The sequence below is a fragment of the Lissotriton helveticus genome, chromosome 1_2, assembly GCF_964261635.1.
Source record: "Lissotriton helveticus chromosome 1_2, aLisHel1.1, whole genome shotgun sequence".
In the NCBI taxonomy this organism is placed as follows: domain Eukaryota; kingdom Metazoa; phylum Chordata; class Amphibia; order Caudata; family Salamandridae; genus Lissotriton; species Lissotriton helveticus.
In genome coordinates, this window is record NC_136058.1 from 343476036 (window position 1) to 343548124 (window position 72089).

Genomic DNA, 72089 nt, shown 5'->3' on the forward strand with positions numbered 1-72089 from the left:
GCCACCCACACACGCAACACCAGCCACACACTCAACGCCTCTCACACACCCAACGCGAGTGACACGCGCAACGCCACTCACACGTGCAACGCCACTCACACGCTCAACGCTATTCACACGCGCAAACTCACTCACACACGCAACGCCACTCACACACACATCGCCACTCACACACGCAACGCAACTCACATGCGTGCGCAACACCACTCACACGCGCAACACCACTCACAAGCGCAACGCAATTCACACACGCAACGCCACTCACATACGCAACGCCACTCACACACGCAACGCCACTCACACACGCAACGCCACTCACACATTGTGGGTGCAGATTGTCGTTGCAGATTGTGGGTGCAGATAGTGAGTGCAGATAGTGAGTGCAGATTGTGGGTGCAGATTGTGGCTGCATATTGTGGCTGCAGATTGTATCTGAAGATTGTGGCTGCAAATTGTGGGTGCTGATTGTGGGTGCAGATTGTGGGTGCAGATTGTGGGTGCAGATTGTGGCTGCTGATTGTGGGTGCAGATTGTGGGTGCCGATTGTGAGTGCTGCTTGTGGGTGCAGATTGTGGATGCAGATTGGGAGTGCAGATTGTGGATGCATATTGTAAGTGCATATTCAGAGAAAACTCAGCAGCACCACCAACATTGCAATGCAATAGGTCTCCTAAACTATTTTGCAACGCAAAAATAAAGGGCATTCTCATTTACAATGGAAATAGTTCTGACTTGCGATATTGCGAGACCTATTGCATTTTCAATGCTTGTTTAATTCACTATCACTTTTTCACGACTACACATTCATCTGCTCTCTCACACGCATGCACCATATGGCTGGAACAAAAGATCTCCGCTAATGAGCCCCTTCGCGGGTGCCCGTCAGACATTGCAGCGCCAGTCTGACGAGGACCAGAACCCATATGATGAAGCATGACACCTAGCTTGCTGGGTGTGTGAGGGTTCTAGTTCCCAAGAGGGAAATTCCCCCCTTTCCCCCTTCCCTCTTGAATATCTTTCTCTCTACACTATACATACACACACGCCATTTACTTAGTCCTATCAGGGAACTTTATACTTCTTTTTGCTACTAGTGATTCGAACACGTACACTGGACCCCATTAAATATTGTCCACCCCAGGTTCCACTCCTTGTTGTTAGCTACTGTCCCTTAGCTTGTATATCCTACGCTCAGGATTGGGTGTACCTCCTCAGAATCCTGTGGGTTTGTGCAATGCAAAGTCGTAAGCCCATATGTAACTAAGGCACCACTTCAATGCTAAAGTGATGGGACTGTGTAAGAGCTGAATGAGTCTAGCATGCACCAGTCAGCCCACATCTTTACCCGAAAGCCCCACCAGTGGTCAATTCCTCCCCACACCAGCAAACAGACAATTCTACCCCACCCGGGGTGCCCTGAACAGGCAAGGATGGTTGGAACCTGCACAAGATACCCTCTCACGCAAATGAAATGGTATGGAGCCTTAATCAAAGTAACCTGTTTGGCTTTTACCTTAATATTAACTGTTAAGTGTAACGTGCAAACCAGAAAGCATGGTCGATACGGGATGCAGCCGATGCAATCATACATCATTAAAATTCCTGCAATACAAAATAGGAAAGGTAAGCACTATTTTATCAATAAAGGAAATGTGACGGGGAGGACGAGGGCATTACGCAAACCAGCAATGCCCGGCCTCGCCGGCGGGGACATGCGGACCACGGAAGGGCCATTTGGCAAAAACACCAGGTAGACCTGGTGAGCTTCACGTATCTCCTCGTCGCTGAGATCCATACCCCCCCGCCGCACCAGGCAGCAGGGCCCAGCCTCACGAGTCAAGGGTCACTGAGCGGGATCCCGCAGCCCCCAAATGGCCCACCAGACAAAGTCTGCCAAGTAAGCGCCGGGTAGATCGTACTCTCCTCAACCCCCTTTCTGCAAGACCCAGCCTCACACTGCCCAGTGTAGTGTCCTGGTTTTGGGCCTAAACTAGGACAAACGGAGACCACACGTTGCTGTGCTGGTGGTCAGTACACTGCCTGCCACGCCCAGGGCCCTGGGCTCTTTATTAATTACAGCACGTGCCCACCGTGCGAACGTCGGGCCAAACCAACAACCTCACGCTTGTGGGAGGGCGGAGTCTCAAGGCAGTTTTGGTCGTGGGCCACAGTGGTCGCGCCCACGTATCGCAACACTACCTTCCTCCTTTACCCCAAAATGAAAAACAAGATAAACATGACATAACTTATCAAACTTTCGACCATAGTCTCTGGGAACTGCCTAGATGTAAGAAAGGAACAGTCTTTCTTTTGTGCAGGCCGATGAACAGCTCAAACTCCTTCAACGTCTGCAACGGGCCACAAAGTCTCGGTACCTCTGGGACGGCTTCAGGCAGGGGCGCAGATCGTACTTGCTTTGGCTGCTCTCCCCTGACGGGGTTTGAACCAGTCCTTCAGCGTCCTTTGCCTCAGCAGTTCCTGGGTCGCTTTTGGGCCGAGTCTGTTTCTGGGCCTTCCTCCTCACTGGGAACGTCTTCTTCCACTGCTTCTCTTGGGCCTTGGGTTGGTCGTGTGTAGGGCTCTGCAGGGTCGGGAAATACATCCTCCTCTGTACTCGTGATTTTCTTAAAGAACGACACGTTTCTAGTGGCTCTCTCTCTACCTCTTACCGCCGTGATCATGGTGCCATTGACGTTGGTGACAGTCCTTGGGTCCAACTCGAAAGGGAGGCGGAACTTCCAACCTGTATGGCGGTCTTTCACGAGCAGTCGGTTGCCTACTTGGATGGGGCTGTCCACAGCTCTTCTTCTCCGGGACGCCTCTCTGTTAGATTTTGTTCGCTGTTCCATGGATTGGTTACAAGGAGTTGGAGACGATGCCCACATGGGATGGTGCGGGATGGTGTCCAGAACTGCCCTATTGAAACATAGGCGGCTTGGGGGAACCCCTGTGGTGCAGTGGAGTATTAGCCTGTATTCCCGTAAGAACTGGTAAAGGGCCAGCTCCAGGTTCTGTCCGTCTGTCATCGCAATTTGGATAGTCTTGATCAGAGTTCTCATCAGCCTCTCAACTTCCCCATTGGCTTGAGGCCATCTTGGGGTTATTTTCCGGTGTTTGATGCGGTGTGACTGTAGGTATTCTGATAGCTCACAGCTGCCGAAGGGGGGTCCATTGTCGGTGCGCAGTTCTTCCATGAGGCCATGGGTCACGATTATCTTCTCCAGCTTGGGAATCACCTCGGAGGCTGCGGTGGAGGGCAGGATCTCAATTTCAGGGTACCTTGAGAAATCATCTACTACCACAAACATGTACTTCCCACCTGGAAGACTGCCAAAGTCTGCACTGGCACGCACCCACGGAGCCGTTGGTCCCTCCTCTGTGATCACAGGCGCCGGGGGGTTGGGCAGGCTGGTCGCTAGACACACGGGACATCGTTGGACGACTTCTTCGACTCTCTTGTCGAGCCCTGGGAACCAGAGTTTGCTCCGAAGGCGACTTTTTGATTTTACAATGCCTTGGTGTGCGCCATGGGCCAAAAGGGCTGCTTGCTGTGTGAGACTCTCAGGCAGTACTAGGCGAGGGCCTCTCAGGAGACATCCTTCCGGGGAGATAGACAGTTCGCTTCGGACTAGGTGTAGTGCTCTTAGCGTCGCTTGGGCATCCAGGGTGCGGAATGATGCTGGGCTCCGGAGTGGTTTCCAGTTTCCCGACTTGATGGCCTGGATGGCGATTTGTAGGCAGTCGTCGTCCTTGGTGGCTTGCGTCACGTCTTCTAGGGAGATCGGCAGGGGTCTAGATCGCTCTACGATCATTCTGACACATTCCTCCGTGGCGTCGGCTTCCGCGGCTTCTGCTTCAGTGACCAGGCGGGCGTGCCTCGACAGGTAGTCGGCAGGGTTTCGGGTGCCTGGCCAATACTCCACTGTGAATTGGAACTCCTCGAGCTGGAGCACCCACTTCTCGATGCGAGGGGGGGGCCGTGTAGATGACCCTTGGAAGAGTGGGACAAGGGGTTTGTGGTCTGTGATTACCACAAACGGGTGGCCGTACAAGTAGATGTGGACATGCCGGCACCCCAACTAGATGGCGATGGCCTCCCTCTCGATCTGCGAGTATCGTTGCTCCGTTGCAGTGAGGGTTCTGCTCGCATACGGGACGGGGGCCCATTCCCCGCATGCTTGTTGTTGAGTCAGGACGGCTCCCAGGCCTGTCCGGCTGGCGTCCACTACGAGCTGCGATTCGTTGCGAGGGTCGAAGTAGGCCAGGGTCGTGTCTGCTGAGAGTGCCGCCTTGGTTTTCTGGAAGGATTCTTGCTGTTCTGGCCCCCACTCCCACGTGGCTGTGGATTTCGTGAGATTACGGAGAGGGCCGGTGAGGTCTGACAGGTCTTTGATGAAGCGCCCGCAGTAGGTGACCATCCCAAGAAAACTGCGGACCGCGGTCACTGAAGTTGGGGCGGGAGCTTCGTGGATGTCTTTGACCTTGTCAGGGTCCGGTCCTACACCCTGGTCAGAGAACCGGTAGCCGAAGAAGCTAATGTCTTTACGTAGGAACTCGCACTTTTCTCTGTGGAGGGTTGTACCCCGCTCTTGTAGTCTGGCAAAGACGGCTTGGAGGCGCCGGATGTGTTCATCCAGGGTCGGTGCGTGGACCAAGATGTCGTCGCTCACATTTAGCACGCCGTCCAAACCTTGCAGGACATTTTGAATGATGTTCTGAAACACCTCTGCTGCGCTTGATATCCCAAAGTTGAGTCTGGTATATCTCCACAGGCCTGCGTGGGTGGAGAAGGTTGTTATCGGGCGTGAGTCTGGGTGTAGTGGGATTTGGTGGTACCCTGACCTCAGGTCCATCTTCGAAAACCACTTTGAGCCTGATAACGCTCCAATGATGTCGTCTATGGTTGGCGTCAAATGGCGCTCTTGCTTGATAGCGAGGTTGGGGATGCGCATGTCAACGCAGATCCGCACAGCGTCAGGTTGCTTCGGTTTCTTGGCTACCACGATGGGCGACACCCATGGAGTGGGCCCGCTCACCCTTTCAATGATTCCGGCTCTCTCGAGTACTCGCAGTTCTGCTTCCACTTTGGGTCGTTGGTGGAACGCGATGCGTCGGTGCCGGAGGGCCACTGGGGCAACCGATTGGTCTATGTGGAGGTGAATGGCGGGTCCTCTCAAACAGCCAATCCCTTCGAACAGTGAGGTGTGTTCTAGCACGAGATGGTCGAGGCTGTGGGCTTGGACTGTGAGTGCGAAGTGTATCAGTCCCAGGTCTTGGGCAGTTCTGCACCCTAGTAGGAATCCGGATCCCTCTTGCGACACGTAGATTTTGGTGTGCAGTTGATTGGAGTCGTGTGACAATGCTGCCCGGAAGACCCCACACAGGCGTAGGGGGCGACTGGTGCCGTAGGCGTACACCTGTACTCTCGTGGGGTGGAGCACTGGTGGAGCGTCTAATGTCCGGTACACGCTGGCCGCCATTAGATTGATCGTCGCTCCGGTGTCAATTAGGGCTGCCACAGCTTGATCTTGCACGTTTACTGTGCACATGGGTTCTGCGGATGGCGTCGCTGCCAGAGTGTTGAGCATCCGCACAACGTGGACTGAGGCTGCGTCCGCATCGTCATCGTCCATGTCGCTGTTGGTGGAGGCGTTTGGCAGTGATTCTAGCTGTCTCACTCTCCGGGGTGGGCCATTAAGCTTTTTCTTCTGTGTTGATAGGCACACGCTAGCAAAGTGGTTGGCCTTTCCTTGTGCTGGGCATGCTCCGTTGTGGGGTGTTGCTCCTCCGCACCAGACACAGGCGCGGTCGTGGGAGGAAAGAGTTGGGCCTGGCCTCCCTTGCCGGGGTTGTCTCGTGCGTGTGTCGGTGGCACTGGTTTTGATGGCGCACACTGGTTCTATTTTGACTGTGACTGCGGGTTTGGGTTCCATGTGCGCGGCTCTGGCCTTCGACAGTTCTTTGGACCGCCCTAATGCCAGGATGTCGCGCATGGGCATGTTGTCCGTTTCCAGGACTCTTTCTCGCAGTTTTGAAGATGCACAGCCTTGAATGAACAGGGCGCGGATCTCGTCGTCGACGTCCGGGGGGGTGCATGTGCTGGCCAGCTTTTTTAGTCTCGCATAGAAAACGTCCACCGATTCTTCTGGGAGCTGGCGGGCCTGGCGGAGCAGGAACCTCTCATAATCCGCACTGGCGAATGGCTCGAAGTATTCCGTTATAGCGTCGCGTAGCGTGGTGTAGTTCCGGGGCGGGCCTCCTTCCACCACGTCTTTCGAAATGTCGTGGATCGCCTCCCCTCCTAGGTGCAGGAGCATCGCTCGCCGTCGATCAACCGTGATGTCCGCTGCCACGAAGTAGTTCTCCAGGCTTTCCACCCATTTCCGCCACCGAGCTGCTTGTGACGGCGGCGTGCCAGTGACAGCGAAGGGTTCTAGCGGGGGCACAGTGGCCATGGCCATTGGGAGAAGCGTGAGGGTCTGTCCGCCAGAAGTGGTCGATCTCTAGAGGGCCAGGAGCACGCTGGGGCTGATTTCTGGTGGCCTTGGAATGGCCCAGCAGCGTTGCACGCGAGATGCGTGAGAAACGGCAGGGCCTCCGCTCGCGAGATGCGTGGGAAACGGCAGGGGCTGCAGCGTTGCACGCGGGAAGCGTGAGGAAGTGCACGCCGAGTACACGTAGTAGGCCCCGCAACGTAGAGGGCTGGCGCATGGCTGGAGACGGGAGCGGGCGTGTGGAGGAGCGCCTGAGGCGCTGGGGCTGCTGACATGCACCTGAGGCCGCGAGGCCGATTGGCTAGGCGGAGCGGCGTGGCCACTGTCAGGCGGGCTCACGTCACAGGAAGCACCTGCCCGGCGGAGCGCAGGGGAGCAGCGGTGAGTCGTGAAGGCTGGGGGCACAGGTGTAGCGTGGCTAGGCCACTGCTTGGCACGGCCGTATGCTGGGTTGCCGGGAGCCCTCCGTCGGCAGGGGTGTGTTGAGCACGCCGAGTGGGGCGCACTGCAGGGGCAGCCGGTGCCGGCTCGTAAGAGGCAGAGCGGCGGCGTATTGCACGTGATGGGGTGGCGAGACCACCTCGTCGCCAGTGTAGTGTTCTGGTTTTGGGCCTAAGCTAGGACAAACGGAGACTACACGTTGCTGTGCTGGTGGTCAGTACACTGCCTGCCACGCCCAGGGCCCTGGGCTCTTTATAATTACAGCACGTGCCCACCGTGCGAACGTCGGGCCAAACCAACAACCCCACGCTTGTGGGGGGGGGGGGCGGAGTCTCAAGGCAGTTTCGATCATGGGCCACAGTGGTCACGCCCACGTATCGCAACACTACACCCGGGTCCCTTACGTGGGACCGCTACCATGCCATGGCGAAACACCGCAAAGATAACAGTCTCTAACACCCGGGGCGTAAAATAACATAACAGAACACCGCAAGCAACCTGACAAAATGTGGCATGTTCCTCATAACAGAGTGTGACATGAGGATAACATGACGTGTCATCACCACGTGACTCGAGAATGCGCCGGTACATAGTTGGTTCCTGTGGGCCCTGGAACAGCCCAACATACACACCGTAATACATAATCACGAGGAAAATTCCAAAAGCGCTTTGTAAAGCTTGCAAGAACGCTGCTAAAAGTGCACATCACAGGTACCCTTCCTGCGACAGCCCGCCCTGCACACCGTTGAACATAAACCGATCCTCAAAATGTTACAAACCGCCCCTGGGCAGGCACCATGCTGCGCATTATGTCACATCCCCAGTGGAGACAGGCATCCCTCTGCAGAGCCCGCCATGACTGAAACCCACTTGTAATAAGAAGTGCTGGGCAAATGACCGCAAAACCACTGCTGAAAGCGCGCATCGCAGGTAAACCTTCCTGTATTGATCGAGCCCAGTTCACAAAGGGTAGAAACCGAGATTACAAAAGAATAACAACGAGGCAGTTTAGTGCAAAAGACGTCAAAGTCTGACCTGGAAATCCTAAAGCATGAGGGAAGCGCCCCTGTAGAACCAGACCTTCTCTTTTCCACAAAGGTGGCTGCTGAGCAGTGAGAAGCCACTTTAAATCTAAGAATATAATGTGCTCTCTCAAGACCATGCAACCATGCCCTGCTGCCATCTTGCATGAGGGTAAGGAGCGCTTAGCATATGCTGATGACACTGTCCGGGGGCCTCGACGGCCCACACTGAATTAACTTTGGTCTCGGTCAGCAGAGACACGTTACCCTGGCCCGGGCTCCCCACTCGCGCTCAACCCTCTGTGCACCATTCAATTACTATTAACATTCAAGGATGGAACAAATGCCCCGCCTGTCTCTTGCAGGATGCCCGTGGTCCCTGCAGGGGACCCCATAGGAGGGCAGGCCCCGTAGTATCGCTGAGGGCAGCAGGCAGCCCATCCTTGGGGGGGGGGCGCGAGGGTCAGGGTAGGGGGCGGGGCTATGGGTATTTAGGGGTGGGCCCTCCCCTCACGTGCTCTCCTTGCCTGCTGCCTCCTCTCCCGCTAGGTCACATCCTCGACTGCTACTAAGCCCCTTTCAGCCGCTCCGGCTGTAGCCAGTCCCCCTCCCCGTCCAGGACCATTAGATCCCCGTTTTCATCTCACTGGTCCAAGGTAGGCAGGGCGATATTCTTGCTAGGGGGTAGCTCTAGACACAGCCGGCTGCAAATAGGAGGAGACCCAGGGAGCTAAGTGGTGGGGGCTCTGGGTGCAGCGGAGGCCACACCCAGGGCTGTGGAGGAGTTACAGGGCGATCTCGATACAGGAAAGGCGCAGGAACAGGACCTGAAGCCTCCAGTGCAAAGCGCACCGTGCACAAGTCATTCTTGCTCCAAGGGGTCCTTCTTGGGAACTTGGAGTACGACGGCGCCCCGTTAGTCGTTAGGGCGGTTGTAAACCTGAACAACCGGGGGATTGCCTTATGGCTCCGCCCGGCTGGGGAAGGTGCGAGTCCCTCTCCCTTGTCCAGTGGGCGGAGTTGGTGGACGATAGGTTCACCGGTGGGAGGAGAGATCCTCCCAGGTACAACACCGGGCTATGGCCGTTGGTGTTTCTGTTTGGCTGACTTCAGGTGCCCTGCAACGAAGGGGTTGCAGGGCGGACGGGATCGCCTGTAAGATAACCCACCTTTTATTTGTATATCAAATAAACCTGCAGCTTCATCTTTCCAAATATCTTTGTGTCTGTGTTTTATTTGGATTATTGTGGGGCTGTGGGCGGCGGCGTACCGATAGAGATACTATGCAGGATGCCCGTAGTCCCTGCAGGGGACCCCATAGGAGGGCAGGCCCCGTAGTATCGCTGAGGGCAGCAGGCAGCCCATCCTTGGGGGGGGGGGGTTGGCGCGAGGGTCAGGGTAGGGGGCGGGGCTATGGGTATTTAGGGGTGGCCCCTCCCCTCACGCGCTCTCTTTGCCTGCTGCCTCCTCTCCCGCTAGGTCGCATCCTCGACTGCTACTAAGCCCCTTTCAGCCGCTCCGGCTGTAGCCAGTCCCCCTCCCCGTCCAGGACCATTAGATCCCCATTTTCATCTCCCCTCCCCATCGCTCACCCGCTGAAAAAGGGGGGAAGTGGCGAGGGGGACTGCATTAATGTTTGTCTCTTGTTGCAGGAGGAGTTACAGGGCGATCTCGATACAGGAAAGGCGCAGGAACAGGACCTGAAGCCTCCAGTGCAAAGCGCACCGTGCACAAGTCATACTTGCTCCAAGGGGTCCTTCTTGGGAACTTGGAGTACAACGGCGCCCCGTTAGTCCTTAGGGCGGTTGTAAACCTGACCAACCGGGGGCTTGCCTTATGGCTCCGCCCGGCTGGGGAAGGTGTGAGTCCCTCTCCCTTGTCCAGTGGGCGGAGTTGGTGGACGATAGGTTCACCGGTGGGAGGAGAGATCCTCCCAGGTACAACACCGGGCTATGGCCGTTGGTGTTTCTGTTTGGCTGAACTTCAGGTGCCCTGCAACGAAGGGGTTGCGGGGCGGACGGGATCGCCTGTAAGATAACCCACCTTTTATTTGTATATCAAATAAACCTGCAGCTTCATCTTTCCAAATATCTTTGTGTCTGTGTTTTATTTGGATTATTGTGGGGCTGTGGGCGGCGGCGTACCGATAGAGATACTATGAGACAGGATTACCCAGACAAGGACCCTGCCCCTCACCACAACAATGCAGACAGGGGCCATCAGGCCAGCTACCGAATGTGTGACGGGAAGAAACCACCACACGCCCCTCCCTCCATGAGCATCAGAGGCGCTATCGGAGCTCCAAACCACATTGAAACCGAAACCGTTCCCCGAGCTGAGCCCCACAGGAATAACTCACCCACGCATGAACAAAACCGGGCAGAAGCGACTGCCCACAACTTGGCCACCCCTGCCCTTAACTTCCCCTCCCGGACCCGCAGGGAACCACGCATGGAATCTGGGTCCGAGCTCTGCTGAGCCCTCGCACGCACGGGACCCACTTGGACAGAATCCATCGAGCCAGATTAGAACAAGCGATGACATGACCCCACTATTCCTCCGCTCTACTGACAGAGCTATCCCAGGGTAAAAGGCAGCACTCACCGCAAAACCCAATGCCATTTTACACTAGGGCCTCGTGTCACCCCCCACACCACTCACCTGTCCCCTGGCACACCAAAATCCTGGAGAGGATAAACGTGAAGTGAGAGAAGGCGGCATACCCCTGCACTCACCAACAGAGCTGCCGCCAGGGACACGACAGCAGGGAACCGACGCCCGACAAAGGACCCGACATCTACACCCAAGTAAACAGCGTCAGGACAGCAAGAGAAAGAGGGTGCTCAGTGGGCGTGAGAGGTATAAGTACCTGTCCCCCCGCCCTCTCCTGCCCGGAAGTGACGTAGGCCTGGGGGACCCTCGAGGGTCCCAAACACTGGGAGGCTGACTCGTCGTGTGCCATCCTCTGGCACTAAGTGGGGCCACCCTCTTAGGAGGGCCCCCTTCGTGGCCCGGGGCAGGCCTGCAGAGATAACTTGTGAGTGTGTGTGATGGGGGTGTGTGGAGATGTGGGTGCTCAGAGCCAGTCACTGCTGGGGTGTATTCAGCCAGGGGCTGATGTGTGAACACAGAGGGCCCCCTCTGCCTCCCTGTATTCACAGCCAACAGCGAGGGCAGTGCATTTGTTTCCATCAAGGGGCTGTCCTGGCAAAGGCCGACTCTGATCAGTTGTGGGGCTTTAGTACAGGGTTCTCCAAAGTCAGTCCTGGAGGGTCGGATCCATGCCAGATTTTCAGTATATCTCCATTTAGATAAATGTAGTTATCCTAAAAACCAGGCATGGACCCGGCCCTCCGGGACCGACTTTGGAGAACCCTGCAACTCCAAGTGAACCAGTTGGAGACCAGCAGCCGGTGCCTGCCGCGTGACCTTGAAGAAAGTTCTGGCAATACTTGGAGAAACAGCAGGAGAGGTGGGTGAAGCAGAACAAACATCATCATCAGAGGAAGGCTGCTCTTGGTGTCAGACACTACTGACTAAGGCAATGTCTGTGGCTGTGGTTATATTGGGTGTAGGGATATCCCCCTATAGGCTGAGGACACAGTGATGCTGTTTTTATTGCTGGATGTAGGGCTCATCAACTCTTCATCCTGGCAAACACTACATTACATGAGGGTGAGTGATGCTCTTCCACTAGAGCAGCCAAGCTGAAGGTCAACAAGAACTACAGAAGGGTGAGGAGAGCCGAGAATCCCAAAAGACCAGAAGTCGGTCCATCAGGATGTGATGATAGAAGGGAGTCAGGAGACTCCGGCAACTAAGAGAGTAGAGTTATGGAGAACGCAGCCTCCCAGGTAAAGAAGTAAAGAGAAGATGTCGTTTCTCTGTGGGTAAAAGAGGGTGGGTGGGATTGAACTGGTATGTTATATTATACATATTTGTATGGCACATGAATCACCAGTGAGGGTGTCCAGGTGCTTCGCAGGTGGGTAGTTAGTTGTCTCCCAGAAGATTTATTCAGAAAGAAAGGTCTACAGCTACTTTCAGAACTCAAGAAATGTTGAGCAGGCTCTAATGGGCTTAGGGAGGTCGTTCCATGGTTTCGGGGGGGGGGGAACAGCGTTTACAACGCAACTTTTACTACGCAGTACCTTTACCACGCAACTTTTACAACGCAAACATTACAACGACTTGCGCTGGGGGGCGCTGTAGGATAGGGAATAGTTTAATTTACTATCCAACTCCTTCCCTACTATCCACGGGGACTGGAGTTGGAATAGTACATTAAACTATTCACTATCCAGCGCCCCCCAACACAAGTCGTTGTAACGACTTGCGTTGTAAAACTTGCGTGGTAAAGGTATGCGTTGTAAAAGCATGCGTAGTAACGACATACATCCGTTTCGGGGAGATGTATTGGAAGGTGTGACCTGCTCTGTTTTTGTGTACAGAGGGTACATGTGTTAGTGAGAGTCCGAAGGGCGGAGGTGCCTGAAGGGTTGGTTGAAGTGTATGTGACTGTTTAGACTGGTGGTGCCTATATTGTGTAGTGCTTTGTATGTGTGCGTATAAGGAGTTTGAAATGAGTGCGGTTGTATATGTGGAGCCAGTAAATTTCCTTGTGGTATGGTATGATGTGAGTGCGCTTAGTAGGTTGAGGTTAAGTCTTGCATATTGGGTGGCTTGGAGCCTGTTCAGGAACTGTTTGGTGAATCCAGCATAAAGCGTGGTGTCGTAGTCAGTTTTGCTAGTTATGAGGGCCTGTGTAACTGTTTCCTAGTGTCCTCTCATAGCCACTTTAAGATTTTTCACAGCATCCTCAGGATGTGGAAACAGGTGGAAGTCACAGCGATGACTTCGCTGTCATGTCAAGCTTGTCGTCTAGGCTGATGCCTACATTTTTTACATGAGCAGTGGGGGTTCGTGTGGATCAGAGGTCTGCTGACCACCACAGGGGGTCCCACCAAAAGGTCTTCCTTCTGAAAATCACAACTTCGCTCTTACCTTCTAAACGGAGCTTGAGGCAGTTGGTTCTCATCCGGGTGGCTACTGTGGTCATGCAGGTGCCAAAATCGTTTTATTCACGAGAAACCTACCTGCAAGGGAGAGTATTGTAACTGTAATTGTAATTGTAAAGGTTTTTTTATAGCGCGTGGCTACTCGGAAGCATCCCAGCGCTTGATATTAAACAGAGGAAAAAGAGATAAGGAGCCTAAAGTACAGAGGACCTACTTATCTAAATCTTAGGGAACAGTGCTGTTTTTAACTTTTTGCGAAATGCGAGCAGGTTAGGCTCTTGACGGAGTGGTAAGGGAAGAGCATTCCACAACTTAGCCGCATTTCTCGAAAATAGACGGCCCCCTGTTCGGGCCCTGTTGGTCCTGGGGATTATTAGAAGGTTTTGCTGGTTTGAACGAAGATCCCTAGATGGTTTATATGGTCTGACCATGTCATTTAGAATGGGAGGGCCCTTCCCATAAAGAGTTTTATGGACCAGACAAAGGGTCTTGAGGTGGACCCGCTCCTGTATTGGAAGCCAATGCAGGGTCCTTAACGAAGGTGCAGCTGATGCGCGGCGGCTGGTACCAGTAAGTAACCTTGCTGCGGAGTTCTGGGCAATCTGGAGTTGTCGAGTGACTGAAGTGGGGGCTCCTAGATAAAGCGCATTCCCATAGTCCAGCCTTGATAGAATAAGGGACTGGACTATGGTTTTCTTGGCGGCTTCGGGTAACTGGGGAAGGATTTTTCGAATTGTCTTCAGTAGGCCAAAACAGGTAGCCACTGTCTTTCTTGCCTGGATTTTAAAAGACAGTTCCGTATCAAGCCAGAAGCCGAGGCTTTTTATCTCAGACTTTGGGGTGGGCCCGAGCCCCATGCAGGAGGGCCACAAGGTTGAGTTATTAAAAGTGGCTTTTTTCCCAAGTAGCATCAGCTCGGTTTTCCCCCATTCATCTTCAGATGGGACGCATCCATCCACTTCGCAACCGCCTCCAGGCAGCTGCAAAGATTGGCCGGAAGGGGTTCCACCTGATTTAAGGAGACCACTAGCTGAGTATCATCAGCGTAGCTTACCAACTGGATACCAAAGGGGGCTACTACCTCTGCTAAGGGAGTATCAGTTGGGTGTTGTCTAACTAGGCGAGAATGTCGATGCTGCGCGATCTGAAGATGTCGGCCTGCTGTCTCAAGTAGATGATGACTAGGGTAGGGCTGAGAGATGTTCCTTGGGGGACACCACGGATGAGGTTCCTGGCTTCAGACGTGCAGGGTGGTGTGCTGGCTTTCTGTGTTCTTTCTGTAAGGAAGGAGCAGAACCAGTTAAGAGCAGGTCCTCCGATGCCTTTCTCGTGAAGTCCTCTGATCAGGGTGAAGGGGACATCTAAAGTTCTCTATTATAAGGCCATAGTTTTAGGCAGCAAAACAGTGATGGCACGACCAGTGTTAAACTTTCAGTGATCACATCAAGCCAGGCTTTTCCCACCTGAAGCTTTTGTGGTTTGTTGCCCAGCCATCCCCTATAACATGAGGGATAAAGAGCCGCGCACTGCTCTATGAAAGAGAATACATGGTGCATGTTTTCTGGCTGTAAAATGACTTGTATGGATTGAGCATTAACACAGGTGTCATTGTTTGATGAGGTTCATTTAAAAATGACACCGGTGGGATTTGAACACCAGTCTTTAAAAACCTTCTCATTTTGTCTAGAAATCCACAGAGCTGTCCATTGCATCACTGAATCCCCCAAGTGGAAGGTGGCAATTAGATGGTGATGTGTAGGAAGCCCTACTGCTGGATCTGGGACTCCATTGCAGGTGGTAAGAGTCTTTGCCCTCCCGGGGCAGCTTCCTGAGGGTCAATGGGTTGAGAGAGTCTCCCGCTCTGAGGGCCCTGTCAGGCATCAGGTGGCTGCACTGTCCCTTCCGGTGTTTAGGCAAGGGTGGTGGTTGTGCCGAGAGCACCGTTCGGTATGTGGAAGTCATAGGGAACCTCCCAATCTTCCCACACCACTCAAACTGAAGTGCAGAACATGCTGGGCATGTAGTCGCCCACCTCGGCCAATGAAATCACTGCTCTCATGCTGTTTATAATAAAGGCACCCAGTTTTGCATTTAAACGGATTTTTGCATATAAATACAGAGAGAAAACGATTTTTCTTTGTCTGTATTTATGTATAAACATGGAAAAATACTGACAAACCAAATGATCCTGCTGCCTCTGTGCCCATCTGGACAATCCGTGTCTGAGGCACACAGGGGCTGCGGAAAGAAATAAGAAACTGCTGCAGTCGAACTGCCACTCTGGAGAGGGGAGAACAAGTGCACTGGGGAGCTTCGTGTCTGCAGAACAACAGTTTCAATATTCAGTGCTTCATTTCTTAAGCAAACCAAAATTACAATGTAAAACATGTAGGAAACGCAAATGTCCCTTTAAAAATATATGTCTTAAGCAGCGTTTATGCACAAGCTATCTGCTCTCTGCCATGAAGTTATTGTGCAGATCATAGAAAACCTTTTGAAAAGGGCTAGTTCTGCCTCATTAAAAGGCCTGTGGCTGTCGCCCACTCTGGATAGCTGCGGACTTCAGGGTTTTGAGTTTTGGTAGCTCTTGCTGCACCAGTGTTCACATCCAACTCCCTGTGTATCTTGAAGATGACCCATATTAATTTGGAGAAAAGGCCCCTCATTGCGGTGCTCATTCAAAAACTCGTCTACAGACAGCAGCAGCCCTTTCACAGAGACAAGCTTCAAAGTCAAACCAGTGCCCCCAAAATGTTTGTTCATGTTTGGGTCGTCAGCAAGTAGTCTGTGTTCTAATGGCTGGAGAGAGGACCTCCCACAGTCTGGGCCCTGGAAAAGACTCTCTGAATGTTTGTCTTCAAGCAGACACTCTGTGATGGCTGATAGAATGCAAGTAAGGGAGGGAGTAATGCTATGATGTTTTTCCAGACAGCTGCTCAAACGAGATCTAATCAATAACACTAACTCACACATCTTTTGTTAGAGGACAGGCAAGACAATTGTTCCCAATATGTAAAGCGCACTTAGCATGGACGCCAATTTGAAAAATAGTTACAGCAACCAAGCGCAAGTTTGCATATCTATTTAAATAAATGTCGAAAAATACTAGCTGCAACGTCTTTTGCTTGCGACAAAAATAAATGTGGATAAGTACTGATAAAAATACGAAAACATCAATATGGATAAATACAGACAGAAATGTTGATAAAATAAATACCATAAAACCGGGAGCCCTGTTTATAATAGTAAACAGCATAAGAGCAGTGCGAACATTGGCTGGGACAGGTAAACACAGATCTCCAACAGAGACTTGTGCAGCTGTTTCTGCATCCCAGCCCCCTCCTTACAGCAATGACTGGGGAAGCCTTAACTAAGCATGTCCGGCTGGTCACAAGCAACTTACCGGCCAGCCAGACATGCACAGTTTAGATACAAAGCCCCAGCTGGTGGGTGCAATAAACCTCGCCCTGTAGGAGGACCGGGCCTTTTGCCTGGGAAGATAGATACGATATTTGAGGAATGTAATGCCTGGCAGAATGTAGGTCAACGCCCCTGAGCCCATATAGAGACCCCGCCACTGGGGAAGGTCATGCAACATTTTTATTGCAAGTGCGAAGGTAGAAGCGCATTTATTTTTGTATCCCCCATTGTTCATAGAAAACTGAGCGGGCCTGTGGGGACTTCAGCGAAGTAAATAATATCATGGCCTACAGGAGCTGGCTGTGGTGGACCCCCGTGTATTTACTGACGTCATTGCGTCATGTCATTGCAATTCCAAACGCTGCAGACACTGGACCCAGGGGCAGATTTACAAGCCCCATGCACCGTCGGTGCACATGTTGGTTGACGCACCGGTGGCGCAGCCTGCTAAGGGACATTTACAAGCACAAGTAAAATCACCCTGCCTGACTTAACCTGTGCTTGTAAATATCACCCCAGTTCACGCAGCACTTTGCGTGTTAGGGGCGGGACATGGGTGTTGTTGTGGGTGTTCCCACGCAACACCCATGTCCACTGATGCATTTCCAGATTTACGAGAAATCGTAAACCTGGAAATGTGTCAGTTTGCTGCACCACCATAGGGGTGGCGTAGCCAAGCGAAACGAGGAGAAACATTTTCATTTTTCCTCTTTCAATGCGTGTTGCATTCTACAGCACACACTGAAAGAGGAAAAAGCCTCTTGTGATTGTTTTCGTGCAGGAAGGTGCCCCTTCCTGCACAAAAACAATCTCCCCACGGCACAGGCATCCTCGCACCAAGATCCATTTGAGCTAGAAACTGTTTAGTTTGGCTAAATCTGCAGATTAGGCAGCAGATGATGTGATGGATGCTAGCTACAAAACCATAATTATGTGGCAAAAAAACGTAGTTAGGACTCTAAAGAGAGAGTTTTGTTTTGCTATAAGTACTATTTTAAGCTCTTTGATCGGTGTCTTGTTTTCCAACTGGCTGTATAAAGCCTGCAGGCTTCTTCTTGCTGGCTGATCGGCAGCTTTTATTAGCAAGCTGAATACACGGAAGATATATAGAATGGCTGACTGCTGGACACAACGTATATGAATGTAATTAGGAGATAGTCACGGACAGCAAAAGCACTGTGGGGAGCCCTGGGACGAGCAGTGGCGGAATCGCTTTTATTTCAAGTTTGTGAAGGAGGGTGCGATCCGTCACTAAAAGAAAATCACATCTGGCAGCGGTGGGATTCGAACCTACGCCTCCGGGGAGACTGGAGCCTTAATCCAGCGCCTTAGACCGCTCGGCCACGCTACCGTCCTGATGATTATCCATCATCTATGTATCTGATGTACGGATTCACAGGCAGTGATGTCCACTGTTTTATTTATATATAACACCCTTGTTTGAAAGGCTGCAGCACTGGGAGAGAACAAGAAAGATAACTTTGGGGGGTCACTGGACGCCCTGTTCTGGGGATTTTTTTAAACCCCTCAGGCTCTGAGGTGGAAAGAGTGACAGCCGCGCATAGAAGAGGCGTGTGAAGCAGAGAACGAAGAGACAGGGTTATCGGAGTCTGGGTCTGGCTACAAATCAATAACATAGTCTAGATTTGCCAATCTCCCAATTTAAAGAACGCCAACCACACGTGGCAATCAAGGATCATATTGCAGGTGTAACTCGCTATGGGTCTTTATATGACTTGATCCATTAATTGCTATTAATACTCTTTAGAGGGATTTAGAGCACCCGAGTGGGATCTGGTTAGTATTCATCGTTTTCATGAGTTGTGGCTTTTTGTTGGGGACAGCCTGCTAATATTTAAAATGTGTTTTATGCAACATTGTGTGTCATTAAAAATCACATTTGAATTGTTAAGCGTATTGTGGGGAAATTAAAAAAAACATTCTGAAACATTCTCTTCTTTTAAAGTATGTTGTTGACACTATAGAAAAGGTTTATCAAGAAATATATAAATATATAAAGGAGGAAAATACATTGCAATCTGGGACAGTGTTGGGAAAATATAATCACGTATTCTTTAGTCCTCTAAAACTTCAACATTTGTATGTGTGCCAATCCCCTCCCAGCATGCACTGCTTGTGACCTCACATACAACTGCACTCATGGCTGGTTGAATGACATGTTCGCTCCTTTCTGAAGTCCAGTTTGGGTTCAGCCTGGACTCGGCGCTGTCGAAGGAGCACTGAACCTGTCTCTGACCTTAGGAAAATACGTCAAGGCTGGGGGGGTGGGGGCCCTTCATATGGACCTCTCCTCTGCCTTTGACCTAACAGAGAGGAGGAAACTTTGGGAGTCGATGGAAGAGGTGGGACTTGACCCTCCCCTACAGGGTCCTCTAAGATGCCTCCATTGGGACACAACTATGAAAGTGCATTAGACTCAACCTGGGATTTGCCGCATTGGGCACTTTGCAGGCACTCACACATACATTCTTGTACAGACTCTTGACTCAATCCTCCAAACCAGGTCAGGTTTCATCTCACGGCATGAAATGGGTTTAGGGTATCTGTAGGAAGATGCAAGTCTGGCTCCCGTCCTATTGTGGATAAGAGTGTGGGGTACTCCTGAGACGAGCGTCTCCCGTAAGGTTTTAGAGGTCTGCGTTAACCCTAGGAATATGTCAGCTATTCCCTGGCTGGCATAAGTTAAGACCCTTCGAGACCTGGGTTTGAGTCAACTTTCAATACCCCAGCCAGTGTTGACCCCCACCCTAAGGGGTTGGTAAAACAAAGGTTCCTGCACACAGGGAGAAAGCAAGAATGTTAAAGACCCTTGACATGGTTTCTATTCTCTAATCTGTGCCAATTCCAACCTCCCAGGTATGGAACCGCACCTGTCTTGGATAGAGAACCCCGACCTAAGATTTTATCTTACTCGGTTAAGATTAAGTGCATTCCACTTTTTTGTTGCCTTTCCCCAGACAGGTACTCGGTTTGACTCTCTTCCGTGCTGTCCATGTGGTGCGGCCTCCACCCACTCTACGAAGCACTTTATGCATTTTCGCACACTGTACTGCACTTTAAGATCTCGTTTTTTATGCCTTATTTTACGTTAAATCAATGTTAACAGGCACCAAGAAGGGTTGCACTTTTTAAAACGCCTCGATCTCCCTCAATATATTTTTGGGTTATAAATGTTATCTCCTGTGACTTAAAACTGATAAGGAAATATGCCTCGCGATCTTGATTATTTATTCAATCAATCAATCAAAGTACTTGTAGAGCGCCCTTCTTACCCGTGAGGGTCTCAAGGCGCTGAGGGGAGGAGGTGATGCTACTGCTCAAAGAGCCAGGTCTTGAGGAGTCTTCTGAAGGCGACTAGGTCTTAGGTCTACCTTAGGTGGGTAGGGAGGGTATACCAGGTCTTGGTGGCGAGGAAGGAGAAGGATCTTTATTGACTCTCGCCTGACTGTAAAGTACATATTTTAATATTTATACATTTTAGTTAACTGGCTAAAAACTGCTTGTCTGTAATGAAGTATTTTAGTTTTTAACGGTGCTGGTTTAATGTACTCACACGTAATGCTTTTGCCTCATGGTCACCAAAGGGATGGTTTATTGGCAAGTTTTATCTTCCTTTCATTACCTGAGCATATTTCTGTATTCTTAAACTGTAATGTTTTCTTAGTTGTGATAATGATATTTTTTTCAGTGCTTGTATGTTCGTATTCTGACCCAATAAACAGTTTGACCGACTGACAGACAGGTGTGTGTTTTTTGGGCGTGGCACGAGGCCTCAAGGAGGGGGCTGTTAATGATGTCATGAAGGCCCCCGGGAAGGGTGGGGCTGTGAGCAGCAGGAGCTCTGACAGTGGGTCTGCCTATGCGCCTCGAGGAGTTAATGCTGCGGGAGGCACTATAGGTACGTTCAGCAACGACAGCCTGTTCTCTGTTAGGGTGAGGTTGCCTTAGGTTGTAACCCAGACTAATTGGGTTTAGACTCCCTTGAAGTGTCTGTTTCTAGACCCTGACGTCTGAGTGGACTAGTGGGGTGGTGGTATGATTGTATGGTGAGTTGGTGGGATGGTGGATTGGTGGGATGTTGGGATGGTGGGGTGGTGGGTTGGTGGATTGGTGGGATGATGGGATGGTGAGTTGGTGGGGTGGTGGGTTGTTGGGATGGTGGGTTGTTGGGATGGTGGGTTGTTGGGATGGTGGGTTGTTGGGATGGTGGGATGGTGGGATGGTGGGTTGGTGGGGTGGTGGGTTGTTGGGATGGTGGGGTGGTGGGATGGTGGGTTGGTGGAATGATGGGATGGTGAGTTGGTGGGTTGGTGGAATGGGAAGTTGGTGGGGTGGTGGGTTGTTGGGATGGTGGGATGGTGGGTTGGTGGGGTGGTGGGGTGGTGGGATGGTGGGTTGGTGGAATGATGGGATGGTGAGTTGGTGGGGTGGTGAGTTGGTGGGAAGGTGGTGGGATGGTGGGTTGGTGGGATGATGGGATGGAGAGTTGGTGGGATGGTGGGGTGGTGGGATGATGGGATGGTGAGTTGGTGGGGTGGTGGGATGATGGGATGGTGAGTTGGTGGGGTGGTGGGGTGGTGGGATGGTGGGGTGGTGGGTTGGCAGGATGATGGGAGTGTGGGTTGGTGGGAGTGTGGGTTGGTGGGATGATGGGATGGTGAGTTGGTGGGTTGGTGGGATGGTGGGGTGGTGGGATGGCAGGATGATGGGAGTGTGGGTTGGTGGGATGATGGGATGGTGGATTAGTGGGATGATGGAATGGTGGGGTGGTGGTATTGTCTGGTGGGATGGGGTAAAGGGGCTGGGTGCGTTCAGATGATGGTTTCACTGTCACTATTGAGTAGGATGTTGTCTCCAGAAGTGATGGGAGGTTTCTATGCCTTGAAAGTGTCAGAGCTTTCTAAAGCTAAGGAGTTAGGTCCCGAAACAGTGGGGTGGGCTGGACCTTATCAATGAAAAACACAATAGAGATGCCCACACCAACCAAAATCTCAACAATAATTGTTTCAAGGGTCAAAACACAAAATTGATTTTAGGTTTTGCCGGGTACTTTTATTTACACCCCTTATATTTACACAATTCTTTTTATAAACTTTTTATCTCATTTAGGAATGAAAAAGAAACATTTACACATTCAAAACAAAAATATTTACACAAATATATACAACACATAAACTAATTACAAAACATCACTTAGTGGTGAATACAATCCGTACAACCTACGTGCAATACAAACAATATATTCATACATTTATGTACAAAGAATCAATATTCAAAACTTGAATAAAGACAAAGTCAGAAGAAAGGAGACAAGATCACCCACTGGTGACCACTTTTCTAAAACTAGCAACTGCTAGTTCATTCAACCAATGGTATTAATAGCTCCTTATATTGTGCCAACGCGTTTCCAATCCAGGTGGATTACTTCCTGGAATCTCATCAGGGCTTTGTCACTTATCTGCAATAGGTGTAAAAAAGAGTTTTTATATAGATTGCAGAACGGCCTCTTTTATAACCCTGCTTCTTTCACGCCCAAGGTAGATCAAAAAACACTACCTGCAGGGGGCGTGGCTTGGATGGCAACGCAGGCGGTTGCCTAAGTTCCAGAGCTCCGCAACCCCGGGGATAAAAAGCAGCGAGAGAACGGCAAAACGCATTGAACTCCCGCACAAAGCGGCAGGAGGTGTGTAGGAACACACGGAGCAGCAAGGGAGGCAGCCAGTGTGAGCTGCACAACGAGGGGGGGAAGCAGAAAAAGCCAAGACTCCCCCAGGACAGGAGAAACGAAGAAGCAGTCCAAGATGGCGGGGCCATAAAACCCACAAGCAACTACAGCTACATCACAAGCAAGTACAGCGACACCAGGAAACAGCACAAGGCTTGAGTCGGAGTTAACACTGGACGCGAGGTGCTGTACCCCGAAGGAGGAAACACAACTCGAGCGAGAGTAAGACCAGGACGAACGGAAAGAATAAAGGCTGAGAAGGCAAGGAAACAAGCCATAAAGGGCGGCCATCTTGGGCGTCTTTACTGCTAAAGCAAAACAGCAGAGGGGCTGCCCGGAGGGAGGAACACGGAGCGCAACAAGGCTCGCCGGCGAAACCACAATGGAGCGGAAAATACAAGCCGCCAAACAGTGAGGAGAAGGAGTGGTGAAGCCATACCAGAGTGCAACAAACACCTTTTGCACCTATTGCGAGCACCGGAACGGAGTGGGAGTAGCCAAGCTAGCCGGGCAACCAGGCAAGGTGGAGCGAGCGCCAGATCTTCGGCGAGCACCGTCCAGGGAGTGACTTCACCAAGTAAGCCGCTCGCAAATACAAACCGGGGCCCCCAGCGTAAACGGAGTACCAAAACAACGGCGGCCATCTTGGGAGGGGCAGTAGCCAAGCTAAACCAGGCCCCTATGCTCACGCTAAAACGAAGTGTTAGGAACCAAGCCAAGCTGAGCCAGACAAAACAAGCGCCGGCCCACCTGCAAACACCGACCAGCACAGACCATCACGAGCCGCCGCACTAAGTGATAACTAAACGAAGCAACACAGCGTAAACGAGGACAACAAACCAACGGCGGCCATCTTAGGAGGGGGCCAGCCACATAATCATAAAAGCACCAACTGGGGCGCGGTGCGACATAATACCAGCACTCATTGGAAGCCTGCACCCGAGAACGAGAACGGAATAGCCACACATGAAGGCAAGACGCTAAGGGCAGCACAAACGACAGGAGAACAACGGCGGCCATCTTGAAGTGGGAGATCGGGAAGCCATCACGAGCAGCCATCACAGAAGAGGCAGCCACCGGCTGACAAGCATAGAGCCCCACCAACCCGAGACAAATAGCGGCCATCCCAACAGCAGGGGGAACAAAAAAAAAAAAAAAGGGACCCTGCGTCAGTCAGGCACAGCGAAAGTTAAAGGCTAAAAAGGATCCAGCGCCGCAAGCTGCAAGAGGGGCAGGCGGAAGGTGCAGAACGGGAAGAACGAGGCGAGCACCAGGGAGGCCCCGGGAAGGGAAGCCAGGCCCAACAGCCCACACCAGAGAGTACCAGCACCACGAGAGAGAACAACCGAAAACGGGGCGGGGCAGAAAGGCAATAGGAGGCCGGAGGGAAGCAGAAGCAGAAGGGGTGGCAGCAACAACGGGACAGTAGCCCTGGAGTCAGGGAGAACTAGAACAAGGACAATAAGGTGGCCCAACAGGTTCACGTTTGGGAGCACCGCAAAGACAGAAAAAGTCACTACCCACGCTAAATCCAGCCCATCTCAAAGCGTGCAACAAGCAGACCAGCAAAAGAAGGGAAGGCTGTCCGCGCATCAAGAAAGAAGAGGTCTGGGCGGGATGACGACCAGTGACATCAAAAAGATTAGGAAAGATCTGGACTCGCCAATCAAACTGAAGACGCTACAAAACACGGAGACAGCAATGGACCTGCTCCTAAAAAAAATAACCGAAGCCAACAACCTAGCAAAAGCCACAAAGATCTCCATGGACAACGTCCAACTAGAGCTTACAGCCATACGTGCAGACCAGAGCAAAATAGTGAGCAGAGTAGGAGAAACGGAAAGGAGAATCAGCGAAATAGACGACAAATCAGGCACCATGGAAAAAGATGTTCGCTACATATCCAAGATATCCAGCGACTTGCAAAGAACGCTAGCGGAACAAGAAGACAAAAACAGGAAAGGGAACATCAGAATCGTAGGTGTACCGGAAGAAGAGGAGGATGAAGCGGGCTCATGCGAGCGCTACTCGAAACTCTGATACCCAAGCTGACAGGTCTAAACTTCGAAAGAACTTTCGAAATTGACAAAGCCTACAGAGTACCTGCCACAAGACAGCTGCACATGAAAGGCCCGAGAACCATCATCTGCAAACCGCTGAGAGCTAACCACACAGACGCCATTTTTGCCCTTGCACGTAAGGGTCAACCCCTCAACTGGAAGGGCAAAAAGATAATCATCACCCAAGACTTCTCTAAAAGTACGGTAGAAACAAGGAAGGCGTTCCTGGCGCTAAGAGAAGCGATGAAGAGAGCCAGGATAACATGCAGCTTTGTTGGACCGACAAAAATGAAGATAACAGACAGGAGAGGCACCCGAATGTTCGAGGATCCAGCAGAGCTACGCAGATACCTTCAGGAGCCAGACCAAGAAGAGATGGAACAACAAAAAAGCCCGGGAACGGCAAAGAGAAGAGCCTCATCAGACGGCTTGGAGACAGGGGAAAAAGGAACAGCAGGTCGCTGATGAAAGACACTGTCAAGAGATGGGAATGTTCAGACACTTACCTCAGATGAACATTGCTACCTCAATTCAAGGACATACCTACCTCATGAAAAATGGATATAAGAACTAAAGAATTGCGATAAAAGATATATACCTCAGGGAAAACGATACGAAGGATGCAAGAGTTCCAGTCAAGAACACAAGAACACTCAGAACATTGGGCCGGCCCTTGAATCAGGGATCGGCAAGATATCCTTTTATCAACTCATAGCACGGAAGGGTGCGGGGGGGAGATCTAATGTACCCGGGGGGCGGAGGGCGGAGAACCGTTGCTGTCGCACGTTTACAGTACTTTGACAGGGGGGAGGGGGGTGTGGGGGAGGAGGAGGGGGAGAGGGCAGGGGGGAGGCCATGAAGCGCAGACAATCATAGCTTGGTGGGGCTATCAACTCTTTTTTTCTTTCTTACTACATCTTCTCCTACTTACACACACTTCCCTATCCCAATCCAGACCCCGGGGGGGGGGTCCCAAGACTGGTGGCGAGAGGCAGGCTCACACCGACTGCAGAGATCAAACATAGGTCCCAACCCAGAGAACGGCTATTCAACAGGGACACCATGACCACACACAACACTCAAGACCTAGCGCAGATAACAACGGACATCAAGATTGTGTCACTTAACGTCAAAGGCCTCAACCACCCCGTCAAGCGACGAAAAACACTAGACTACCTGAATAGGCTCAAAGCAGATGTATACGTCCTCCAAGAAACTAGAGTAACCACAGAGGATGCAAACAAACTTAAGGCAAACTGGATAAGCGAGATGGCATGCACACCAGCAGTCAACAAAAAAGGAGGGGTGATCACCATTATAAGCAAGAAAGGGAAATTCAAGATTCTGGGCAGCGTAGCAGATACGGAAGGCAGGAGACTAGTCACAAGCATCAAGAGAGGAGAGGAAACAATGCACATAGCAAACATCTACGGGCCGAACGCCACAAACAAAAAGTTCTGGGAGGAGGTAGAAAGCGAACTTAGCAAGATCCCACTGGGAGAACTACTGATAACGGCAGGGGACATGAACCAGGCGATGGATAAAACCATAGATAGGCACCCGCACAGGCCCAGCCACGCCACACAAGAACAGAACACACTCAAAAACCTATGCACCAAGCTCTCACTATCAGACCCATGGAGACTACAACACCCCAGCGCCAGGGAATACACATTCTACTCAACACCACACAACTCGTACAGCAGAATAGACTGTATCCTCATGTCAAGCACACACACACACTTGACTGACAAAACGGAGATAGGGCCAATAACAGTCTCGGACCACGCCCACATCTCCCTCTCCATAAGCGGGAAACACAATGACTTACCGAGCAGGGGATGGCGTCTCAATAGTGATTGTTATACTCCTTTTCTCCCCTGAGGCGGAAGCCGGGGGCCCTTGAGCACTCTTGCTCCTTTCAATTCGGAAACGAACAGGACTGATTGATCCAAGCTTTATTTTTTAAAAACTGTAAATATTTTAACCAGGCCGATATTTTATAGGTCCTGTTGGCCTTACCTTGGTGCAAGCATTATATTGCCCAGGGCGGCCTCACACCCCCTCCTCAGCTGGGAAGCCTCGCTAGTTCGGGCGCTCGGCGCTGAAAGCATTTTGGGCGCCATCTTGGGTAGGGGTAGGATCGCGGTCTAGTTGATCGGCGATCCCGCCCTCCCAGGATATAAAAGGAGTCCCTCTTCTTTCACTCGGGGTATTGTTATACTCCTTTTCTCCCCTGAGGCGGAAGCCGGGGGCCCTTGAGCACTCTTGCTCCTTTCAATTCGGAAACGAACAGGACTGATTGATCCAAGCTTTATTTTTTAAAAACTGTAAATATTTTAACCAGGCCGATTTTAGAGGTCCTGTTGGCCTTACCTTGGTGCAAGCATTATATTGCCCAGGGCGGCCTCACACCCCCTCCTCAGCTGGGAAGCCTCGCTAGTTCGGGCGCTCGGCGCTGAAAGCATTTTGGGCGCCATCTTGGGTAGGGGTAGGATCGCGGTCTAGTTGATCGGCGATCCCGCCCTCCCAGGATATAAAAGGAGTCCCTCTTCTTTCACTCGGGGTATTGTTATACTCCTTTTCTCCCCTGAGGCGGAAGCCGGGGGCCCTTGAGCACTCTTGCTCCTTTCAATTCGGAAACGAACAGGACTGATTGATCCAAGCTTTATTTTTTAAAAACTGTAAATATTTTAACCAGGCCGATTTTAGAGGTCCTGTTGGCCTTACCTTGGTGCAAGCATTATATTGCCCAGGGCGGCCTCACACCCCCTCCTCAGCTGGGAAGCCTCGCTAGTTCGGGCGCTCGGCGCTGAAAGCATTTTGGGCGCCATCTTGGGTAGGGGTAGGATCGCGGTCTAGTTGATCGGCGATCCCGCCCTCACAGGATATAAAAGGAGTCCCTCTTCTTTCACTCGGGGTATTGTTATACTCCTTTTCTCCCCTGAGGCGGAAGCCGGGGGCCCTTGAGCACTCTTGCTCCTTTCAATTCGGAAACGAACAGGACTGATTGATCCAAGCTTTATTTTTTAAAAACTGTAAATATTTTAACCAGGCCGATTTTAGAGGTCCTGTTGGCCTTACCTTGGTGCAAGCATTATATTGCCCAGGGCGGCCTCACACCCCCTCCTCAGCTGGGAAGCCTCGCTAGTTCGGGCGCTCGGCGCTGAAAGCATTTTGGGCGCCATCTTGGGTAGGGGTAGGATCGCGGTCTAGTTGATCGGCGATCCCACCCTCTTCACGCCCCTCACACTGGATATAAACGTCAAAATCCCCCGTCCGCGCAGCGGGCGGGCGCAGCGGGCGCGCCGGCGGCGCGCCGAAGGCGCGCCAAAGGCAAGCCCGTCTGCGCCCGTCGGCGACCGGACGGGACCAGGGGCCATACCCCCTGTGCGAGGTGATACAGAGCGGGGCAGATCGATGAGGTATGACGCTATCACGTTAAAAAACTTAATGCCTCCGACCAATCACATCTGTCAGCACTCTATCCTCCCGGACTCCTCACCCGGGATATGTCTACACTGTAAATTTTCACTGACCAGCTACTTAGATAACTCCCCTTCTAGCAAAATCTATAAAATGTTTCTTCTAAACTGCCGGTCACTGACTAAACATGCCACACAAATGTCACTCCTGCTGGAGGAAAATGAACCAGATGCAATTTTTCTGACGGAGACCTGGTTAAGAGACGCTACTGATATGGATATCACCTCTATTCTGTCAATGGGATATACCTTACAGAGATTGGACAGATCAGAAGGTAGAGGAGGAGGCCTAGGCATCCTTCACAAAAATCAATACCTCTGTAGAACCTCATCGGCCGATATCTCCAACTGCGAGAGCATGCTATTCACCCTTGAACTTTCACCCACAGATTCATTCTCTGGTGTACTTATCTATCGCCCCCCCAATCAAATAGGGGATTTCATTGAATCACCCCAGTTAAAAATAGCTAACTCCGTGGTTAGTAGATCTAATTTCTCGGTACTAGGAGATATAAATATTCATTTAGATGATCCTTGCAACCCCATGGCTAAAGCACTTCTGGACAGTATGGCAGCCCTCCAGATTACACAGAAAGGCTTTGTGCCTACGCACGAAAAGGGCCACCTTCTTGACGGTGTTTTTAGCAATGATAACAGACTAGAAGTAGGGACCCCACTACCTCTTACCTGGACAGACCACTGTCTAATACCTATTCAGTGGACTACAGCTACGCCAACTCAGTCCTCTCCTCGTACAACCCTTCTTGGAAGAGACTGGTCCAAAGTCTCCCCAGTCCAATGGGCCAATTTACTCTCGGCTGCTCCCCCCCAAAGGGCAACAGACCCTGCAGTACAATACGAGAACTACATCAAATGGCTGTGCACAGCTTTGGACTCTATCGCACCAATCAAAGTTCTTAAGGAAAAAACTAAGTCCAAGGATTCACCTTGGTACACTTCTGAACTTAAGGAACTAAAAAGGGTATGCAGAAAATCCGAAAGAAATTGGAGGATTTCCCGTAGTAAGGAAGACAAAACCACACACCTTGAAGCCATTAAAAAATATAAATTAGAAATCAGACGAACCAAAACCTTATACTTCGAGGAAAAAAAATTCTAACTGCATCCAACTCTTCTAGAGAAATCTTCCAAATAGCAAAATTCCTGGTTGATATCCCCTTGGTTCTTGCTGATCCGAGCACAGCTCAGGCCCGCTGTGAAAGCCAAGCCGAATACTTCCACAGCAAAATACAAAAAATTGCCTCTGCATTTAGCTACCTAATTTATCCCAAGATACTGGAACCAGCTTATCTAACATCATGACTCCAAAACTAGATGAGTTTCCATTGCTGGACGAGAACTCACTTGCAACCATTATGATGAAAATAAAATCCGGATCTCCTACAGACCCTGCCCCTCCCTATCAGTTAGTAAAAATCGAGAACATTATCAAACCTGTCATTCTCAATATATTAAACTCATCTATTTCCACAGGTTCAGTACCTACTGCATGGAAATGTGCTCAGGTTAGGGCTTTGCTGAAGAAATCCACTCTAGATCCAGGGAATATGGCCAATTATCGGCCTATTTCCCTCCTTCCGTGGATCAGCAAACTCCTAGAAAAACATGTCAATTCATCCATTACTCAATTTCTAGAGAACCATCATCTTCTCCATGACTCCCAAGCGGGCTTTCGCCCAAAATTGGGAACTGAGGCGGCCCTCCTGGCGGTAACTGAGCTAGCCAGGAAGCAAATGGATCAAGGCGGCACTGCAGCAATTATGTTGCTTGACCTCAGTGCCGCCTTCGATACTGTTAAAACCAATATTCTTCTTCACCGCCTCAATCAGATCGGAATTTCTGGGAAGGCCATGCAGTGGCTCCAGTCATTCCTGGAGAATCGATCTTTCAGGGTAGTTGAGGGTACTACTCATTCCAAAGTTTGGCCCCTGGATCAAGGCGTACCTCAGGGCTCTTCATTGAGCCCTACCCTTTTTAATATTTACATGCAGCCACTAGCCGACATAGTGCTCTCTTTCGGCATAGATATAATAACCTACGCCGATGATACACAGTTAGTTGTATCCATGAATCAAGCTGACCCTTCCCCGTCCAACCTAAGTAACTGTTTGGTAGCGGTAGCTCAATGGATGGCCACCTCACATTTGAAATTAAATGGTGAGAAAACTGAGCTCATGGTGCTGGGTAACCCAACCATTCCCAGCCCTCTGTCAGATTGGCCACCTTGCATGGGGCCCACACCCCAACCGAAATGCCACATAAAGAGCTTAGGCATTTGGCTGGACTCCAACCTTAGCTTTATGCAGCAGGCTACCATTCTTTCTGCCACATGCTTTGGGCTAATGCGCATGTTGAGAAAAGTGCTGCCTCTTCTTCCTTTTGAAGCCCGCAGAATAATGGTTCAAGCCATTATCCTGTCCCGTCTGGATTACGGGAACTCGCTATATCTGGGTGCCCCCGCACTCACAATCAAAAAATTACAGGTGATCCAGAATGCTGCAGCTCGCCTCCTGCTGGGCCTCAACAAACGAGAGTCAGCCACCACCGCCCTGAGGAAACTGCACTGGCTCCCTGTCAAGGCTAGAGTGCTATTTAAATCTCTTTGCTTTATGCACAAAGCTATGTGGAAGAATGCCCCTACTATGATCTGTTCCTTGGCAAAACCCTATCTTCCTCACAGATCTCTAAGATCCAGCACTGCTTTTCTGGCTACGGTTAGTAAAGTCAGACGGACAAGATGGGGCGGACGCTCCTTCTCCTGGAATGCCGCGAAGGAATGGAACTCCCTGCCCACCTCCATTCGCAGTGAACCTAGCCTTCTAAAATTCCGGAAGGCTCTGAAAACGCATCTGTTCATTTAATCTCTTTCCTTTTCAGTATGACGGTACTTAGCGCTACGAGGCCTCCGGGTTGTTTGCGCTTTACAAAACCCGATTAATAATAATAATAATAATAATAATACTAGAAGACCCCGCCAACGCCATCGAGATAGAAGAGGCAATCAAAGAATACCTCCAATTTAATGACACAAAAGATACAGAGGAAGGGACACTGTGGGATGCACTCAAAGCCACAATAAGGGGGAAACTCATAAGTATTAAGGCAAGAATGAACAAAAAGAGGAACAAAAATATTAGAGAACTGGAAGAACAGAGAAAGGAACTAGAAAACAATCACATTACAAACATACAAGACAGAAATACACTTACAGCACTAACGAAGAAAAAGTACGAACTCAACAGACTACTAAGCGAAAGAGCCACAACATGGATAAACAAATATAAATCCATAAACTTATGCTCAGCCAACAAAGCGGGTAGGGCACTCGCAGGTTACCTAAAAGCCAAACAGAGACAGCACTCAGTTGCAGCAATCACCGACACAGACAACATAACGCACACAGGGAACAAACAAATCCTCGAAACCTTCAGGAGGTTTTACAAAGACCTATACACCGCAGACACAGCGCTGAAGGCGGACGGAGGGGCGAGCCTTCTCGAGAAACTTGACCTACCCAAACTAAGCAGCGAGCAAAGTGAGGCGCTAGACCAAAACATAACAAAAGCAGAGGTAGGGATGGCCATAGACGCACTAAAACCCAACAAAGCCCCAGGGCCGGACGGGTTCACTGTGACCTTTTACAAAAAGTTCCAACCGCTGCTTAAAGACATACTAGTTAGAGTCTTCCAGACATGTGCAGAGAAAGGGAGCATGACAGACTCAATGGCAGAGGCAAACATTATTGTCATCCCCAAAGAAGGAAAGGACCCCCAATTCCCACAAAACTACAGACCAATCTCCTTAATAAACGTTGACTGCAAAATCTACGCTAAAGTAATGGCAGCAAGAATAAATACATATCTACCCGCCCTCATACACAAAACACAAGTGGGATACCTGAAAAACAGGCTCTCGCAGGATAACACGAGACTGCTCTGCCACCTAATAAATCGCACGGCAAACAGCACAGAGAAGGCTGTAATGATCGCACTAGACGCAGAAAAAGCTTTTGACAGAGTCTCGTGGCCTTTCCTAAACCAATGTATGCGCAAATTCGGATTTGGAGAAAAATACAGAGGAATGATAATGTCCCTGTACAAAAACCCCCGAGCTCGAGTGGTGGTTAACTCAGCAACATCAGAAACACTCACCCTAAGTAGGGGGACGAGACAAGGCTGCCCCCTGTCACCAGGGCTATTCCTGCTGGCACTAGACCCCCATCTCCACATGATCAGAACAAACACGCAGATCACAGGTGTGCAAGTAGAAGGTCAAGCCTTCAAACTGGCGGCCTATGTGGACGACATCCTGATCACCACAAGCAACCCAAGGGAGTCAATAGAGGCACTCGTACAAACAATAGAGGAATATGCACATGTCTCAGGGTATAAACTCAATAGGGATACATCTGAATGCAAACCAATGAACTGCCGTACCACCAGAGCAGTACTAGGCACGTCAGGCCTGGCGTGGCAAACAAAACCCCTAAAGTATCTGGGACTCCTCTTTGGGAAAGACCTCAGATCAACACTAGAGCACAATGAGGAAGTAATGCTGAAAAAGATCAGGATGAAGCTAGACACATGGGGACCCAAATTCGTCAGCTGGTGGGGCAGAATAGAGACGATCAAGATGATGATCACCCCTATGCTAAATTACTTGCTGTCCATGCTGCCACTATCACTAACGATAGACTTCCATAAACAAATTGACAAAGCAATTAACATGTTCCTATGGGGTGGTAAAAAACCTAGAATAAGTCTAGCAAAGCTCAGGCTAAAAAAAGAGCAAGGGGGACTGAACCTCACAAACTATAAGGCCTTCCAAACTGCATGCCTGGCCAAGCAGGGGCTACACTGGGTTGCACCAATACCAGAATACATGCCAGTATGACTGGATCTGGAAAGGGGGATTCTAGGTGGAGCAGACCCGATCATGGCCCTCACGGCAAATAGACACCCAGAAGCCAAAAACGCAATACTACGGAACACTAAAATAGCACAACTAAGATTAGATAAGGAACTAGAAGTAAGCATCAGAGGCACCAAATGGGAATCATTATGGTACAACACCAAAATCACATACAAAGGTAAAACGCTAGACAGCAGAGAATGGCTCAGCAGGGGTATCACAATGCCAGCTCAACTAGAGGCAGGGAACAACCCACTCACCTACAAGACACTCCAAAAGACAACCAGCCTACCAGACAGGGAATTCTACGAGTTCCTAAGAATCAAAGCAGCCATCACCAAAGCAAACCTCTCCAAACACAAACCAACAATCATACAGTATGCACAGAACCTAAACAAGACAGGTCACCAAACAGCGCAGATCTACAAAATAATCACACCACGCACCACTACTCTTAACGACAAAACGATAGCCTTCTGGGAAGAGACCATCCAGAGACCGCTAAATGAAGAGGAGAAGGCAAGACTATGGACATCAGCGTCCAAAAACAAGATCACACCACAATTAGCACAAACAAAATACTGGATACTACACAGACTACACTGGACACCTGCGAAACTAGAAAGAGTTGGGGCGAGCGACAGCAGCGTGTGCTGGAACTGCCACAAAGCAAGGGGGGACCTAGCCCACATGATATACGAATGCCCCAAAGTCAAAGAGTTCTGGAGTAAAATATACAACCTAATAGACACAATCACGGGATGTCAGATACAACGAGGGCTAGCAGGGATAGTCACCGGATTCTTAGAGCCACAACTCCAATCCAAAGAAATGCGAGACTTAGTCGACGTGCTCCTGGCGGCTGCTGTAAGAACCATTCTGGGGTACTGGAAGAGTACCAGCAAAGCCACCTTCAAACGCTGGTTTAACTGGGTAACCTTCCTTCGAGGGGCAGACAACATTACCGCCAAACACAAGGCGGCGAACCACACAGCCAAAGAGGACATGTGGGAAGCCCTAGACGAGTATCTGAAGCAATAAGACACCCCCCCTCCACCCCCCCCTTTTCTCTCGTCTCCTTTCTTTTCTCTTTTCTCTCTCTCTTCGGTACCACTGGGCCAAGTATACATGTAAGAGCAGCCCAAGAAAGACAACTGTATACATTGTATATGTGAAAACTTATTCAATAAAAACTTTTTGAAATAAAAAAAAAAAAAAAACACTACCTGCAGTGCTTGGACCAATTATCTCTTCATGAGACTCGGGTCGATTCATGTGGCTACTTGATTGTATCAAAACTACCTGTGTAGCAGAGGAGGGATTTTATAAGCAAAGGTAGATTTTACTTAGGCAACAATCCCCATCAGTGGGACACTTATGTTGGCATGGATTTTCGTACCTTTGTGTTAGAGGACGCGGGCTCGGCTAATGTACGATCTCTGGGCCAGCTTGACACGCAGCTTGTATAAATCTGGGGGATTAATATCATACGTTCACTTATAGTAAACCCAGACTGCTTGTATAACTCAAACATTTCAATGAAACCCGTGCCTTCCTACCTTGGGTAAAGGATGTTGTTTTAGGGCACCGCTTCTTATAAAACTGATTTTTCTTAAGTCCTTATCCGTCTGTGGATCAAGAATGCAGTGCACATAATCAACATTGGCCCGATTTTAGAGACAACACACCATGCCCGTATTGACAGCGTGTAGCGGGTCAGCCTACCTGGTCCTGGCCGAAGTGTCGAATTCAACCGTCTCACTATTACGGGGGGGAGGGGCGCCTCGATCTACCTCAGTCCTAGTGCATAAGTATACACGCGCATTAATCAAGAATCCAATAAAGGCTCACTGCCTTCTATTTATTTTCTGACTGAACGGGCGCACGTTACCTTTCTTTCCTGCCACAGTCCAGTCTAAGGTTAAACCACAACAGCTGCCATCTTGGATTCCTTCGTTATACATGTTCCCTAGGGCCACTGGAATTGTGGTACTTGTATTTTTAATCAGGAAAACATATAATGGTACTACGTGTGTTCTCCCAAAGCTGTCCCTCACTCATCTAAATATAGAGTGTTTGTACTTCATAAACAACGATGATGAATCTATTGTATCGGACCAATTTAAAGGGGGCATATCTAGAAACCACCTCAAAACGGGTGTATCTTAACTACCATGTTACACTGGGAGGCTCAGGTAGTGTCTTTAAGATTTCTTAGCGGTATCATAGCCTACATATTTCAGAAAGGCTATTAAGACCCGTTTGAGTCATATTGAATTTTAAAATTAAATACGCCTCCTTCTGCAACAGCATTCTCTCTACGTCAGCATTCTCTCTACGTTTGATGTTATTCATGCTGAATAAAACAGACTATTTAAAGTCGTTTTCGCCTCGACTTTTCTCCTCAAAGTGTTCCACCATTGGGGCCGTTGCTATTTTCTTTTTGAGCCTCGACCTGTGCTGGGTAATTCCCATGTTCACTTGCTGATTCGTTTTCCCAATGTAGATCTTATTGCATGGACAAGTTGCAACGTAGACAACATTTCTTGTTTTGCAATTAGAGAAAGAAGAATGTTTCCATTTAACTCCATTATGTTCAAATTCATTCCCTTCGATGGTGTTAGAGCAGGCTACACAATTGCCACATTTATGGTGGCCCTCTACTGGTTTCATATTCCAATGGGATAACAAGATGTTCTTAGTTTTAGGTAGCGAGATGTCTGCCCGCACAAGTTGTTGCCCTATGCTTTGATTCTTCCTGTAGGCAAATAGGGGGCATGGAAATGGGCATTCTAATCCCTCCAGTAAATGCCAATTTTTAAGTATCATCTGTCTCAGTTTGTGGGTGTCTGGCCCAAATGTGGTAACACACACCAGTCTGTCTCGCTCACGTTTTTCTTTAACCTGGAGCAGGCTTTCCCGGGGAGTAAATCTAGCCCTCTTAGAAGAATGCTTGAGTAGTTTTTTCGGATATCCTCTTTGTACCATTTCTCCACAAAAAGTCTGTGCATGTTGTTCATAGTCAGATACTTCTGTGCAATTTCTCCTTATGCGTAACAGCTGTCCATACGGCAAGTTAGATTTTAGATTTCTAGGATGGGCACTTTTATGGTGTAGAATAGTGTTTTTGTCTGTGCTTTTCTTGTACACTGAGGCTTTCAATTCTCCCTCAGCACACGTTAATTCCAAATCCAAAAAGGTCATCCTTGTCTGGCTGAATTCAATGGAGAATTTAATGTCCTGATGTCTGGCATTAAGCCATTCATGGAATGCTAGTAGCTCCGTCTGGCTCCCTTGCCACAGGAGCCAGACGTCATCAATATAGCGGAAGCATCTGGTCTTTGAATGGATTATTGGTTTCCACGATAATCCATTCAAAGACCAGATTAGCCAATGGTTCACTGCCTCAGCAGGGCCAGCCCTGGGTTCAAGGGTCAGTGCCACAGCAGGACCAGCCCTGGGTTCAAGGGTCAGTGCCTCAGCAGGACCAGCCCTGGGTTCAAGGGTCACTGCCTCAGCAGGGCCAGCCCTGGGTTCAAGGGTCAGTGCCTCAGCAGGACCAACCCTGGGTTCAAGGGTCACTGCCTCAGCAGGGCCAGCCCTGCGTTCAAGGGTCACTGCCTCAGCAGGACCAGCCCTGGGTTCAAGGGTCACTGCCTCAGCAGGACCAGCCCTGAGTTCAAATATCACTGCCTCAGCAGGGCCAGCCCTGCGTTCAAGGGTCACTGCCTCAGCAGGGCCAGCCCTGGGTTCAAGGGTCGCTGCCTCAGCAGGACCAGCCCTGGGTTCAAGGGTCACTGCCTCAGCAGGGCTAGCCCTGGGTTCAAGGGTAGCTGCCTCAGCAGGACCAGCCCTGGGGTCAAGGGTCAGAGCCTCAGCAGGGCCAGCCCCTATTTCGAATTAGCTTTGCATGTGACTAGTGCAGCTCAATGGAAGATTGTGATTGAGCACAGATACAAACAAACATGTAACAATCTCAGAATGAGATGAAGGGACAGCAGAAGATCAAAGAGTTTCTGATAGAAATGGAACAATCGGTATATGTTTATTTTAAATAATGCAATAAAATAAATATACAGAAACTGAAATGAGGGTAACTTTGCCCCCAATTATTGCCACTGGTTCTGCCTACTCTAGCACCTCTGGCATGGAGGTCTGTGCCTCGAGGGGAGCAGGAGGCGTCTGGAGTGTCTTTGGTGTCTTCTTACCCAAGTGTCATGTGTCGGCGACATCTCAAGGCCGCAAGTCACGATAGTGGCATTGTAACAAAGAGTGGCGCAGCACGTGGAGGCCTGAAAGCAGAGATCCCAAGTGTCCTGTCTCTTGTCCTGTCTCTTCTGTATTTTGTTTTTATTTGCATTCCGGCATTAATGCTCACCCCAGTGTAGACTCAGGGCCATCACCAGTGCCAGCATCTGGAGGAACCTCTGCCACGGGTAACCTGCTGGGGCAAAGAAAGGGGCATCTTCAGAGGGCTGGCGAAGGGGCCACTGCCGGCAGAGGTACAAGTAGGACTGAGAGCAAGAAGGCCTAAAGAGTAATACAGGTCGGGGGCAGTGCCCTGGGGCACTTGTAAGGAGCATGTACGGTGAGGGGAGTCATCTGGGGGCATGGGATGGGGGTGAGCCTCTGGGGGCAGCCAGAGAGAGCAGCTGGTGGTGGGTGAGGTGTGGGCAGGTTACCAGGGGCGAGGAAGGAGCGAGTATCTGGGGGCATTGAAAGAACATGGGGGCATCTTTAGACACTTGGGCTCATTCGGTGAGCAGAAGATGCCAACCGAGCCAGGGGAATGATCTGAGGGTGAGTCTGGGCACAGAAGGGGGCGATTGTGGAAACTTAGGCGAACAGTGAATGATATGATATAACTGGAGCACAGAGGTGGGGGCTGCTCCAGGAATAACAGCCAGGGAGTAAAATGCTATAACACGGGTGGTAGTAAATGTGGTAGTAAATCATCTGATTAATTATCGAAACACTCTTCATCTAGGCACTCAAGAAGCCCCATCATTGGGTCTTAGCACCTGAGAGTCCCGTTCTCCAGGTGTTCCATTACCCTCCACCCGCAGGGCGACTGTCTAGTGTACCACAGTCGTGAGTGGAGAAGGTGCAATCTGGTGAGAGAATAAAACATTTAAAATATCTCTTCTCCTGTGTTGGTTGTATTTAATGATACAGGAAAGGGATATCGTTTTAAAAAGTGGTGATCGGTAAAAGGTTGGTCGACATGTTTCAGCCTGCGTTGCCCATGTAGGTCAGGCGGCTTTCATCAGGCCAATAAAAGTGTTGCCAGGCCGCCTCTGATTTCAGGAGGCTGGGTATACAGATAGGTAAGGTAAGTATAGTCGTTCACCTTTCTTCATCATCTGGTTAGGTTATTCGGGTAGCTGATGTGAAGATATAATCACCAACAATGTTGGCTTCACAGTATTAAGACACCCTGCAAGATCGAAGTTATAAGCCTATTGGTGAAAGTAGTGCATTTATAGTAAATGTTTTGTGAAAGCAAATCCATTCTTCTCCCCAGATCTAAGGTTACAGTCAGCACGGTGGACTATGATCTGATCTGAAATCTCGATGGGACCAGATGCTTTTACGTTTGAAATCTCAGAAAACATGTTGTACATAATAAACAGCCTTTCTTACTGAGTTTTTAATGATTTCTGTTCGATATATTTGTTTGTTTACTGAAACTTGGTACGTTCCTGTTACATTAAATATTACTATGTGAGGACTCTGTTGTTCACTTCCTTGTCTCTTTTTACACACTAATTATTGGCATGATCTTTCTCGTTCCGAAATATCACGGCCTTTCGTTACATTTTTGCAAAATTCTCGTTCTCTCTTTGTGAGAATAGTGCACCTGCCCAGGGGCAGGGCAGCGGGGCTACTGCATTTATGTTTTACATATTTTACTTTAAAAGCATTTTCCCCGGGAATATTTTTTTTCTATTTTTAATTTTAACACCATCACTTTTAAAATTTCAAGTCAGCAAACATAAACGAATGTAACATAATTTAACCAACTTTAGGTAAGATACTGACCTCAAAAGTACTGTATTGTATTGTGGTCATGGCTAGACACATGACGTCACTGACTTTACAACTCCGAGTTCCGCTGAATTTGCAATGATAGATCTCTCAGATTCAAACTCTAGCCATAGTAACAAAAATAGTATTATGAAAATAATTAAATATGTCTCTGATTGTTACAATGACAAGTAAAACGTGTTTCCGCCCGGTTTCGGGCCGGGGACCTTTCGCGTGTGAGGCGAACGTGATAACCACTACACTACGGAAACTCTACATACATCGTATGGGGCCCTCCGAACAAATCCCACATGAGCGCAGAGCAGTGTTCTCACATTATCAAAAGTCCTGATTGTATTTCTTAAAGTGCCTTCGGAAATGATTTCCTCATTTGGTTCCAGCTCCTTTCATTTCAGTCTCCCTTTGTGATCTTTGTCTGCTCCTGTCCCGCTGCAGCAGAGCATTTACTCAGCCCATTCCCTCAGCCCCCGTCAGAGCGTGAACGAGTCACCAGGACTGAAGGGTCACGAGTTATAAACTCTTCAGCCAATGTGTGCCGCAGCTGTGGGGATGAACCGCACCCACCGCGCCCCACAACTGTGCAGCCCTGAACCCCGCTCTGAGCCTGGAATGAGCTGCAGCCGCTGAGTATAAAGCACAATCTTTCTTTGGGGGATGTTTTGTGAGTTTTACAATTCCCCTCTACAGTGACACCTCCAGTAACGCTGCAAAGAAAAACATATTTTTTACCCGCAGAAACCAAAGACGCCTTTTACAGACACTATCCAGAGGGTGTGGGGTAGTAAATTATGGAGCTGTGTCCAGACCCGAGCCGAGAGTGTAGAAGAAGCTCCTTGTACCCAGGCTCCTGAGTCATGTTTAAAAACATCTCTGAACCCCTCTAGCCCCCTGGACAGGAAGATTTGTAACCGTAAAGAGAGAAGTCATGAACCTACAATAGCCTCTGTGAGTAACTGTCCTTGCAGGGCTGGAAAGTAAGCCACAGATGAGCCTGGAACATGTCAGGATGGCCGAGCGGTCTAAGGCGCTGCGTTCAGGTCGCAGTCTCCTCTGGAGGCGTGGGTTCGAATCCCACTTCTGACAGAATCTTTTGTGACTCGTATTCACTGGTTTTTCCCGAGACAATATCAATATTACACAACCTTAACATACTTCCGTAAATTGTCGCTGAGTGCCAGGTCACAAGTCCTAAAAAAAGAAGTGGGGGGGACTAACCTAGTTTGGCAGTAAGTAAGTGACATCACGGAGCACGACATCACGGCGCACAACATGACTCTAGTCTCTTCCTCACAAACTCGCAACTGCCTTCTATTTTTGCCCTATCCCCTGCTCTATTCTTTTCTATCCATTCATTTCTCCCTGTCACTCACACACACTTCTCTTTAAACCCTCTTACGCTCTCTCTGTCTCTCATACACATATCCTGCTCTGTAGTTATACTCTCTCCTGTCATGCATTATCCCCGACCCTTCACAGCAACTTCTTCCCTATTTTTTTAGGTTTCACCTGGCCGTAGCACTGCTCGTGCAGGCGAAATCTTATGATCCTACAGTATGGGGCTTTGTCCCACCTTTCTCTTTCATTGGCTAGCTCCATAAATGGAGGCTAGCCATTGGAAGAGATTGGTTGTCAATCACTCTTTCCCCGTCACGACGCGATTCGGGGGCGTTTCTGGGTCTTTTTTTAAGTCCCGCCCTTTTTTCATCATGCCGCATGTTCCCGCCCCCGCTCCCGCTGTCCGTGTCTCCGTAGATGTTTAGTCAATTATTTTGAAGGCAGTGGCGCTCCGCTGGTCATCTGTGGACGCATTGAAGTCTCACGTCTGGGAGTTGAAGTTTTCCTTCAAAAGACTGCCCCTAGCATTATAGTGCTTCATTGAAATCGAAGAACTACCAGCCCCAGACAAGCAATGGCTTGGTATGTTTACTGGTCTCCATGGCAACAGGAAGCTGCTCGACTCTCCGAGGATGCACAAACGGTACTCTCTCGTAACAATAAACGCTTTAAGCACAGTAATTCAGAACAAATTGAAACACGTAAAAAATGCAAATATGCATTTAAACAAAAAGATGTAAATAATGTTTGTGACGTAACATTTACGCTTGCCCGTGGATATTTGGATATTTGGAGGGGTATTTATAAAGCGCGGCGTTCGCTCCGAAAGGAGCATCATGGCGCTGAGTAGTCCTTGAGGCCAGGTCACAGGGTGGTAGGGGGGAGGCTAAATGGAAGCTCTGGACCACTCGTCAGGGAGATTGAAAATCCATGTTTTGAGAAGTTTTCTAAAAGGTCTCTCAAGAGTCTGATGTCTTAGGTGTCTGGGCATGCTGTTCCAGGCTTTGATAGCCAGGGAGCTTAGGGTTTTACCTCCTTTAGACTTCAAGTTAAACCTGGTAGAGACCATGAAATTTTCTTGGGCAGAGCGGAGGGAACGACTAGGGTTGTAGTGTGGGAAGCGTCTAGTGAGGTAAACAGGGCCAGTTTTGTTGAAGGCCCGAAAGGCAACAATGAGAATCTTAAAAAGTATTCTCTTGTGCAGGGGAAGCCAATGTAAGGTCTTTAGGGCTGCAGAGATTGAGGATTTGCGAGGTAATTCTAAGACGAGACGGGCAGCAGTGTGTAGAACACTTAGGGGTTTGGAGAGGGTGGACTTCTTGGTCCCTGCCAGGAGGCCGTTGCAGTAGTCCACGCGCGAAAGAATGAGGGCTACTGTTACCGTTTTTCTGGAATCTAGGGGAAGAAAGTCAAAAAACTTTCTGAGGGATTTGATTATGCAGAAGCATCTGCCGGCCACAGTTGTGGCATGATGGTCAAATGAAAGATCAGAGTCGAAAAGTACCCCGAGGTTTCTAGCGGTAGAGACGGTCTGGGGGGGGGCAGCAGAATTATCGGGCCACCAGAGAGCAGGACAGAAAGAGGCGTTCTTTCCGATGGGGAGGATCTCTGTTTTATTTGAGTTACAACGGAGATGGTTGGAGTCCATCCATTGGAATTCAGCAGTTAGGCAGTGTTTAAGATTGAGCTCTGCATTGTTGGAGTTGTCGTCTAGGGGGATGATCAACTGCGTATCATCGGCGTACGAGGTGACAGTTATGCCGAATGATTCAATCAGAGTGAGGAGGGGGATGAGGTAAATGTTAAAAAAGAGGGGACTTAGGATGGACCCTTGGGGAACTCCGGAGGAGACTGTTTTCTCTTTAGATTGAAAGGGGCCCAGGGCAACAATTTGGGACCTGTCGCTGAGAAAAGATCTGATCCATGATAGGGCTGAGTCGGGGATTCCAATGTCCATTAATCTGTTAATCAGAATGGAATGGGATATGGTGTCGAATGCTGCCGTGAGGTCAAGAAGGATCAGAATGGCCTTCTTCCTTTGATCTTGCAGCGTTTTGATGGTGTCGGTCAGTTCTATTAAGGCAGTTTCGGTTGAGTGTTTGGGCCGAAACCCGGATTGTTGAGGGTGAAGTAAGTTGTGAGTTTCCAGAAAGGATTTTAGTTCTTTATGGACTAACTGTTCTGTTATTTTTCCTAGAGCGGGGAGAAGGGTGATAGGACGAAGATTGGTCAAGTCCACTGGGGATTTATTATCTTTTTTCATAAGCGGTTTGACAACACCCTTTTTCCATAAGAGAGGAACAGATCCAGAACTGAGAGACAGGTTGATAATGTCATTGACGATAGGGTTTATCTCATCAATGATTTGATGGAGAATCTTGGGGGGAAAGGGGTCGGAAGGGGAGCCAGATTTGCAAGAGAGAATGGCATCTCTAGTTTGGGCCAGGGTGACCGGGGTGAAGTTTTTAAGACTGCCAGCTGTCGAGCAAGGTTGATCGGGATTGGGAAGTCCATAGGGCGTTTGAGGAGGGGGGGAAGTCCTTTTGGATGGAAGTAATTTTTTCGTCAAATTATTCAGAGATCTTGTCGCATAGCTCTTGGGATGGGGGGATTTCAGGTTGGAGAGTTTTGGGATGGGTGAAGGTCTTTACTATCGTGAATAGTGTTTTTTGTTTTTGGCTGGCCTCCTTGATGGCTTTTACGTAGAACGCCCTCTTGTCCGATTTGATGTTGGAGAGATAGTTTTTCCTCTGGAGGATACATTCGCGGCGGTCGTCGTTGTCATAGGTTCGACGCCATTTACGCTCGGCTTTCCTGCAGATTAGATGTGCGGAGGCTAAGTCCGGTGTGAACCAGGGAGCGTTGTTTTTAGTTTTTTTCAGGATTCTGTCATGACGATTAGTGGGGCTCCGTTTAATAATTTCGTGTGAGAGCCAGTTATGGAAGAGGTCGGCATCTCTTTCGATGTTTCCGGAGTGGGCTTGGGAAATGGGATTAATAATGAGATTTTTTTGTACGGCTTTCCAGTTGGCAGAGTGACCCCGATGAGAATTGAATTTATTGATAGATAGAGGGCAGCTGCTGGAGATGTGGAATGGGATCAGGCTATGATCAGTCCATATCTGGGGCAGGGGGGGCAGGATGGTGAGAGAAGGGAAATTAGTGCAAACACCATCTAAGGTGTGACCTTGTGAGTGGGTGGGCAACGTGACACTTTGTTGTAGTTGGAAAATTTCCAGTGTTTGGAGAAAATTTCTCGTTTGAAGATCGGAAGAGGACTCAAGATGCAGATTAAAGTCACCCAGAAGGGTGAAATGTGGGTAACGAAGTAAGAAAATTCCCAGAGCATCGTTGAGGGAGTCGAGAAATTTAGAGGCGTTGCCGGGAGGGCGATAAATCAGGCCACCTGAGAGGGCGAGGGATTGGCTGAGTTTGATGGAAAAGCCCATTCCCTCTGAGTCGGTAAGTGGGTCAAGGCAGAAGGTGTGGCAGTTGAAAGTATTCTTCAGAATAATAGCAACACCTCCTCCTCTTCCTTTCAGTCTGTCCTGTCTGTAGAAGGAGTAACCCTGGGGGAGAGCTACAGCTATGTCAGGGTTGCTATCTTCTGTGAGCCAAGTTTCAGTGATCATGAGACAGTCAAGGTCATGGTCTATGATGAGGTCATGAATATCTTGGCTATGTTTGCACATAGACCTGGCATTTATCAGGCCACCTTTGAAGAATGGTAGCTGGTTCTTGGGGGGAATTGGCTGGCCGAGGTCGATGGTAGGTGTCCAGCAGCATTTGGGGCAGCTGGCAGAACCGACTACTTTTGAAAGGTCAAGTTTGTAGGAGCAGCAGGGAGTACCTCGGAGTCGGAGGAGGTCGATAGGAGTATACCTGACATGTGGGGGGATTAGGGCAGGGTTTCCTGCGTCTGGCGCGGTCTTGGCGCGGACGGGCGCAGACGGGCTTGCCTTAGGCGCGCCTTCGGCGCGCAAACGGCGCTCCCGCTGCGCTCGTCCCCTGCGCGTCCTATGCATGCACATTTCTAAGTGGAGGCAGGGGGCGTGGCCTCGAAAGGGGGCGGAGTCAGCGCGCACGCCGGTGGTGATGGCGGCTGCTGGCAAAGAGCGAGGAAATGCGCGAACAGCTATTAGAATCAGCTGTGCGCAAGAGTGAAATGAAAGCGCTAAGGTGTGCTTTGTATTAAAAACACGAAAGTAGTGACACAAAACAAGAATACAATTCAACCATAGTATTTTTTTAAAACGAGTACCTCCAGCTCCCGGCTTTCCGCCTCAGGACTGGGTCAAGGGTTCACAGGGCACCGCTAGTGATCAGCGGCTTTAAGTACAGGAGGCAGGGGGCGTGGCCTCGAAAGGGGGCGGAGTCAGCGCGCACGCCGGTGGTGATGGCGGCTGCTGGCAAAGAGCGAGGAAATGCGCGAACAGCTATTAGAATCAGCTGTGCGCAAGAGTGAAATGAAATATCGGATTTTATGAATACATTTTATGCGTTAGTCCTTTCTTTGTGCCTACGCTGAGTGCACTTGACTGTGAAGTCCATCGCCTCTTTCACTGCGGAGTATTGTAAGCCGCCTGTAACTGCTCTGCTGCAGCGGCAGGAGTGTGGCTGTCACTGGAGTGCCGGAGATACCGCAGCGGCGCCCCCTCCCCCGCTGTCCCAGCTCGGCAGCCCCGGAGAAACCCGAGGCACGGGCAGGAGGGAAATATTTCACAGCTGATTTAACTCGGGGACGGCACAGCCGAAGGGGAGAGCCCGGGCTCAGCAGGATCAGAGCCCTGTCAGCAGGAGCAGGATACAGCAGGTTCAGAAAGTGGCTGCACAAACCCATGGTAAGTGTCCGTCCTGGCCGGACTGGGGATGCCCAGTCAGCATCACATCAGGGTCTGTTCAACCTTTGGCGTTTTAAGTGGAGACTAGTCCGCAAAAATATAGAGAGTGATGGGGCAGACTTTTGTCATTCATCAAGGTGTGGCTGTCACCTCAGAACTGAGCCACCGACACCCCTCAAACTTCACTATACCGCGATAGTCGTGATAAGCATGGGATAGGTCATCACACTTGCAGTGTCCTTCGAGCCCTGGGCGGGGGGCGGTCTGATGATCGGGAATTGGGGACCTCAGACACCTACTTTATAATTAGGGCTCCCGGTTTTCCGTTTTTACGGATTTCTACATATAAATACAGAATTAAGTATATATTCCCTTTGTCTGTATTTATATTTAGAAACTTTAAATACTAGAAAATGTTGCCGCGCTGGAATCCAGAGTTCTCACCATGACCCCTTCCTACTGCTTGAAATTCCTTCCCAGGCACACACACACAGCCGCCCGAGTACTTCACAGGTCTTTTCAAAGACCATTTACTTGTTAATGAGGCTTAATTGTTCTGTCACCCCATGCCGAAGCCTCTCCCAACGCCCCTGACTCCCTGTCCCAGGCCCTAAACAGTGCACATTTTAAGCACTTAAATTCACAGTGCTTCAGCAGCGCATCCTGGCACATGGCTTAAAACTAATTGATTTCTTATTCGCTGTGTACAAGAAATAAAGTACGTTGGTCATTTAGAAAGGAAACCTAGCATCTACCTCAATTTGCAAGACGAAGCGAGTGCTGAATTCCTGTGCATGCCTGATTCCCTGAAGATAACTCACTCATTGGCACGACTGTACATGCTTGGCTGTCCTGCCCCAACTGGAACACCTGAATGGGGAAGCATATGCGGCCACAAGCACCCCTCAGCGGTCCTTACAGAAAGTCCCCATTTTCCATTGCTTATTCGATCATTGAAGTTGCATTTTTTGTTAAACTCGTTTTGTGAACGTCCTTAGCAATGCCATTCTCTTTTGATTAACTAAAAGTGATTTGTTTATCTCAGGGTGGTCTAACAAATGTGGACTGATTGTACTGTTCCTAGTTTTCAGGCTTTTCTACTGCTTTAGTACCTATCAATCAATTTATTCAGTTCCTTTTATTTTGTTGTGGGTCTTCTGCTCTGATTTAAAAAAAAAAAAAAAGTTATCTTTTCTTTCCGACCTATCCATGGATATTTCTGAAGGCAGCAGCGTGGCTGGGGTTCATGAATGCTTGCACTGAAGACAGATGCTGTTGGTGCAGGCTGGATGCGTTTCCTTGTAGTCTAGCTGTTCCTCTTGAATATGATTATGTTAAATTGAAGTACAACAAAACTCTTTACAGCGCTTAAAAACGGCATGCTACATTTGGCGCTATATCTAACCGAATTTTGCTGTATCGCTGGTACAATCCTTGTCTGTAGAATGTGCTAATGACGTGCATTATAGCACACAGTGTGAGGAACAAGTACAAGCGGAGGTGGGTCTGTGGTGCATTAGGGTGAGGTCTGACTCCTATTACTGTGCCCTCTCACTGATGTTCCCCATTTACACCGGTGTGAGCTGTGTGATACACTGCATGTCTGGGTACCACGGCGAGAAGAGACACGAAGTGACAGGACAATAAAAGTGCACGTGTACAGCACTGGATTTTTACTGTGCACACTTTTAATGCGTGTTAGTTTTAGGATGGCATCCTTCCCAAGAGGAGAGGGCGTGGTTCCCCTGAAGGGGGTAGAGTTAAGTGCCTGTGACAGGTGGCTTTAGATGGAAAATACAGAAGCGCTGGCACATGTTTGCTCTTGATAAGTGCTTGTACTCTTCCTTAAGTGTTTTTATGGCAGAACTGAGAAGAACATGTGCTCTCCTTTTCAAATTACTCAGTACTGGACCATTTAAAGAACTGCTAAAGCCACAACAATTCGCTAATTTACGTGAGCGCATGTGTGCATTGTCAATTTAAATAAATGTGGGAAAATACTAGCTATAGCATCGCCTTTTACTTGTGGGAAAACATAAATGTGGGTAAATACAGAAAAAATGGCCAAAAAATAAATATGGATAAATACAGACGGAAATGGCAAAAAAATAAATACCATAAAACCGGGAGCCCTATTTATAATCCAGGTGAGGTATCCGAAACTAGCTGATGGGAACCCCGCAGCCCTACACACTTCCATTACACACTGAGCCACCACTCGGTGATGTTACCACGCACATGAAAGTGCGTGTGTTAATGACCGGGGAGCGTGCCCATAAGTCCCTGGGTGGGTATGGCAGCGCGTGCCCACCCCCTCCTGGGGCCATCATCACCCTTTTGGTTTTGAGTGTGGGGCGTTGCCCCAGCTCAGAGATGCCCACGCACGTGCCTCGCCACCTGATTCTCTGGGCCTGAGATCACCTGCCTGAGTCACACCAGGCTCCTTTGTTGTTGTCAGGTCGGCGAGTTTCCTCCCTCCTACCCTCGCCGCCATGCCTGGGGCTGGTGCGGTCTTACAATGGAAGTTTACAGCGAGGTGAACATATCTTTCATGCCATCCTCAAGATTCTCATTTGAAAAGGATTTCCTGGCGGGCGCAAAGCCCAGAAGCGCGTCTTTTCATTTATTTTTTATTTTCTTAACTGTACAAGGTTAATTGTGTGCCCCATGGCGAGGTTGTTGTTGCCATTTGTGGGGCTCTGTGTGTGTGGGGGGGCTCTGTGTGTGTGGGGGGGCGCTGTGTGTGTGTGTGGGGGGGCGCTGTGTGTGTGTGTGTGTGTGGCTCTGTGTGGGGGGGCTCTGTGTGTGTGTGTGTGAGTCTCTGTGTGTGAGTCTATGTGTGTGTGAGTCTCTGTGTGTGTGGGTGTGTGTGTGGGTGCAAATGCAATAGGTCTCGCATTTGCGAGAGATTAAGCTATTGGGATTGTAAATGACAATGCCATTTATTTATTTGTTTTCAAAACCAACACATAAATAAAAATGTTGTCATTTACAATGCCAATAGCTCTAACTTTGGCAAAAGCGAAACCGTTGCATTGTAAATGCTTGTTTTAATTTCTCTCTCATAACCTAGTTCACATGTTCTGGTTCTCCAGCCCCATGAGGTCATACTATTGGCAATAGCACTATGCACATATGATCACTCCACTGCAATCAAAACAAAAAAATAAAAAAACGTTGTCATTTACAGCGCTGATAGCTCTAACTTTCACAAATGCGAGACCGATTGCATTGCAAATGCTTGTTTTTACGTGTTGCACAGCAAGCAGCACGGGCTGCTCTGCAGCACTGCTGAGAGGAAAAAAATGCTATGCCAAGGTCAACACTGGACATGACATAGCACCCTTTTCACTTTAAAGAAGCGCTATGGAAAATGTTTTTAAAAAACAACAAAAAATATAAAGCCAATAGATTTTGCGTAGGTGAAACCTTTTGACTTTGCCAGTGCTTGTTTTCTTGTGTAACAGACGCTGGAGCTGCAGCCCCTACTAAGTGTAATTGCTCTGTGATTATTACTGAGGCTGGAAAAAGCAAATTGTCACTATGTAAAAGTCAGCACTATTGCCTTTAGCATAGACAGTATTTTATCATTCTATTTCCTGTAGGACAGCCTTCCTCTAACTCGTGATTCTCGGCCCTCAGGACTCCTTCCAGCTGCGCCCTTCACTACAGTTTAGATGGAAAATTAAACGTTTAATGTCTCCAACTATCGAAGGGGCTTGGGGAATATACATGAAAAAGTCACAGCAGAAAGTAGTGAATGCACTCAGGAAACTCACATCTCTTCATGTACACCTTTGAAATCTGAAAAAGTGTTGTACCTAATAAACAACATTTCTTACTGTGTTTTTAAGGATTTCGGTTCTATATATTTGTTTATTTACGGAAACTTGGTAACTTCCTAAGTTAAATTAAATTCAGTTATATGAGTACTCTGTTTTTTTTCCTTCCTGTTCTCTTTTTATACGTTTCATATTTCCATATATTCTTTCTTGTTCCGAAATGTCACGGTCTTTAGTAGTTTCATGTTTCCGAAATTCTGGTTCACTTTTCTTGAAAAAAGTGCACCTGCCCACGACAACGGGGGTACTTCAGTTATGTCTTTTCTGACCATATTTTACTTTAAAAACCTGCTCTTGGGACCTGGTGTTTATCATCTATTATTCATTTTATCACCATCACCTTTAATATTTGCAGTAGGTAAACATAAATAAATGTAATATTCTAACCAACTTTAGGTAAGATACTGACCTTAAAAGTACTGTCTTGTGGTCATGGCTACGCACAAGACGTCACTGACTTTATAACAACGCTGAGCTCGGTGGACTTTGCAATGATAGATCACTTAGATTAAAACACTAGCTATAGTAATGAAGTGGAATTAATATTAAATATATCTCTGATTGTCACAATGACTAGGATTGCATATAAAAATGTTTCCGCCCGGTTTCGAACCGGGGACCTTTCGCGTGTGAGGCGAACATGATAACCACTACACTACGGAAACTCACATGATGAGGTCTTCTGTCATACTTCAATCCCACAGCATGAGCGCTGGTGACTGTGCAGAGTGGAAGTGTATGTGATCAGAGCCGGACAACTTAGATTTCTTCTATGGATGCATTTATGGGCAGTGTTTTTCTATAGAGATTTAATCCCCACCGCTGTTGGAAGTTGCTTTGGGCCTGAAAGTGCAGAGATTGTACAGAGTGTACAACCAGGAATCCACACATATCTGCTACATGTATATGTGTGATTGTGAGAGAGCTATAAGTGGGGGCATCGGGGTGGGCTGCCTGCAGTCAGTCCAGTCTGCCAGGAGGTTCCCTGCCTTTGAGATCTCTGGCTCTGAAGCAATGAACACAAAGAGGAAAAACAAGCATTGGCGTGCAAGAGTATGTGCTTCTTAGTGGCGGCTCGAGCGCTGCCCCTTTGCTCTTCAGCAGTTATTGAAAAAATATAAAGATAATGACTGAAAGTTATCATTTTATTTTTTCTGTTGCGGGCACGGCAGCTTTACCAGGAGGAGCGGGGCTGCTCTGCTGACAGAGCCTGGGAGGGGAGGAATGGTTTTCACTCCCTAAGTGCGCATGAATGTTTGGCCGGCCCGATCTAGCATGTTCTCCACCCAGGGTGCATTACAGCCTGGCTGGAGAACATGCCCAGGCTCCCTGTCCCCGTCTGAGCGCCGATCCACGGTGCTCAGACCAATCACAACGGTACATTGCAGCATTTTGATTTGCTCAAGGGAGCCTCAGCCTGGGTGCTTTCTGATCTGTGTTCCGGACTGCTGGAGGAGGGACCCGACGAGGACAACACGGCGACGGTGGACACAGCGAGGAGGTTAGTATAATTAGATTTTTTATTTACCCCTCGTCCCCATCGCCCCACCCCCTCCCCGCCCGACCTGCCACCAGCAATCCGTGCCACCCCCTGTTCCTTATTTTGTTGTGTGGGTGAATGGATGCATGTGACGATGCGTCAGTGGTTGGGTGAATGGATAGAGTGATGAATGAATTAGTGGAAGAGTGAATGATTGAAGACTTAATGGATATATAACTAGATGAATCATTGGCAAAAGCTTTTGACATGAATAAAGATGGACATATACAAAAAGTGGTTTGGATCAGTCACGTGCAGCCATTGGTTACCTGAAGGGTCATTGGAACAGTATTATCTGCTCAAGAAGTTAAATCACCCAAGGCAATGTGAACATGGCTGAAAGTGTCCAGGTCCATGTGGCATGAGCTGCTCCAGTCCAGGTTTTTTCCTTTTAATTCTGAGGCTTGAAGTCCCAGCTTTCCAATGAAGTCAACAAGACCAAAGCGCCCAGAATTATTGAAAAGCAAACTCTGGACTGAAGCACGAAGCCTGGCATGGCCCTGGCACTCTCGGCAGGGCGATACTTGTCGCTTCAGAACAGAGTCTCCAACCTTATAACACAGAGTGAAACTGTGCAAGAGGGGCCCATTCTAACAGAAGCATAACACACTCACAGGGCATGCAGCTGAGAGCCACAGCCACAGACATCCGCCCTCCTTGAAAAACACACGATGGAAGCTGTGTGCGCTCCCTATGCAGACATAGAGCTGCTCTGCAATGTCACCAAGAGGGCAGTGCCACCATGCGGGCATGTTCAACTGGAGACAGGGGCACCAACAGGGCATGTTCAGCTGGAGACAGGGGCAGTGCCACCAAGAGGGCGTGTTCAGCTGGAGACAGGGGCAGTACCACCAAGAGGGCATGTTCAGCTGGAGACAGGGGCGATGCCACCAAGAGGGTGTGTTCAGCTGGAGACAGGGGCGGTGCACCAAGAGGGTGTGTCCAGCTGGAGGCAGGGGCGGTGCCACCAAGGGGGTGTGTTTAGCAAAAGACAGGGGCAGTGCCACCAAGAGGGCGTGTTCAGCTGGAGGCAGGGGTGGTGCCACTAAGAGGGCATGTTCAACTGGAGACAGGGGCAGTGCCACCAAGAGGGCATGTCCAGCTGGAGGCAGGAGCAGTGCCACCAAGAGGCCGTGTCTAGCTGGAGACAGGGGCGGTGCACCAAGAGGGTGTGTCCAGCTGGAGGCAGGGGCGGTGCCACCAAGGGGGTGTGTTTAGCAAAAGACAGGGGCAGTGCCACCAAGAGGGCGTGTTCAGCTGGAGACAGGGGCGGTGCACCAAGAGGGTGTGTCCAGCTGGAGGCAGGGGCGGTGCCACCAAGGGGGTGTGTTTAGCAAAAGACCGGGGCAGTGCCACCAAGAGGGCGTGTTCAGCTGGAGACAGGGGCAGTGCCACCAAGAGGGCGTGTTCAGCTGGAGACAGGGGCAGTACCACCAAGAGGGCATGTTCAGCTGGAGACAGGGGCGATGCCACCAAGAGGGCGTGTTCAGCTGGAGACAGGGGCGGTGCACCAAGAGGGTGTGTCCAGCTGGAGGCAGGGGCGGTGCCACCAAGGGGGTGTGTTTAGCAAAAGACAGGGGCAGTGCCACCAAGAGGGCGTGTTCAGCTGGAGGCAGGGGTGGTGCCACTAAGAGGGCATGTTCAACTGGAGACAGGGGCAGTGCCACCAAGAGGGCATGTCCAGCTGGAGGCAGGAGCAGTGCCACCAAGAGGCCGTGTCTAGCTGGAGGCGGGGGCGGTGCCACCACGAGGGCGTGTCCAGCTGGAGGCAGGGGCGGTGCCACCAAGGGGGTGTGTTTAGCAAAAGACAGGGGCAGTGCCACCAAGAGGGCGTGTTCAGCTGGAGACAGGGGCGGTGCACCAAGAGGGTGTGTCCAGCTGGAGGCAGGGGCGGTGCCACCAAGGGGGCCTGTTTAGCTGGTGACAGGGGCAGTGCCACCAAGAGGGCATATTCAGCTGGAGACAAGGGCAGTGCTACCAAGAGGGCGTGTTCAGCTGGACGCAGGGGCAGTGCCACCAAGAGGGCACGTTCAGCTAGAGCCAGGAGCAGTAACCAGGAAGCATGGAGACAATGCAGTGTGTTATGGCCTGAGGTGAAGGTGAGTGGGAGCAGCTTGTGCTCAGGGGTAGACGAGTGCAGTGCGAGTTCATCGACGAAGGTTTATGTCTTTGTCCATAGACAACTGTGGTTGCTTGTGTTATCAAAGTCAAGATGTTTTATGTATTTATTGCCGTCTGTCTGCAGCAGCAGTCTAACCTCTCCATGTCTCTACAATGCAATCCCACCACTCTCTGTGCACTCAGGAAGTATACCCTCTCCAATGTGCACACAAATGCATGCACTCTCGTCCACTCCTCTGTCACGTGCTAACTCTGCCCATGTGCCTTATGGAGAGATCCTTTGACATACAATACAATGACCAGTATTTTTGGAAGTCAGCCTCTAACAGCCTCTATCTGCACCCACTCCCCTGGTGGTAGGAGTGCAAGCAAGCCTTTCCTCTGCCATGCTGTGCCCTGTTTGTTTGTTACACTTGTGGAAAAGTAAATTTTGCCATGTTCTGTGTCCCTACGAGTCCTCCATCTTATGTTATGTGTGCATGATTAAATATGCATATGTATCCCCCATGTTTGATTAAAGACGCAATTACAGTTGTGTCCATCTCTAGTATGCCAGTTTCCAGTTCTCGTGAAAGCTACGAGTATCAGGCCTATGTAAAGTTACGTTGCCACGTTTCTCAGTGTGCACGTTATTTTATTGTAAAGTCCCCGTTTCTAGGCCTCAAAAGGGCCCGGACACCAGATTCAGCTCCTGTCTCCTGAGCCTCGCTGAGGAGCGATACAGCCCCCACCTGTATCCTCGACCCTTCACTTACTTCCTGCCTCACAGTGCCCGGCTCAGCCTGGCTCTGCCTCTGAGTCTGCCAAGAGTATGTTATGATTCTAGTTATCAGTCCAGCCCTCCTTCTCTGCATTCCTAAGCTACTGAATCACATCAATAGTTTCCGTCATTGTCTAGCCTTTACGTCTCCACGTAAGAGAAATATTGTATTAATGGTCATTTCATTATCTTCATCACGCACTACATGTAGAATAATGCATGCTCCAGTCTTAGAGTCCGTTAGCCTCTCCCCTCCTGACTCTTAGTTTATATCAACATGTCCTCTAAACATCAGATACTAGATAGGGTTTAGGTACATGTCGCCCTGACTCTCCAGACTTCAGTCTCTGCTCCTAGCACAGAGTTCATAGCCCCCAGCTTCTCCTAGTAACACGTCATTGTCCGTTTGCGCGCACCATTAGGTTAGAGGTCCCGGCTCCTTAGGTAGCCCCCTCCATGTTTCCGCCCCATATATGACATATTCTGTTACGTTTGCATCACATGTCTATGTATACGCCCCTGTTACACCCATTTTCACCCTTATCTTTCGCGACTGCTATTGACCACACCCACTGCTCCGCCTATCGTATGTATTGTAATGCAACTGTTTTAGTATATATGTTCGTGTATTGTTATTAAATGTTAGCGCGCTCATTCCAGATCCTGCCCGGCAGCTGTCGGGGCCCCCCTGTCAAGCGCTGCCATCCTGTTCCCGTGCAGGTTGTCCTGTTCCTGTCCTTTATGCTGTATTAAACCTGCAAACTCCTACTACCTCGAATCTTGACTCTTATTTATTGAGCTATCTGTTATTGCTATGTCCAGTAAAACCTAGATCCGGTATTATTTATTTATATACCACATAATGGCGCCCGAATAGGGACTTGCCCTTTCCCCACGCGCCGGTGAAGCCACGCCGGCCCCCTGACCCTCTGCAGCCGTGACGGAACCATACCGTGCACGTGCAGATATTTCTGCTTCAAGTATCCCTCAGGCCCACGGAGGAGACGGAGGTGGCGGTCCAGCATCCAGACGAGGCGGTGGAGGAACGCGGCGAGTCCCGACCAGAGCCCAAGCCGAGAGTCCAAGGTCCGAGGTATCCGGAGGCCCACCCGTAACAGAAGTTCGAAGTTCGTCCGTCCGGCGTCGAAGCAGTCCAGTCCAGTCCGAGGCCTTCCGTTCTTGCTGCCCGGTGAGTACCATTGCTGGGGTAGTATCTAGACAGGGTCAATTTAATTGACTCTGGTCCGTGGGTTGGTGGTACACAGACCCAAAACGAAGTGTCCACTTCGGTGGATGCGGGTCCTGACGTGTCTCTTTATGAGACCGGTAAGTTTCGTACTGTTTCAGCAGTGCATCTAGTTTCTGTTCTAGTCAGTTCTGTTCTCGAGAAATTCATGTATTCTGTTTTCCGTATTCCAGGTAGTATTCTGTTCGAACTGTTATTTTAAATGTTCTTCATGTATTCTAATGTCGTGGTATGAATGTGGAGTAATTATCGTGTTCATTGTGTATTGTATTGTGTCCAGATTACAGTTCAGTCATGCCGTTATTTTCCAGACTACGTCAGTTGAGAACTAGAAAAGGTCTGTTAGAAGAAGCAGTTCCTGTCCCGCCTAGGGACAGTCCAGGTCATTTTATGTATCAAAAGCATGGCATAAGTGCCATATTATATCTAGATTTATGGGTAGAGTATACCAAACAGTTAGAAGAAAAGTATAGATGGCCTGTATCAGGCACATGGGATGCCGAGTGCATCATGCGAGTAGAAGAAGCATTATGGAAAAAGAAAGCCAGACAGTCACAGAAAGATGCCATCGAGTTATGGCGCAAAGAATCTCATAAAAGAACCGAAAAAGAAATCAGAAAGTCAGAACTAAGTAGAGAATCCTTAGAACGAGCCCAAGAAAGGGAACTAATCGAGATAGGTGAACGAGTTAAAACAGAACAGTCAGACAGACAGAGGCATGCCCTCATCAAGGGTATGTATCCTCTTCTTGCCGAGGGCTTGCCAAAAGCAACCCCGGAGGCATCCAGTAATTTTCCGCCACCATTGGTTCCGACCAAGCTACGTCACAAACCGACCGCAGCTGATATTTTCATCTCATCCTATTTGGACGACACAGTCCCGGAATATACAAATCCTGTTCCGCCAGTCCCTGTAAATCAGGCAATTCCTGCTCCCCCAGACACCGGGGCACCTCTTGCAGTACCTGCTACGGTACCCCCGGTCCAGCCTACATTACAATTTCCCGCCGCGCTAGTACGAAGAGTATCAGTCGACGATTCCAGTTTAGGGGCCGCAGGAGGAGGTCCTCCTGGTACCCCGCCACCGCACCAACGTAGAACGTTGGCCGAGTTACATGAATGTGCGTTACAGCGTACGCCCAAATTTAAGTCCGTTGCAGAAATCCGACGAGCTCTCACTGAATGCCGCTATGATCCAGTTGCAGGTGATGATAGTACAGTAATATATTCCATCCGTGTAAGACGGGTGACCGGGTATTTAGACACCCTACCAGATATGAAAGGAGATCTAGACAGAATATATCGTTTCATCCGTACAGGGGATGATCCAGAAAGTATTGGCGAAGCCATGTCTCAAAGGAAAGCTGAGATCCAGCTCATGATATTAAAGTTCCTGATTAATTGTCTAATAAGAGAACAAGATTCCCCGACTAAAGATCAGGCCGAAATGAAAATCCTGACAAGGTGGAGTGATAATATAGCCGAGGGTAAACACAGAACTATCAGTAGTATAGAGAGTATGTACAAGAAAATCCGTAAAGAAATAATAAAGTTACACGAACAACGTAAAGCAGCACAAGTAAACGAGAAAGAAAATGACTCTTCTACTGAAGAGGTAGAGGACGAGAATCCCACTAGAGTAGCGTATGTAGGAAAATCTAGATTTCCAGACCGACATTCACGTCTAGACTACAAGAAAACTGTTCCTCATCCAGCACCAGAACAAGGTTCTCTAGAACAAGTATTTCAAGCTACCGATCACATTCTGAAATCACGAATCGGTTATAGTGAGTTAAGTACTATGCATGAACAAGAACTAGCCCGATCAGCAGTCCGATGGATTACTGATTCTACCACTTTTCCAGACGAAATAGTGGCACAAATGTTTCTGAAACTGCCCCCAGCCGAGCAACGACTGGTGGGTATGTATATGATCCAGCACCTCATTACTCTGTATGAGGGTCAACATTCTGATCCAGGTCCGTTACACGATGTCCTGAACGAGTTACTCCAGTATAGATGGAAAGGTTTAGGTACCGATTTAATTAGTGTCATTCTAGAACAGCGCCACAAATATAGAACGTTTTTGAACCCGCATTTTGTTCATGACTCACCTCCAGAAAGTAAACCCTTTTACATAGACAGACAGAATCCGTTACGAGAAGTACACCCAGTTAGGACAACAGATGGTGAAATGCAACGAGTGTTTGTTTACACTCCGATCACAAAGATGGAACTCTTAGAGATGAAGAAATTAATTCCCTGTCATGATAAAGATCCAGCAGGGTTCCACCGAGAATTAAAAGACATGCTCCGTATGGGAGAATACACGTATCCAGATATTATTAAAATGTTAAAAGTCTTATTGCCCGCAGGGGTATACGAGAAACTCAAGGAAAAAGAATGGGAGGTGGGAGAGAAAAAGATCGATTGGGCAGTTCTAGAAGCTGAAGATAAGATACGAGTACCAGGTACCGGTCTTGGAGAGAAATGTAAAGAATTACCAGAACTGTTAATACAAGTTTTGCCAAGATTATTAGCCACTAAAAAGGAAGACTGGGATGCAATCTCAGCCTGTAAACAGAAACAAGACGAAGACACTAGTGATTTTTATTCTAGATTCGAGAAATGTTTTAGTATAAACAGTGGCCTCAAGACAAGTAGCGAGTCATACCCTCATCTTTTTGTTCCTAAATTAGTCGAAAATTCAAGTCCACAAGTTAAGAATTGAGTTTTGAAAGTCGAAAGTACCTGGCAAGCTAATACCCCGTCCCAGATGTTACAGATGCTTCAATACCACCAGAATAGAATCAGAGAAGAACAAGATCACGAAAGGAAACGTATGAAAGACACGAAAATGAAGGTACTAGTTGCACAATCTATTCCACAAGACAGTCAGAAGAGGGGTACGAATCAAGCCAGTCATCCTGCAGCTCCCGTTAAAGGGACATGCAATTATTGTAAACAGTCAGGTCATTATATAAACGAGTGTGCAGTTCTGAAACACAACATAGCTACTGGTAAGACTAAAGAAAGACCACGTCCGCCTAGACAAGAACAAGTTTCACAGACTTCTCAGCCACAGAATGCACAACAGACAGTTCCAGCACCGCAGCCTATTGCTGCAACACAGCATGTTACACAGCAGATGTACCAGTATGCGCAGTCCGAGTATCCAGAGTATCAGCCATATTCATGAAACAGCCTAGAGAGGGAGGTAGGCTTGCCTCTCATCGAGATACCTGTAGATCAAGAGGGTCCCTATGTTCATAGTCAAGTATTAGGGAAAGACAGAAAGTTCTTGATTGATACAGGGGCAAGTAGGACCACCATTAGTCACGCCGAAGTTCCAGGGGCTCCGCTCTCAGGCTCAAGAAATGTTTCCCTTGGATTTTCAGGAAAGCCTATTGTAAATGAGATATCTAAGCCAGTTACTCTAGAAGTAGGTCCATTGTCCCGCACTACTGATCTGTTACTTACGAAGTCATGTCCAGAAAATTTATTAGGCATTAAAACACTGAAAGAATTAGGTGCAGTCATATGCTGCTCCCCAGAGGGAATACGATTGTTCCTACGTGACTTCAAGGGTCACTATGTATTACGAGATTTTGATCCGAGATTGTCTAATGTTCCGCAGCATCTATGGGCACAAGGTCCAACTGATGTTGGTTATATGCAAATCACACCCCATCGTGTGACTCTCAAGCCAGGTGTAGTGTTACCACGAATCAGACAGTACAGATTGCCACCTGAGGCTGTAGCAGCCTTATCCAAAATTATTGACGAGCTCATCGCTCAAGGAGTAGTTGTAGAAACTGACTCCAATGTATGTAATTCTCCGATCATTCCAGTCATGAAACGTACTGATCCAAATGCACCCCCAGTATATCGATTAGTGATTGATCTCCGAGAGCTTAATAAATGTATCATTCCCCAGTACCCAGTTGTCCCAGATATCTCTTCCCTATTGACAGCCATTGATTCTGAAGCCTCATTTTTTTCAGTCATAGACCTCAAGAACGCATTTTTTAGTGTCCCCATTCATCCAGACAGTCAGTTCCTTTTCGGATTTTGTTTAAATGGAAGGAGCTATATGTTCACACGCGCTCCTCAAGGTTTCACAGAAAGTCCAAGTATTTACAGTCAAGCACTTAAGAGACAACTAGACAATATTCACATGCCAACTGACACTGCCCTGCTCCAGTATGTCGATGATCTACTGATCACAGCCCGTTCTGAACGTGCTTGCGAGCGAGCATCCCTTACAGTCTTGTATTTCCTTGCTGAGATGGGGCACAAGGTGTCCCCTTCTAAGCTTCAATTCTGTGTCCAGCAAGTGATCTATTTAGGCCACTTACTGTCCAAGAGGGGTAGGCAGTTGACACCCGACCGTATCCAGTTAATAGCGAGTCTTCCTCAGCCCAAGACCCAGAAGGAGGTACGTGCTTTTATCGGCCTCACTTCTTACTGCAGACAATGGATTCCTCAGTATGCATTTCTAGCCAAGCCACTGATACAGTTAACGACACAGGAGGCAGCCGTATCGACTGTCCTCCCTTGGTCATCTGAACATACACTTAGTTTCAATGAGTTAAAGAAAGCTTTATGCCAAGCTCCAGTTCTAGCAACACCGAACTACAGTAAGCCTTTTACACTTTTCGTCACAGAACGTGATGGTACAGCATTATCTGTTCTCACACAAGATCAAGCAGGACAATACAAGCCCTGTGCTTATTTTTCGAGCACATTAGATCCTGTAGCCCAGGCTCTGCCTGCGTGCCTCAAGTCAGTTGCAGCCACAGCACTAGCTATCAGACAAAGTGATTCCATAGTATTAGGACATTCCTTGACAGTACAAGTCCCACACTCCGTGGAAGTTCTTTTAAACCGAACACAGACTCAACACTTGACAATTGCACGTTTAACAGGTTATGAATTGACACTGTTCCAGCCACACATAGAAATCAGACGCTGCAACGTTCTAAATCCTGCAACACTGTTACCGTCAGTAAATTCAAATCCTGCCACATACGACTGTGTGGAAGTAGTTAATATTATGACTAAGCCAAGACAAGATCTGACAGATATTCCATTACCAGATCCAGACCTGACACTTTATGTGGATGGTTCATGTATGAGAACGAGTACAGGAGAACTAGTAGCCGCGTATGCAGTGACTACTGACACTGAAGTTATAGAAACACACCGTATTGACACCCTGTCTGCTCAAGCAGCAGAGCTAGTTGCTCTGACTCAAGCCTGCATACACGCCAAGAACCTGAAAGTTAATGTTTACACAGATTCACGTTATGCATTCGGAGTCGTACACGACTTCGGAGTGCTCTGGCAGGAGAGAGGTTTCATGACTTCTCATGGAACCAAGATTCAGCATGGTCTCCTTATTCAAGCTCTGTTAGATGCCATACACTTACCGACATCTATTGCTATCATGAAATGCAAAGCACATACGAAAGTTACTGACACTATTTCTCAAGGTAATGATCTAGCAGATCGCACAGCCAAGCTTACAGCACAGACACCAGACGTTCCAATAAATAAGACACCGACATACACTCCAGATCCAACTACCTGTATGACGGTTAAGGACCCTACTCAAGATGTCATAGATATCCAGTTACATGCTACTCCCGATGAAATCAAGAAATGGTCTGAACAAGGAGGGGTCCAGACAGATCAGGGATGGGTAACGAAGGGTAAAGCCACATGGTTTCTCCCCGACTCTATGGTTCAAGTCATTATCAATACAGCACATAGTCCAGCACATTTAGGAGAAAAAGCTATGTTAGATAGTATCCAGAACATTTGGTTTAACAAGCATTTACGAGCTGCAGCCAAGCAGAAAGTCCGTACCTGTATGATATGTTGTCAGTTTAATCCAGGTAAAAGTGTTCCGGTGGAACAAGGTGGATTCCAGCCCCCTGACCACCCTTTTGAAGTCCTCCAAATGGATTATATTCAGATGGAGCGATGTCGAGGTTTCAAGTATGTCCTTGTAGTTGTATGCGCTTTGTCCAGGTGGACAGAAGCATATCCGGTCCCAGATTACACAGCCGCGACCACTGCCAAGCAGTTGGTTCGTGAATTCTTCCCCCGCTACGGACTCCCTAGAGTCGTATATTCTGACAACGGCCAGCCATTCTCATCCGAGTTGATGAAACATGTTTCCCTTTTGTTAGGGTACCAGTGGAAGTTCCATTGTGTACGCCATCCAGAAGCAGCCGGTCTCGTAGAGAGACATAATCAAACCCTGAAAATCCGCATTGCTAAAATATGTAAAGAGAAAGGTGTGGACTGGCTAGTAGCTCTGCCAGTCGCTTTGTTTTATATGCGCATGGTCGCACATTCCAGATCAGGTCTGTCCCCGTATGAGGTCGTATTCGGCCGCCCCCCTAACATGTGGGGTACACCTAGACCTCGAAGTATTACCGATGTTTCAAGTAATATGCTGACAGATTACCTAGCTTCCTTGATGTCTGCCCTCAACTCTTGTCGTTCACAGGTTGCTGCTGCATTTCCAGACAATACCGAGGTGGCACCGCATGAAATCGTTCCCGGATCCATGGTTCTTGTCCGAAATTTTGATCGTTCAAGTCCGCTGGAGCCTCGCTGGAAGGAACCCCGACAGGTCCTCCTGGCCACCCGTACTGCCGTCAAGCTGGAAGGCAGGAAGGGCTGGGTGCATCTGTCTCATGTGAAAAGATTTTTTGGTTTGAAACCAGTTTCAAAGAACATTTCCGAGGATTTAAAGGACTGCCAAAGTACTATTCTTAAGGACTGTCCCGCAAAAGACATTGCTACGAACCCTTCCCTGTTAGAGAAAACTCCGCAACAGGAGTATAAGCTTAAACTAAGGTCTAGTAAAATAAGTCAGCCAGTTTGATTGTCTAAGTCCTCCCCTAGGTGAAACGGTTAGACCGGTTTCTGACATGTATATAATAGACCCCCACAGAGAGAGAATTAGTGAGAACTCTAGAAATTGCACTATTATTTTATGTTTTCTGCTATATTTCAGCATTATGATTTCCTGCACCAGTTATGCATTTTATTTGTGTTTTTCAGTTTCTCATGTAAATAAGTCTGCTAATGTTACAGTAGAGCACACGTTTAGTGATCTGCCTCCTCATGAATTCTCATATCGTCTTGCTATGCGTAATAATTCTTTTGTCCGCATGTTACATTATTCACACCAGACCAGCAATGCCACAAATTGTTGGGTGTGTGGTCGACTCCCCCCTTTCCAGACACCGAAGGGAGTTCTGCCACTCTTTCCTTATCCATTTTCACATAATGGTTCGTGTGGAGCATGGTCCACGTTAACGTCATCCTCAACATATATGTCTTTTCTGAACAGTACATGTTTCCCAGACAAGCAAGGTCTTCCCCACAGAACAGGGTTAGATCTAGAGAATGAAGTTTATAATCTAGGTAATTATTCTTCGAATTTCATGGTCCTGAATGTTCAGTCTGATTCTACTCCAGACTTACCTGCTATTTCAGTACTACCAGTCAAAGGTGAATTATGTGTCAGAAATTATGGTTCCGTACATGTAGGCCATAGTGATTGTACTACTATTGTCAAGTATAGTGACAGTGGGAAATCTATTTTCAAAGCTTCACGTCATTCTTATTTTGTTTGTGGTCAGACCGCATATGTTCGTCTGCCCCTTGATTGGGATGGTACATGTTACATTGCCTTCCTACTGCCACCAGTTTTCCTAGCCCCACCTGACTACCATAGGAATTCCCACCTAGTACATACTAGACACAAGAGAGACCTCCCGATTGTCGATTATACATTTATTCCTGGATGTGCGAATCCTCCCTAAAATTGAACGGTGCTAAGACCGAAATTATGCTCCTGGGTAATAAATGGTCTTCAATCCCCGCCGCAGTGTGGCCGGACACCTTTGGCGAGATTCCCACTCCAAAGACTGAAGTCAAAACGCTAGGCGTCTGGCTCGAACCAAGCCTTACCATGAAAACCCAGGCGACCAAGACCGCTGGAACATGCTTTGGCCTCCTGCGGTCTACCCGCAAGATCCTCCCCCTCCTCCCCCCGCTATCCAGGAAGCTGCTGGTTCAAGGGCTCATTCTAGCCAGACTTGATTATAGCAATGCCGTCTACCTTGGTGCACCAGAGTTCACCTTAGCCAAACTCCAACGGGCACAAAACGCTGCGGCTAGGCTCATAATGGGCCTCCCCCCTAGAGCCTCTGCCAAACCAGCCCTCAAGGCCCTTCACTGGCTCCCTGTCCGCCAGCGAATTGATTTTAAAGCTATGTGCACCAGTCATAAACTCATTAATGGCGCCGGCCCGGCCGCCCTGAAAGACCTTGTCACCCCCTACAAAGCTCCAAGGTCACTGCGCTCGGATGACGAACATCTAGCCATCGTCCCTAAATTTAAGAAGGCTCGTACCGGCGGCCGCCGCTTCTCGGTCAAAGCATCGTCAGGGTGGAACGCATTGCCTCGCCACCTGCGACTGGAACCCTCCCACGCCATCTTCCGAAAAAAACTTAAAACCTTCTTATTCCCCAAATAGTCGTCCTGCCCCCCCCCTCCTTTTGGATATCGCATTTCTACAGCGCGGGGATGCCTCCGGGTCACCAGGCGCTTTACAAATTTATAAATAAATAAATAAATAAATACTGCTCTAGAACAATACATAGATATCAATAAAGGTGTCTTCCCCTACTTGGGTACTGTTGTAAATAGTAAACTGATACGTAGATTAACCAGAACACTTGAAGCAGTAGTGATTGAGACTACTTCTGCTCTAGGTAACTTAACCGAAGAACAATCCCTTATGAGAATTGTCGTGCTCCAGAATCGTCTCGTCCTTGACGTCATACTGGCCGATAGGGGCGGGGCATGTAGAGTCATCGGATCTAGTTGCTGCATTTTCATTCCTAATAACGCACCGTCTGTTTATTCAGCTATAACCAGACTCCATAAAATTGCCCATATGTTACACCAAGATCCAGGCACCTGGACATGGTCCGGTTGGTTCTGGAATATAATTTCCGCCTGGGGATGGAAAGTATTGTCATTTCTGGGTATTGCAGTAGTGATCATATTCAGTTGCTGCCTCTGTTTACAATGTGGCCCTGCGATTTGCGGCATTTGTGCTACATCTTGTATTCCTAGTCCCAAGTCCCGTCCTAAATCCCGTTCCAAGAAAATTCGAGACGAGCAAATGATACTGTATGAAATGATAGATGGTATCATGAATATTGATGTTTCCTGATGGAAACGTAGTGACAAGGAGGGAATGTGGAAAAGTAAATTTTGCCATGTTCTGTGTCCCTACGAGTCCTCCATCTTATGTTATGTGTGCATGATTAAATATGCATATGTATCCCCCATGTTTGATTAAAGACGCAATTACAGTTGTGTCCATCTCTAGTATGCCAGTTTCCAGTTCTCGTGAAAGCTACGAGTATCAGGCCTATGTAAAGTTACGTTGCCACGTTTCTCAGTGTGCACGTTATTTTATTGTAAAGTCCCCGTTTCTAGGCCTCAAAAGGGCCCGGACACCAGATTCAGCTCCTGTCTCCTGAGCCTCGCTGAGGAGCGATACAGCCCCCACCTGTATCCTCGACCCTTCACTTACTTCCTGCCTCACAGTGCCCGGCTCAGCCTGGCTCTGCCTCTGAGTCTGCCAAGAGTATGTTATGATTCTAGTTATCAGTCCAGCCCTCCTTCTCTGCATTCCTAAGCTACTGAATCACATCAATAGTTTCCGTCATTGTCTAGCCTTTACGTCTCCACGTAAGAGAAATATTGTATTAATGGTCATTTCATTATCTTCATCACGCACTACATGTAGAATAATGCATGCTCCAGTCTTAGAGTCCGTTAGCCTCTCCCCTCCTGACTCTTAGTTTATATCAACATGTCCTCTAAACATCAGATACTAGATAGGGTTTAGGTACATGTCGCCCTGACTCTCCAGACTTCAGTCTCTGCTCCTAGCACAGAGTTCATAGCCCCCAGCTTCTCCTAGTAACACGTCATTGTCCGTTTGCGCGCACCATTAGGTTAGAGGTCCCGGCTCCTTAGGTAGCCCCCTCCATGTTTCCGCCCCATATATGACATATTCTGTTACGTTTGCATCACATGTCTATGTATACGCCCCTGTTACACCCATTTTCACCCTTATCTTTCGCGACTGCTATTGACCACACCCACTGCTCCGCCTATCGTATGTATTGTAATGCAACTGTTTTAGTATATATGTTCGTGTATTGTTATTAAATGTTAGCGTGCTCATTCCAGATCCTGCCCGGCAGCTGTCGGGGCCCCCCTGTCAAGCGCTGCCATCCTGTTCCCGTGCAGGTTGTCCTGTTCCTGTCCTTTATGCTGTATTAAACCTGCAAACTCCTACTACCTCGAATCTTGACTCTTATTTATTGAGCTATCTGTTATTGCTATGTCCAGTAAAACCTAGATCCGGTATTATTTATTTATATACCACACACTTGGTGTGCAACAAAATCCTAATGATGAAAACCACATCCATAATAGAAACTAGGGCTTAATTGAAGTATGATAAGCACGTAAGCACTATAATAATTATCAGTGTACACGTTTTGATACATTCAAGTGTTGTGCATTTCTGTTGTAGTGCATCACTACCGGCGGGCAGAATTAGCTGAATTTCACTCTGTGGAATATCGTGGAGTTTTTATGTAACCGCCGTGGAGTTTCACTAATGAACACCAAAATGCATGCTGTGCTGCCCGCAGTGCAAATTAGCACCGATAACGTGTTTTGTGCTGAAAAATCAGCACGAACGCCACCACACAGTGCACAAGAGCGCGCCCATTCAAACTAATTTTGCTGACACTCAAGTTGAACATCCACTGTAGAAACAGCCCATGGACTGCAAGCCCTCCAGATACTGCAAAAGAAAACAATTGTGCATGAAAGCTTCCTATTGTCCCAGAAATTGCACTAAGGGATGCCAACACTCACTCGCCAAAAACAACAGTTGATGGACAGAATGCAGAACATTACCATCCTCGTCCGTCTACCTCGTCACAGTCGCCAAGGAGCACCCCGTGTTCCAGACACAGCATTTACCCAAAATTAAAAGGTCCTCACCCAATATGGCTGCCTGACAGGAAGTACCTGTCACCTGGCCTATAAGGGTGGGACCAACACAGGAAACATCCTGTTTTTTTCTCTGTGTTCCTGCAGAACACACTTCATCTGAACATGGACAGTGATCATTTTTCCTGTCTCGGTAATGTATGATTTATTTTCTTTCCGGGGACTGGTCTAGCGTCCCCGTTTGTTTCTGAAACGGTCACTCTGCCGGTCCTGTCAGGTGATGCCTTTTCAGACTGTGTTTTTAGGTCTCGCCTAGCTATTGCGTAAGCAATTGCTATGCGAGATTATAGTAAGGGGAAAAGAAAAGTCTACCAAAGACCTCTGGAATGCGGCTTATGGCCAGTGCATATGAGGCATTCAAGCGCGAAACTGGCATCTGGCATGGACTTGAAAGCAGCAGACTGCTTTCACCAGCTTTCGTTATCACTCACACCCCATATCCTCGTTCCTTCCCACCCTTCCTTTGATGTCCTCTTTTCTTGTTTTAAATATTTCATTGCGCGGCCCGGCCGCGCGGCCAATGCTGGTTGGTTCACGGCACCGTGTGCTTTTTTCTTTCTATGCAGCTCCGTTTCTCTTTTGCTCTAACTTCATTTATTTTTCTACTTAGGCACAGTGACATACTTTGCTTACATTGAGCGCGCCATACGCGCTTTCACTTCAGAGCTGCCGGGATAATACGGACGTTTGTTAGCAACGCCATAGAGAGTTCGTGCTCACACGATTGTCTCCTTTTCAAAATCAAAATGCACTATTTAACATTATTAATTACATCGAACATACAAAAAAAAACACGTTTGAATTGGCATGCCTAAACTAGTTAATGAGTTGTATTTGCTTACAGCTTGAAAAGCGTGTATTGCTCAGAGACAGCTACTGTGTTCATTTCTACTGGGGGAAAAAACCTTATAAAGAGAAGAGCGCAGGAACCTGGGAATATTTTAAGCCGTTTTTTATTTGAAAATTACTGCGATACATCTTTGCGTGACACACCCTGAGCTACGGGCACCAGGGTTTAATTAATTCAAACCATAGCACATGTCTTACCCCCTTCTAATCAGTAAGCTGAATTAAAAATCAAACTCATCCCGCCGCAAATCCCTACAAATTGCAAGCATGCAATGGTTCTACATGCCTAGAAGAGATAAACTTCACATTTGATAAAAACGCACAAGAAACATGACAAAACACAACCCGCGTCCAAAAGTAAATTCTGAGGCCGTTTCCTTTTGGGGAGTCTGTCACAAGTATGTTCCCCATTTGCTTGTCAACTCCTCCATTCCAGCTCCTAGAAGAGTATTTATTTTTCTGAAAAAACACACTTACCAGACAGGTTCTTACACTAAGCACCTTCTTCCTTCTTCAGTGTCTTCCGGTGGTAAAATACGTTCGCCAACTAAACAGCTCAAATGTCAAAGTTCTTTTTTGAGCATTGATTACATAAAGTTAACTTAATAAAAACTGCCTTTCGTGGAACTGCGTGCATTAACTTTAGTTCAAGTTCCCAGTGCACATTGTGGCGGGAAGATCTGCCTGCCCAAGCCGCTTTTCGAATGGAGTGGTTTATTTATTGCGTCAGTATAATGGAAGCAGCTACATTTGAAACAGAGAATGCAGTGGAGTATAAAGGAAACAAAGGCTAAAAGTACCACTATTTTGATTCCCTTTTTCAAAGTTACTGCCAAAGTATGATAACATTGTGGAGAATAATACTGAACAAAGAACAGTATCTTAGCAATATTCACAAAGCTTATTCACAGAGCCCCACTCTGTCTGTACATTCAGAGGTAGAATGCACGTATAAATAATGTTAGGAGGACTATAGTTCCCATTGTGCTCACAGTGTAAAAAAAAAAAAGGCAGACATAAGCTGAATGACAAATGGACACAGAGGCCGCCGTTTATTCAACCATCCCAGCAGAATACTGAAAGGTGAAGTGCGATGTGCTCCGTTGCGTCACACCACCATGTCAATTCAGAACATTGTTTGCAGAAGGCTTTATTTGATGGTTCAATGTAATCGCATTTAATTTGCTATTTCATGAATGAAAATGGCTACAAGCGATCATATATAACTAACGCTATCTCACACATTACACTCAAATGGACTGATTCATAATAGCATAAACGCGCATAGTTAACTATGTTCAGTCTATTAGTAAGTTCCCTTAGCGGTATGTCAGGAATGGATACATGTATGAGGTAATGCACGCAGCAGTATTTAAGTAACAAGTGTGCAGTAGTGACTATCCTCACTCTTCCTATACGAATGGACGGTTGGGCCAAGCACATACACAAACCCCTCGTCCTCATAAATGTGTATGTAATTCCCAATAGGAAGGCAGCAACAACAGAAAAGCGTGCAGTATACATGCTTCACTTAAAAAATAAATAATAACAATGGGGAGACCCAGTCAAGTGACACACCACTAGTTCCTTGTGAAACCGCTTTGCTTTATGAGTAGCTTCTCCCAATTACGCGCTCGACAAAAAACTCAATCTAATCTCCCGCGTCAATTCAATTGCAAAGTCTGCTCAATACCAACTGCGCCTTCTTTGGGGAATTTGTCGCTTTTTCCCGGAGCAAGACCTTAAAACCCTGGTACAATCGCTGGTCCTCTCCAGACTGGACTACTGCAATTCTCTTCTTACTGGCCTCCCCAAATCCCACCTGTCCCCCCTTAAATCTGTTCTCCATTCAGCAGCTCGTTTCATTTATGGGGCCAAAAGAAGTGACCACATCACACCGATGTTATCCACCCTCCGCTGGCTTCCCATCGAGGCTAGAGCTATCTACAAGACTGCCTGTAACACCCACAAAGCCTTGCACTCCTCCTCTCCGCGCTACCTGCCGAATAAACTGAAACTCTCTGGAGGCTCTAGACCATCTCGTAATGCGTAAAATGTACTCCTTGAACCTCCCACTTTCAAGAAGGAAAGATTGATGACCCAATCCTTTTCAGGCAATGCAGTGAGAATCTGGAACTCACTTCCGCCTCAGCTCCGGACCACCACCTCCTCCCAGGCCTTCAAAACGGACCTCAAAGTTCTCCTCCTCCAAAGACACCTCCAAATTTAATTCACGCCCTTTCTATTATCTGAAGGAAGACCTCCCATTATTAAAAATTCTTTTCTCCATGACTATGGAAGTGCCTTCCCAGTGTGTTCTTGTGGTTGGAGTGTGTGCCATTTATTGCAGTATTATCCTTGTACCTGAGTTTGGTACTCTTTTGTATCATGCACATGCCACTTTTCTCTTGTAACACATTGTTTGCTACTGCTCACATTTTGTTTGCTTTAGATACTTGCACAAGTGCCACCATTGCGTACGTAACATTGTTTGTTCTTGTGCTTGAGTGTCTGCCATATATTGCAGTATTATACCTCTAATTGTACTTTGTTTTCTCTTGTAACCTGCAAACATGTCACTTTTTCCTCCTGTATTGCACCGTTTGCTACCTCATGTATTTTGTTTGCTAAAAATTGTTACTTTTGCCTCATGTAACTTAACGTTTGCTTTTGTAATTTGCTCACTTGTAATTTTCTCCTCATGTATCATTACTGGTCCTATTGTGAAGCGCTCTGACGCCTTCGGGTGAAGTCCACGCTATATAAAAACCCATAAATAAATAAAAACGCGCTCAACATGCCATGCCCGCTTTCACTATCAAAGCAGGGAAAATGGCGGCTCTCATCATGACTCGGCACCGGCCTTCGCGCTCTCTCTTACCATTACTCCCCTTCTTTCTAAGCTTTGCTGCCCTTCCCGCCCCATGCCGTACCTTTCTTAAGTTCACCAAACTAATTTTGGGATCAATGGTGTCCCCGGGCTATATGCTTACCTTTCCCTCTGTAAAGTGTTAGTTGGTTTAATTAACTCCTAGCTATTGCCTCACTATACTTGTGTAATCCTGTATGCAATCGGCACACATCAGGCAACACCTAACAAGCTCCATATGTTTTCACTTGTTAGTTTGCTGGAAACATAGTGCCCATATTGGGCCGCACATCAGCCCCCCACAAGCAATATGCATATCCCATAAATAAACAGACCAGACAACTTGTTGATGGGAAAACGTTGCTGCAGGTTTATTAGCATAAACTATGCAAACATGGTGGGTTATCTTACAGACGATCCAAAGGCAAGCCACCCCTCGCAGCTTGCCACCTGATGGTCCAAGTAGCATCGCGGCCTTGGCCAGGCGGTGCATAGCGGTTGTGGTGAGAGGATAGCCCCTCCCATATCCGATGAACTATTGGTCCACCCTCTTGCTCACACCTCCCCCTTCGAGGGGCGGAGCGTTCAAGCGACCCCCGGTTGTACAGGTTTCCAACCGCCCGTAGGATAACGGGGCGCCGTCGCACCCCAGGGTCCACCGCACAGATCTCCCGGGGATATTAGGCCTCAGCACCCTTTGTGCTCCTGGATAGGGTACTCCTGAGTACTTTCCGCCTCTGGATCGTCCTGTAACTCCACCTGCAACACAAATAACAGCTGTTAATGCACAAACTCCCCCCGCCACCCTGAGATGCCGGGTAAGCGGTAGGGAGGGAAACATCGAAGGAGAAGAGGTCAAAAGAGGCTGCCAGAAGGGAGGGGGGAGCCTTAAATACTTCCACCCCAACCCCCACCCGGCCGGAAGTGACGCGCCTTCGCTGAAGGGGCGACCTAAGACCCTGGTCTGTCTCGAGTGCCATCTTGCGGCACTAAGGGGGCCGCCCTCTTATGAGGGTCCCCTGCGGAGACAAGTCGGTCGGCCCTCATAGTGCCCATATCAGCCCGCACACCAGCCCCCCACAAGCAATATGCATATCCCATAAATAAACAGACCAGACAACTTGTTGATGGGAAAACGTTGCTGCAGGTTTATTAGCATAAACTATGCAAACATGGTGGGTTATCTTACAGACGATCCAAAGGCAAGCCACCCCTCGCAGCTTGCCACCTGATGGGCCAAGTAGCATCGCGGCCTTGGCCAGACGGTGCTTAGCGGTTGTGGTGAGAGGATAGCCCCTCCCATAGCCGGTGAACCATTGGTCCACCCTCTTGCTCACACCCCCCCCTACGAGGGGCGGAGCGTTCAAGCGACCCCCGGTTGTACAGGTTTCCAACCGCCCGTAGGATAACGGGGCGCCGTCGCACCCCAGGGTCCACCGCACAGATCTCCCGGGGATATTAGGCCTCAGCACCCTTTGTGCTCCTGGATAGGGTACTCCTGAGTACTTTCCGCCTCTGGATCGTCCTGTAACTCCACCTGCAACACAAATAACAGCTGTTAATGCACAAACTCCCCCCGCCACCCTGAGATGCCGGGTAAGCGGTAGGGAGGGAAACATCGAAGGAGAAGAGGTCAAAGAGGCTGCCAGAAGGGAGGGGGGAGCCTTAAATACTTCCACCCCCAACCCCCACCCGGCCGGAAGTGACGCGCCTTCGCTGAAGGGGCGACCTAAGACCCTGGTCTGTCTCGAGTGCCATCTTGCGGCACTAAGGGGGCCGCCCTCTTATGAGGGTCCCCTGCGGAGACAAGTCGGTCGGCCCTCATAGTGCCCATATCAGCCCGCACACCAGCCCCCCACAAGCAATATGCATATCCCATAAATAAACAGACCAGACAACTTGTTGATGGGAAAACGTTGCTGCAGGTTTATTAGCATAAACTATGCCAACTTGGTGGGTTATCTTACAGATGATCCAAAGGCAAGCCGCCCCTCGCAGCTTGCCACCTGATGGGCCAAGTAACATCGCAGCCTTGGCCAGACGGTGCTTAGCGGTTGTGGTGAGAGGATAGCCCCTCCCATAGCCGGTGAACCATTGGTCCACCCTCTTGCTCACACCCCCCCCTACGAGGGGCGGAGCGTTCAAGCGATCCCCAGTTGTACAGGTTTCCAACCGCCCGTAGGATAATGGGGCGCCGTCGCACCCCAGGGTCCAACGCACAGATCTCCCGGGGATATTAGGCCTCAGCACCCTTTGTGCTCCTGGATAGGGTACTCCTGAGTACCTTTCTGCTTCTGGATCATCCTGTAACTCCGCCACAGCCCTGGGTGTGGCGACCGTCGCAACCAGGGCCCCACCTGAGCCCACTTCCTTACTTGCAGCCTGCTACTACTAATGCTTCTTCAAGGTCTAAGAGGAACAAGTCCATGCCCACACTGGAAAGGTGAACTCCTTCTTCCTCAAAGCATCCAGTGGATTTGGCATGAATTTCCCCATGTCTAATAAAGCCAAAACTCATCTGGTCCAAGAATTTCCACATTGCGCAGTTAACTCTCCTGCGCGCCACCTCCAAAGCTTGCCCCGAGAGTGCCCCATGCCACACCAGGCGTGGCGTGATCTCTGACCACCACAGTTCACATGTCCCTAATATGTTGCTTATCTTGCACATGTTCGCCTTCATGTCCCTCAGGAAAAACCTTTTGCCCAGTAACGGTAGGTCGTTCCCCCCAAGGTGTATGACTAGCATGTCTGGAGGAGGGAGGATCCCATCCAGTTCTCGCTGCAATGTGCCCAACAACCCATTCCAATGCCTGCCCGGGAATCCCAGCCACACGATTTGAGTGTTGCAAAACCCATATTTCCACTTCCTGCTTTCGGCCCACTGT

At 48.7% G+C, this 72089-nt stretch overlaps 4 non-coding genes across 4 annotated transcripts; 1 reads left to right on the forward strand and 3 right to left on the reverse strand.

Moving 5' to 3' along the window:
* Positions 1–17664: 17664 nt before the first annotated feature.
* TRNAL-AAG (transfer RNA leucine (anticodon AAG)) lies at positions 17665–17746 on the reverse strand. Its single transcript has one exon. It is a non-coding gene; the product is annotated as a tRNA-Leu (tRNA).
* A 21098-nt stretch (positions 17747–38844) lies between these two features.
* TRNAV-CAC (transfer RNA valine (anticodon CAC)) lies at positions 38845–38917 on the reverse strand. Its single transcript has one exon. It is a non-coding gene; the product is annotated as a tRNA-Val (tRNA).
* Positions 38918–39666: 749 nt separating this feature from the next.
* On the forward strand, positions 39667–39749 carry TRNAL-CAG (transfer RNA leucine (anticodon CAG)). The gene has a single exon. It is a non-coding gene; the product is annotated as a tRNA-Leu (tRNA).
* A 9527-nt stretch (positions 39750–49276) lies between these two features.
* TRNAV-CAC (transfer RNA valine (anticodon CAC)) lies at positions 49277–49349 on the reverse strand. The gene has a single exon. It is a non-coding gene; the product is annotated as a tRNA-Val (tRNA).
* Between the last annotated feature and the right edge of the window lie 22740 nt (positions 49350–72089).